The sequence below is a fragment of the Salvelinus sp. IW2-2015 genome, linkage group LG33 (assembly GCF_002910315.2).
Source record: "Salvelinus sp. IW2-2015 linkage group LG33, ASM291031v2, whole genome shotgun sequence".
NCBI classification, from domain to species: Eukaryota; Metazoa; Chordata; class Actinopteri; order Salmoniformes; family Salmonidae; genus Salvelinus; species Salvelinus sp. IW2-2015.
Genome location: NC_036872.1, coordinates 9,826,757 through 9,898,303, shown reverse-complemented (window position 1 = coordinate 9,898,303; position 71,547 = coordinate 9,826,757). Strand labels below are relative to the sequence as shown.

The window sequence follows — 71,547 nt, the reverse complement described above, 5'->3', positions numbered from 1 at the left end:
TTATAGAGTACGGTATATAGTATGAGATGAGTACTGTAGGGTATGTAAACATAAAGTGGCATAGTTTAAAGTGGCTAGTGGTACATGTATTGCATAAAGATGGCAAGATGCAGTAGATGATATAGAGTACAGTATAATATACATATGAGATGGGTAATGTAGGGTATGTAAACAATGTATTAAGTGGCATTGCTTAAAGTGGCTAGTGGTACATTTTTACATAATTTCCATCAATTCCCATTTTTAAAGTGGCTGGAGTTGAGTCAGTATGTTGCAGCGGCCGCTAAATGTTAGTGGTGGCTGTTTAAGCAGTCTGATGGCCTTGAGATAGAAGCTGTTTTTCAGCTCTCCGGTCCCTGCTTTGATGCACCTGTACTGACCTCGCCTTCTGGATGATAGCGGGTGAACAGGCAGTGGCTTGGGTGGTTGTTGTCCTTGATTGATCTTATGGCCTTCCTGTGACATCGGGTGGTGTAGGTGTCCTGGAGGGCAGGTAGTTTGCCCCTGGTGATGCGTTCTGCAGACCTCACTACCCTCTGGAGAGCCTTACGGTTTGTGGCGGAGCAGTTGCCGTACCAGGCGGTGATACAGCCCGACAGGATGCTCTCGATTGTGCATCTGTAGAAGTTTGTGAGTGCTTTGGTGACAAGCCGAATTTCTTCAGCCTCCTGAGGTTGAAGAGGCGCTGCTGCGCCTTCTTCACAACGCTGTCTGTGTGGGTGGACCAATTCAGTTTGTCCGTGATGTGTACACCGAGGAACTTAAAACTTTCCACCTTCTCCACTACTGACCCGTCGATGTGGATAGGGGGGTGCTCCCTCTGCTGTTTCCTGAAGTCCACATCATCTCCGGCGTCGCACAGGGTCGCCGGCTGGGATCAGATCCATTGTATTGTGTGGAAGGCAAAACACTGGATCCGTTTCGGGAAAGTCATATTCCTGGTAGGAACGATGATGAGTTGACGTTAATCGTATATTCAGTAGTTCCTCCCGACTGTATGTAATGAAACCTAAGATTACCCGGGGTACCGATGTAAGAAATAACACGTAAAAAAACAAAATACTGCATATTTTCCAAGGAGCACGAAGCGAGGCAGCCATCTCTTTTCGGCGCCGGAAGTAGAGAGGTAGAGATTCACGGATGTCACAGCAGTGAAGCCATTTTGGGGCTCACGAGTGGCGCAGCGGTCTAAGGCACTGCATCTCAGTGCAAGAGGCATCACTACAGTTCCTGGTTTAAATCCAGGCTGTATCACATCTGGCCATGATTGGGAGGCCCATAGGGCGGCGCACAATTGGCCCAGCGTCGTCCGGTTTTGGGATGGGTAGGCCGTCATTGTAAATAAGAATGACTTGCCTAGTAAAATAAAGGTTAAAGAAAAGAAAAGAAAAGAAAGTAAAATTTGAAAGACATGTCCTTTTTCTGACAACAGTATACACCATGCTTTGTTATAAAGGAGTGGGATGGGACTGGAGAAATGTGACCACTCAAAATCATAGATTGAGATACATTTTTTGAACATATTTTAAAGCACTGTTTGTTTGCAAAGACTAATTCTTTAAGAAGATAACTTGCCTCAAAATATAAACTTGTTTTACTCCATTATTTGTAAAACAGTAATTTTAAACAAACACTCTATAGCTTCAAAAAATGACATAGATGATCAGTCTGTCTATGAATTTGAGTAGTTAAATCTCTCCACCCCATCCCTAAGCTGTTACCCAAAACAAGTGGTGGGGAGGCCGTTTCGTTGTTTTTCAAAACCCAGACTGTAGCTTTAATACAGCTGTATAAGCACAAGTCGTCTATAAATAATATTCTTCAAGAAACAACTCAAAGTTGAACTGGTTTCATGTTCAGGCTCCATGCTATCTTCTCCATGATAAATCCTGTTTTATGCGCCATAGGATACATTAATGAACATGGTTGGAGAAAGCATGGACGCAACTCAACTTTAGACCACTTTCGAGGTAAATATATGTCGTTTGGGGGGGAAAAATGGTTTTAACCACTCCTCAGACCTCAGTATAGGCACACCGGGATATTCAACTAGATCTCATAACAAACACTCACATTGTCCGAGTTCCAACAGCCAGAGAAATGCAGGTTCTCTGAATTGCAAAACGTACAAGCATGGCAGTTTAGGAGCATTTTTAAAATTTTATTTGAAAGGACATCCGGAAATGGAGAGAGGAAAAGACAAAGTTTAGAAGGGCATAGACTGAAGTTGCTGATACAGGGCTTGAACCCATAGAGACAGGGGCTTGTGTGTTCCGGAGTAGGGAGCATCGTCTGCTTTCGTACCTCCGATTCTGTCACGCAGTTAGAATTGTTTTGACTTACCCACATTTCTAATTAATTTGCCTCTGTGCTGTCATAGGAGACTCCAACTATGTCTGTTATAGCAGAGAGATCGTTTGGGCGGGTGAAATAAGGGTTGTTAATCAGCGAAATAGCTGCCATACTCTCCAGGGAACGCGACCCCCCTACGCTCACCCAATTTCTCTGCCTGTCCCTCTGCTCTCTGATCAACCCATTTGTCTCTCACTTAGTTCTAGTCAGCAGAGCTCATAGTATCTATTAAACTAGGGAGTTATTAAGAATAACAAACTAGGGTGAGCATGAGCATGTGTAGCAGCTCTGATCTGATTGGGCCAATACAGCAGGAACGCACAAACTGAATCAGAAGGCTAATGCGGCAGAAAACACTTGAGGGGTACAGTATGGTTTAAAAAATACTGAGCAATTAGGATCGCCCCATTGAAGACAAAGGGAGATCTACAGATGTTGGATCTTAATTTGACCCATTTCACCATAGGAGGAAAATGTTCCTTTAGCAGAAGGATTTTAATACATTTTTAATATTTAGAATCGCCACCAGGAGGCAGCTGAGTTACGCTATAGACCTTTTTGGGAAGGTAACAAATAACAAACTAATTTAGAATGCATGGCCCCACTCTACCTCCGGCTAGCTAGCTGCCAAGTGCATGTTACAAGCAGCAAAGTAAACAAAGTCTACATATAAAGACAGAAAAGCATGGTTACATGTAGACTAGTCAGTGTGTGGAGAAGTTGGAGGCGGAGCTAGCCAGCCAGATACTTTAAAGGATGTGGGCTACTTCGCCTGGATAGTGGCGAGAAGCAGCGGGCTGTATTGGGGAGGTGTGCAGTGGACACTGTCGCCCCCATAGAAATTAGACTCCTTGTATGACAGGCAGAGATGTTGGGACAAATTTCTTCACAGGGCTGTAGGAAAAAAAATTCTCCGAAGCCACATTTTTATATTTATCTGCTTATAATTTCCTAAATTTGATAGGCTATTTTAGTCAACTTGTCTAGTCAAATATGCCTACACTAGGCCTGCAGCTTCTCTTCCCTCAAAACTTCTTGCCTTAGAAGACAAATGAATGATAATACTAGAATGAACGCGTCAATCATCTTGCTGACACCTGTAAAGCTTTCTCTTTCAATGTTACTCCTCTCGATGGGCCCGGGGAGAAAACAAATTGGCTCTAACAGGGTAGCCTACATATTCTTCCCTTGCAAACATTTTCAGATTAAAACCAGTGAAAATCCATGTTTCTGATGCATATTTTATGTGGTTGAAATACTGCATCAGAATACTTTACAGCTGTTATGTAAAATGACCAATCGCTTAATAAGACGCCCACATATGCCTGCTTAAATATTTCACAATGTGAAGAATAATGTCTCTATTACAATGCCTACTTTTAGTATATTGTGAATGACTTGTTTATTGTGAAAGATTGTGATATTGTGAGAAACGAATATATCGCGTTACAACAGCCCGCTGCTTCTCACCTCCTTCCAGGCCAAGTAGCCCGCGTCCTCTGAAGTATTCGCATTTGCTCGAGATACTGAAAGAAATACATCTTACCATATTGCTCCACTCCTTTTTCCGAGACAAAAATAACATTTGGTGTATCATTGTACTGCAATAAATACTCAATTCTGCAGGAGTTAATTTCATATTAGGATACATGTGAGATGTTACAGGCCTGTCAGTGTTTATATTTCAGTTAGTATTCCATTTAACCCACCTCAAGTTCAAAGGTATGGTTTTAGCCCTCTCATTTCAGCTCTCTCAACTGATGGCAAAGTAAACATGTTATAATGTGACATATTAGTGTCTCACAATATCAGGATATTTCACAATAATATTCAAAGTAGGCACAGTAAGAGAGACATTAGTCTTTCACAGTGTCAAATATTTAAGTAGGCATAGTACAGGATAGTATACATTGTACAATTAAATAGTAGCTCTGCATACAGTAATGGCAGAGTAGTAGAATACCAGGAATACTTGTACAGTGGTGCAATATAGTTAACAGCGGTGTCGGTGTAGAGATATGGAAAGAGTCATATTGTGACAAGAACATGGAGAGAGTAGATACTTTTTTTGTTCATGGGTTAGAAAGGAAATGTGTCTTCTGCTTTTCCCAACACCCTGCAGTGCAGCAACACCTGGTGGAGAGCAATTCTGAGCGGGTTAAGTGCCTTGCTCAAGGACACAACGTCAGGAGATGGTACATGGGAGCCTTCCAGCTGCCAGTTCAGTTCCATACCCATTTTTGTGTCGTCCTGGGCTTGAACCATTGTAGTCATGGCACCACACTCCTTAATTTGTCCTGTAGGGACACAAAGGGGTGCACATTTTTGTTTTTGCTTTAGCACTACACATCTGATTCAAATCAAAGGAGGGGGACCCTGTTATATGTTCAAGAAAGCAATAAGCAGAATTCATTATTGGTGGCCTCAGTGCCTGTGTGGTACAGCGGTTACAGCCGCTGACCCCAGCACACATATAACAGAGTCGGTATGGGTTCGAATCTGGCCCACTGCCCTTTGACTTACCTTCCTCTTCTTTCCACTCTCTTTCCCACTACTTTAAAAAAGACCTTTAAGAATAATAATAGGCTTGTATAATATAACGACCATATAGGCTATGTCTAATAATATGCCATTTAGCAGTGGGAGGATTGTAACAACACATGGGTGCGGAAAAGTGTCACATTCTTGAATGATAATATCCAGTCATTGTCGCATGATTAAAGAGACAGGGATGGCGCGCACTGCTGGAGTGGGGATGGTGAAATCAGCTGTTCAACAAGCTGTTCAATCAGCTGTCAATCAACTGATGGCCCAAATCAGCTCATCAACTCAGCTAGAGAAACAAACAGTAGCCTGTTACTGGTTTTCACAACTTTTATTATGTGACAATGGATAGGCTAACGGGTAGCCTACAGTTTGCATTGGAATATAATCAAATAACAAGGGGCCTATTGCAACCATAGATGGCACTGGATTATCGCCATATGATGTCATATTAAACCATCAATACGCAATAAATTCACCTGCACAGTTGATCTCAATTGCAAACATTATTGGATACCTCTCCCTAAAAGATGACGTCGGCATTACGTTATGCCTCATTCACATGCTAATCGGAACTAGGAAACTCTGAATTGTCCGACTCTCAGAGTTTCCGAGTTCCTAGCTTATGAACTAACATGTGAACGCGGCATTAGTCCAGCTTGTAACCAAAGTCTTTCAAGATATGTTCACCCTCTGATTTTTAATCATCGGAACAACTTATTAACATAAACACATTTAGCATCTCCTGGCTTCCGTGCATAGTCTACAAGCCACTTTGGAACATCTACATTTGAAAAAGTCTAATAAATCCATTTAATAAAGCCCACACCATCACAATAAATCCATTAGTTACTTTACACAGGTCTAAAGAAACATGATATGAAGAAAAAGTAGTCTATTTTCAGAAGAACAGAGTTGTCCTTGTGTTAGGCCCTGATCTGGCTATGCCATTATGGCTGTGGGCTAAACTAGTTCATTAAGCAGAAAAGATTTGCTTAGAATTCCGTGGCATTATTTTAAATGATTTTATAGTATTAAGAATACAACAGAACCTAACTGAAAAGAATAGAACAATTCCTGAGGGAGTGCACACATGCGGCTATTCTGTGTTAACAAAGAAACAGGTTCTCCTATATGCTTAATTTAGAGTTATTTATGCAACTTTAGTTGTGATAGAAACGTTGGTCTGTGTTTTGATTTTTAATACATTCTAAGTCGCATGAAAGGCATGAGCTCTGCTTTGTTTTATTGTGCAGACTACACACACTTCATCAGTCTCTCATTCACAATTTGACAAGCACTTCATACATTTCTCACCAGGCCTCGAATTTCCTGCGGCATCCCCCTTGTGTGGCCATAATACCCCCTTAAAAATGCAGGCCTTTTGCGGCCAAAGTATAATAATAATCATTCCCCTCTCCCTGCAGCCGTGCACCGAAGCACCTCTTACTCACATGGCTCTCTCAGATATCTCAATTCTTATTAGCCAATGCAGTCATGTGATTGGGTCCTTCTCGCAGGCATCTCAGCCCCGAAGTAGACTACGAGTGAAGACAGCCAAGTGAAGACAGCCACATTGAGGACGCTACTGCGCATATTGAAGATGTTAGAAGAACTGTCCACATTTAGTTTTCGTCAGTCAACAAGATGAGTAGGCCTAACGAACAGCAGAAGCACTAGCCTATGTCAATCTACTATCCCCCATAGTACAAAAGTTGATCTATTCTATTGGTGAACTTGTCCTTCTGTGCGAGAAATAAATATTCCAAACACACTCTGGGACAGTTGTGGGATGTGATAGATCCTAAATTAATGCAACCACTCGCATCAAATAACCTTTTAAAATCAATACGGCTGATGCAACAGATCAGAACATTTAGCTTAAAATGCTGATAAACCATTAGGCTATTTTTTCACATTATAAGGGCAAAAACGCGCACACGCTAGCAGGCTATAAGCGTGAATGTTCCAAATTGCAATCAATTAGCGGGAATGCAATTATGCATGTAATGCTTTACTATAAAGGTGCATTTATGGTGAATATGATCGTCCCCAAACTTGAAACTCACGAGCCGCGTACGTCAGTTAGGCTCTACACCGGTTGTAAAGTGGATTAATGTGCTTAATTTTGAGAAGTTATTTGGCCACTTTAGTTGTGATACAAACCTTATCAAAACATATAGACCTAAGGCCTAGGCTACATGAGGTTTGCGACTATGATTTCAAAAAGTCTTATAAAAGGTATGCGCTGTTTCTTGCCTTACTGCACACAAGCTGGGCATCATTCACAAGTGATAATATATCATTCACAAGTGGCTAATATTGTCACCTATTAGACTATTCTTAATTTAATCTTGTCTTTACATGTACTAAATAATATATGTGTGAAATTTGTTTTGATTTAGAATTGACCATGATCATGCCCCTGTCTCGGAACAGGGGCATGGGAAACAAAATACATGTCTATCCACTTACAGTAAATAGCGAATAGAGGAAGCTTTTCTCACGTTTCATTTTCATGCCAGACACGTAGGCTATAATCCTGTTTTAAAGCAAAGCAATGTGCTTAATATTAGGAAAGTTGAGAAATAAATATAGTAGGCCTAGCCTATAGAAAGCTGATGGGATCCTCCTATTTTTAATAGCATAGCCTATAGAAATGTAGTGCAACATGAGCTCATGGGCTCTCATGAAGTGTTTGATTTGATTACATTTGCATTGATGTCAGTGTGATTAGAGGGACAATAGAGTGCCGAGTACCAGGGCCCAGTTGCATAAAACATCTTTAAGTTAATTTTACCCTTATCTTTTCCCTTAAGTAAGTTACACAAAACATTTTAGTGTGAATTTCCCCCTTAAATTAAGTGGTGTTAAAAGGTTAAGGGTGCCCATGAAGTCCCTTAAGTGCTTCATTCAGTATGGATATCAATGTAAACAGCATTTGTGGAGGTGACTGTTGCTTTCCTCTGCCCTTTCCTCTGTTACCTAGCTAGCTAGGTAACTAGCTAGCTACTTAGCTAAACAATGGAACGTGCATAATCCATGGATACAAAGCTAGCTGGCTAGCTAGCTACCTACTCTGTAAATTAGCTTGACGTGCTAGAAAGTAATAAGTTGAGAAAAAAGTAACTAAAAGAAACGTGTTTTATTATTTTCTGAATCAATTTGTTTTTTCCTCTCTTGAATGTAGAAGGTCTATTTTGCAATCCTCCAAAATAAATGCGATCTCTTTGATGAGATGTTCAGTCAGTGAATCAGGTCGTCTCTATGGAAATGTTTGAGGGGCTCTATGACTCACCCTTAAAACAATTCTCTTTGGCAAGGGAACATTCATCCTTAAAACCGGATCCGCAATTTTTGCCTAAAATGACATACCCAAATCTAACTGCCCTGAAGCAAGGATATCCATATTCTTGGTACCATTTGAAAGGAAACACTTTGAAGTTTGTGGAAATGTGAAAGGAATATTGGAGAATATAACACAATAGATCTAGTAAAAGATAATACAAAGAAAAAAACAACCGTTCTTTTGTATTTTTTTGTACCATAATCTTTGAAAGGCAAGAGAAAGGCCTTTCTCTTGTATTATTCCAGCCCAGCTGCCTAATATGTTTATTAATAACTTTTCATGTTCAAAACTGTGCACTCTCCTCAAACAATAGCATGGTATTCTTTCACTGTAATAGCTACTGTAAATTGGACAGTGCAGTTAGATTAACAAGAATTTAAGCTTTCTGCCAATATCAGATATGCCTATGTCCTGGTAAATTGTATTGTTACTTACAACCTCATGCTAATCACATTAGCCTACGTTAGCTCAACCGTCCCGTGGAAGGGACACCGATCCTGAATACGTTTTTAAGGTAAACCCTTAAGGGGAACAGTTCGAAAGTTTGGCAGGCTACTAATGACCATCAGCAGTTAAGATCAGACATCTATACTTTTAGAATGGTGGCCTCTTGCAGGGTTGCCAGGTCTATCTGAAATTTCTAGCCCAATGACTACTCAAAACCCACACACAAGGTCTGAAAACCAGCCCAAAAATGTCTTGTTTTTTTCGCAGCAAGAAAGGAGTTACCACATTTAGCCAAAAACCCTTTTTCCAGAATGTTATTGAGCGAATTAGGAGGTATTATGTGCCAGATGGTAAGACTACAAACCGTTATAAATGGCCTATTTGCAAGATTGACTTGTCATTTCAATAGCCATAGGCTAGGCCTGCTGACTAAAATCTGGATTTTAGATTGTAATTCAACTTTGCCATGGTATGGTTAGCTAGATGCAGGTAGCCTATAGCTACGGATAGGCCTACATCTAATTTCAGATAGCCTACAGTAGGCAAGATGTAAAATTAGCGATTTAGCAGCTTGCTTGACAGACTCATATATTCAACAAGAACAGCGAGATGATTTCAAGGTAAGAAGTGCTTCCGTTGCCCAATAGCCTGCTGGAATAGGCTACTGAGCAGTGGCGACCCATCATTCAGGGCAGGTGGGGCAGAGCTAAAAAAATATATATATATTGGTCCCTTTTGGAAAAGAGACCCTTAAACCCAGACTTGGACCACACATCCACTCCACTGAATAGCAGGCTAATGATTGCTTTGCAATGCATGCAGTTAGCCTCTGATTCCTTCCAAGCCACTCTGTTGAATTTGCGATTTCCAACTTGTTGTGTAATGTTTATGTCCAATGGTTGATGAGCACCGATACGTTTTATCTATAATCTATAATAATTTCTCTTCAGAATTTCTCTTCAAATGACAAATATTGAAAAGGATTTGCCAGTAGATTGTCGACTTGATTCATGATTCATGTAATGACTGCTAGCATGCTAACTAGGATTTTGAAAGTATGACGTTGACATGATCTGTCCAATCAAAGCTACTGTAGAGATAACGTGATTTGACGTAATTTTATCTGTGGCCAATGACCTTGAGCCTTCTTGAAGGGGCACTTCTAATGTAACTCTACGGCAGTACCCAAGGGGCTTGAATTTCCGAGCAGTCCCCAAAGATTTTGCTGTGACGTAGTGTCCCCATGAGTGACAGAACACTGAGGCAATCACTGCGCAACTAGAAAACATTAGCAACCTCTACGCTCCGTATTTTCAGCTGGCTGATCCACCTCCACAGAAAGCACTAAACTAGGCTGAAACACCTGCGTTTTGGAGCTGCCTCACTCACTCAAGAAAAAAAGAGACCAAGTTTGTATGCCACTTATTTAACTCAACAAGTTGTTTACATTGTTTGCAAACTGATATATGCCATGGATTAATGCCAAAATAACATGCAAAACCAGCAAAAATATATATGTACAGTACCAGTCAAAAGTTTGGACACACCTACTCATTCAAGGGTTTTTCTTTATTTTTACTATTTCTACATTGTAGAATAATAGTGAAGATATCAAAACTATGAAATAACACATATGGAATCATGTAGTAACCAAAACATTTATTATTCAAAGTAGCCACCCTTTCCCTTGATGACAGCTTTGCACACTCTTGGCATTCTCTCAACCAGCTTCACCTGGAATGCTTTTCCAACAGTCTTGAAGGAGTTCCCACATATGCTGAGCATTTGTTGGCTGCTTTTCCTTCACTCTGCATTTCAACTCATCCCAAACCATCTCCATTGGGTTGAGGTCGGGTGATTGTGGAGGCCAGGTAATCTGATGCAGCACTCCGTCACTCTCCTTCTTGGTCAACTAGCCCTTACACAGCCTGGAGGTGTGTTTGGTCATTGTCCTGCTGAAAAACAAATAATAGTCCCACTAAGCGCAAACCAGATGGGATGGCGTATTGCTGCAGAATGCTGTGGTAGCCATGCTGGTTAGGTGTGCCTGGAATTCAAAATATATCACCAACAGTGTCACCAGCAAAGCACCCCCACGCCATCACACCTCCTCCTCCATGCTTCACGGTGGGAACAACACATGTGGAGATCATCTGTTCACCTACTCTGCGTCTCACAAAGACACGGCGATTGGAGCCAAAAATCTCAGACCAAAGGACATATTTACACCTTTCTAATGTCCATTGCTCGTGTTTCTTGGCCCAAGCAAGTCTCTTCTTACTGGTGTCCTTTAGTAGTGGTTTCTTTGCAGAAATTCGACCATGAAGGCCTGATTCACACAGTCTCCTCTGAACAGTTGATGTTGAGATATGTCTGTTACTTGAACTCTGTGAAGCATTTATTTGGACTGCAATTTCTGAGGCTGGTAACGCTAATGAACTTATCCTCTGCAGCAGAGGAAACTCTGGGTCTTCCTTTCCTGTGGTGGTCCTCATGAGAGCTAGTTTCATCATAGCACTTGATTGTTTTTGTGACTGCACTTGAAGAGACTTTCAAAGTTCTGGACATTTAACGTCTTAAAGTAATGACCTTCATGTCTTAAAGTAATGATGAACTGTCGTTTCTCTTTGCTTATTTGAGCTGTTCTTGCCATAATATGGACTTGGTCTTTTACAAATATGTCTATCTTCTGTATACAACCCCTATCATGTCACAATACAACTGATTGGGTCAAACACATTTGATTTGTTTAACACTTTTTTGGTTACTACATAATTCCATGTGCCTTTTCATATTTTGGATGTCTTCACTATTATTCTACAATATAGAAAATAGTAAAAATAAAGAAAAGCCCTTGAATGGGTAGGTGTGTCCACATTTCTTGACTGGTACTGTATATATATTTTTAGCTTAACAGGTGGGTCTCTGCACTGAATGACATGTCGCCACTGGTTCTTCTTACACTATACTGTTTCAGGCAATGTTTTGACCAGGGGTAAACACTGTAATGATAGAGGCTGTGTTAGCACTAGTGCTCTCCTCCTAAAGCACTGTTGCACTAGCTTAAGGCTGTTTTGGCTCTGCCCAGGACATAACCTTAAAGCAAGCCCAGGCAGTGGCATCGTTAGGCCAGAGCTTCTGGTGCTTCAGCCCAGGATGTTTTTGGTCCAGCCCTGAACATTTAGATGGTAAAAGAACTATAATAAAAATACAATTTTATTTGTTTGATTTGAGTTTCCATAACCACAAATCACTTGTGCTACTCAGAATAAAAAATACATATTTTACGCACATATTTTTATGACAAAAATAAACATGAAAATATAAGACCCTCACAAACTTTTACAGATGCCCCATTGAGAGCATCCAGGCGGGCTGTATCACCGCATGGTACAGCAACTGCACCGTCCGCAACCGTAGAGCTCTCCAGAGGGTGGTGCGGTCAGCCTAACATATCACCGGGAGTACACTGCCCTTCAGGACATATACAGCACCTGGTGTCAAAGGGAGGCCAAGAAGATCATCAAGGACCTCAGCCACCCGAGCCATGGCCTGTTCACCCCGTTATCATCCATAAGGCAAGGTCAGTATTGGTGCATCAAAGCTGGGACTGAGAGACTGAAAAACAGCTTCTATCTCAAGGCCATCAGACTGTTAAATAGCCATCACTAGCCTGCCTCTACCCGGTACCCTGCCCTGAACTTAGTCACTGTCACTAGCCGGCTACCACCTGGCTTCCAATCCCTGCACCTTAGAGGCTGCTGCCCTATGTACTGTACATAGAAATGGAACACTGGTCACTTTAATAATGTTTAAGGCCGGCTCATAGCCTGTGACAAAAATGAGGGGACACGAACAACAGGTATAGGCCAATTAAAAAAGTGTTCTTTATTATAAACAAACTATTAACTTAAACTAAGAAAAAGGAATGATGTGTGGAAGTATCATGATGTAAGGTGTATGTAAAGTGCATGGATGCGTGAATATGTGTGTGTGAACATGACTGAGTGAAAACTATGCAAAACTACAAAGGAACAAACAAATCATGAGCATACCTGGAGGAGCAGAGAGAGAGAGAGGTGATTAGTGACAGTTTTATACCCTGAGCCCAGGTGGCTCCAATCACTAACGACCCTCCTCTGTCTGCAGGAGGAACCGCCCCCTGCACTGCAGAGGAGGAGCCGTGACAACATACTGTTTTATCCATTTCATATGTTTATACTGTATTCTAGTCAAGGCCATCCTGTTCAACTATTCCTGTACATACACTATTCTATCCACGTATTCTTCAGATATGCTACATATTCTATCCACATGCTGTCCATAATGTCTATACATCCCCTCCCACACACACATTTATTTATATATACTATATATATATATATACTCGTCCTAATATTTCTATAATAAATGTATATTTATTAATTCCATTCTAAGGTTTAGATTTCTGTGTATATTTGTGTATTGTTAGATACTACTGCACTGTTGGAGCTAGAAAAACAATAATTTCTCTACATCTGCTAAATATGTGTATGTGACTAATACAATTGTATTTTATTTGATACAATATACCGCGCTAGCCAGTATTGGGTTGTCACTAGTTAACACAGCCATAAAGTCATAATTCTGGTTAAAACCCACCCATTTCTACACTTTCTCTTCTTAAAATATGATTTTAAACCTAACCCTAACCTTAACCACACTGCTAACCTTATGCCTAATCCTAACCTTGAATTAAGAACAAAAGGCTCATTTTTGTAGCCTTTGTGGCTGTGGAATCTGACTGTGGCTGTCTTATCTAGTGGAAACCCAATAGTAGGCACTGCAAGAAGCCCCTGGAGTGAAGCAGTAGCTGCTGTGATTGGTCAAGATTTCACAACTCTGTGAACTGTTCATGTCCCTTGAACGCTACCCCACCCCTACAGCAACAGTTAGATGTCAATATCGTCATTCAGCAAAACGCCTGTCGCTCTGCTCAATATAGCACAGAGCAAATATGGATATTCGGAACTTCTTCCAAAAAAAAGAGGGGAAAAAGTGAACAGGTTGAGCATGTGTCAGTCAGTGTTATTTAATAGTATATTTATTGAATGGGCAAAGTAAGGATGTTGATATAAGTCATGATATTAGGAAAAGTGTTTATTTCCAGTGAGTGTATTTGATGGGTTTCCTTTCTGTAGTTAGCTTGGTTGGTAGCTACTGGCTGGCTAGCTAGCTGAGACTGAAGAGATGAGAGAAAGTTTTTTCTGACTGAAGCACCTCTGACTGAAGGACATATCTTCTGACAGTGACACAGGGCCCCCATGTGGACTGAAGCTGAACTTTACTACAACTTGATATTAACTGTGTTTAAAATGGGCAATGTTGAGGTGGTAGAACTGACACAATGAAATGAATCATAGAGGTCTTATAACCTATTCCATTCTACAGGTAAACATGCTTGGCTCAAGTATGTTATATCCATATAGGTTATGTAACTATTTTTAAAACATTGCCTATTATTAAATTAGTGAAATTATTTCATTGAGCTTTTATTTATATTACTCTTTTTGTTCACTTATGGTGCAGTTCCACTAGAGGAACCAAACCGTGCTGGGAAGAACTGCAACCTACACGAACTAGACTTGTTCGTTCTTGGTTGATTTTTCATTTGCCGTGGAACTGGAAACAGGACTATGTTTAATTTGCGGGAAAAACTGCAAATGTTTCGACAGCGACATTGTTGTGATCCTTGGTGACTGGCATTTTTAAGTATGGAGGAGGGAGACGTGCTGGTAGAGTTAGGATATTTTGTACCGTTCTTTTCATTTTTGTTTGTGGCAGCAATGGAGACTGAACAGAAAAGAGCAGAAAAGAAATGGAGAAATGAACAACGCATCGTCATGCGAGGAGAGGATCGTTTCAACCGGTTAAAAGATGCGTAGAAAGAAACGCTTGAGAGGTACAGTGCATTCAGAAAGTATTCATTACGTTAACGCCTTAGGTCTTTCCAGAGCCTGTCTGACCGTACGCAAAGATACACACGTTTAGGGGCTCGTCAGTAAGCATTTCACTGTAAGGTGAAATGCTACACCTGTTGTATTCGGTGCATGTGACAATTTGACAATACAATTTGATTTGGTTTGATTTGAAGCCGTCAATGGCTGACTGGATCAGCCTGGAAAAGAGAATTGTTCAAACAGGGATGCTTATAGGCCCTGTGCAGTCCAAAATGTTTTTACAGTGAATTCGGAAAGTATTCAGACCCCTTGACTTTTTCCACATTTTGTTAATTTACAACCTTATTCTAAAATGGATTAAATTGAAGTTTGTGGAAATGTGAAAGGAATGTAGAAGAATATAACACAATAGATCTGGTAAAATATAATACAAAGAAAAAAACAACCGTTCTTTTGTATTTTTTGTGTACCATCATCTTTGAAATGCAAGACAAAGGCCATAATGTACTATTCCAGCCCAGCTGCAATTGAGATTTTTGCCACTAGATGGCAGCAGTGTATGTGCAAAGTTTTAGTCTGATCCAATGAACCATTGCGTTTCTGTTCAAAATGTTGTATCAAGACTGCCCCCCCAAAAATATAAATACCTTATTTACATAAGTATTCAGACCCTTTGCTATGAGACTCAAAATTGAGCTCAGGTGTGACCTGTTTCCATTGATCATCCTTGAGATGTTTCTACAACTTGATTGGAGTCCACCTGTGGTAAATTCAATTGTTTGAACATGATTTGGAAAGGCAACCTGTCTATATAAGGGCCCACAGTTGACAGTGCATGTCAGAGCAAAAACCAAGCTATGAGGTCGAAGGAATAGTCCGTAGAGCTCCGAGACAGGATTGTGTTGAGGCACAGATCTGGGGAAGGGTACCAGAAAATGTCTGCAGCATTGAAGGTCCCCAAGAGCACAGTGGCCTCCATCATTCTTAAATGGAAGAAGTTTGGAACCACCAAGAATCTTTCTAGAGCTGGCGGCCCGGCCAAACTGGGCAATCAGGGGAGAAAGGCCTTAGTCAGGGAGGTGACCAAGAACTTGATGGTCACTCTGACTGAGCTCTAGAGTTCCTCTGTGGAGATGGGCGAAACCTCCAGAAGGACAACCATCTCTGCAGCGCTCCACCAATCAGGCCTTTGTGGTAGAGTGGCCAGACGGAAGCTACTCCTCAGTAAAAAGCACATGACAGCCCTCTTGGAGTTTGCCAAAAGGCACCTAAAGAATCTCAGACCATGAGAAACAAGATTCTCTGGTCTGATGAAACCAATATTGAAGTCTTTGGCCTGAATGCCAAGCGTCACGTCTGGAGGAAACCTGGCATCATCCCTACGGTGAAGCATGGATGGTGGCAGCATCAGGCTGGGTGGATGTTTTTCAGCGGCAGGGACTGGGAGGCTAGTCAGGATCGAGGCAAAGATGAAAGTAGCAAAGTACAGCAGGTGCCTTGCTCAGGGGCAGAACGAGAGATTTTTATGTTGTCAGCTCGAGATTCGATCCAGCAACCTTTTGGTTACTGGCCCAACGCTCCTACCCGCCAGGCTACCTGCTGCCCCTAAAGGGTCTAAAAACGTATGTACATTTATATTTCAGTTTTATTTATTTAAAAAAAAAATCTAGTTACAGTTTTGACTTAAATCGTATTGAAAATCTATGGCAAGTCTTGAAAATGGCAGTCAAGTTCTGAATACTTTCCGAATGCACTGTATGTGTATCTGTTTAGCTAGCTGTTGCGTAGCTATCTGTCTTTGGGAATTGTTCAAAACTTATTCATGGATGAGGACAACTATGCAATAAAGTGCAGTCCTGCAATATGGTATTACTTGTGCAGTATGCTGTGTGTGGTAGTACAACGTTTCTATTTGGCTACATAATGTGTATCTGTCTATTGGATAGATACAGTACATACCTTGGACTAACAATACATCATACATGACATACTGCAAGAGTAATATTGCAGACTGCAACTTATTGGAAGTGTAATAGCTAGCTGTCCTTTTTCAATACTGCAAGAGTAATTTAGCTGAACATTCTAATGAGAAACACTTCCTGACCTAATCAGACGATAATTTATCAACCCAATCAACTATGTTATTTCCACCTATTCTATGGTGAGTTGATGTGTGTCCTATTGACTGGAGTGGCCAGCTCACATTCTTTTCCAGACTGTCTATTCCAGACGGTCTGATCCAGGTGAGTATTACCATCTGAATAGTAATTTTGATTGCTCTCTGGATCTTCTGTAATTCTGTGAGTGGGGAGGTAGGGGCTGAGGTAGAAACAGACAAAGTACTATTACAATATCATGAACCTATAGTAATAATCTGCAACTTTCACTACATGGCCAAAATCATTTGGACACCTGCTTGTCCAACATCTCATTCCAAAATCATGGGCATTAATATGGAGTTGGTCCCCCCTTTGCTGCTATAACAGCCTCCACTCCTCTGGGAAGGCTTTCCACTAGATGTTGGAACATTGCTGCAGGGACTTCCTTCCATTCAGCCACAAGAACATTAGTGAGGTCGTGCACTGATGTTGGTCGATTAGGCCTTGCTTGCAGTCGGAGTTCCAATTCATCACAAAGGTGTTCGATGGGGTTGAGGTCAGGACTCTGCGCAGGCCAGTTAAGTTCTTCCACACCGATCTTGACAAACCATTTCTGTATGGACCTTGCTTTGTGCACGGGGGCATTGTCATGCTGAAACAAGAAAGGGCCTTCCTCAAACTGTTGCCACAAAGTTGGAAGCACAGAATAGTATAGAATGGCATTGCATGCTATAGCGTTAAGTTGTAGCTTCATTGGAATGGGCCTGGCCCGAACCCTGAAGAACAGCCCCAGACCATTACTCCTCCTCCATCAAACTTTACAGTTGGCACTATGCATTCGGGCAGCTAGTGTTCTCCTGGCATCTGCCAAACCCAGATTTGTCCATTGGACTGCCAGATGGTGAAGTGTGATTCATCACTCCAGAGAACGCGTTTCCCTGCTCCAGAGTCCAATGGCATTGATCTTTACACCACTCCAGCCGACGCTTGGAATTGCACATGGTGATCTTAGGCTTGTGTGCGGCTGCTCGGTCATGGAAACCCATTTAATGAAGCTCCTGACAAACAGTTCTTGTGCTGATGTTGCTTCCAGAGGCAGTTTGGAATTCGGTAGTGAGTGTTGCAACCGAGGACAGACTATTTTTACGCACTACGCGCATTAACACTCGGTGGTCCCATTATATGAGCTTGTGTGGCCTACCACTTCACGGCTGAGCCGTTATTGCCCCTAGACATTTCCACTTCACAATAGCAGCACTTATAGTTGACCGGGGATGCTCTAGCAGGGCTGAAATTTGACGAACTGACTTGTTGGAAAGGTGGCATCCTATGACGGTGCCACATTGAATGTCACTGAGCTCTTCAGTAAGGCCATTCCACTGCCAATGTTTGTCTATGGAGATTGCAGATTGATTATTTTAGCAAATGAGAAATACAGACACATCTCAACATCAACTGTTCAGAGGAGGCTGCGTGAATCAGGCCTTCATGGTCGAATTGCTGAAAAGAAACCACTACTAACCAGTACTCCCTGTAGGCTGACTCATCATCGCCCGGTGATCAGGCCTAGTGTCGCCAGCAAACTTACAGGAGGGACTGTGGGGCCCTTGTGTTGAGGGTCATCATGGCAGAGGTGATGTTCCCTACCCTCACTACCTGGGGTTGGCCTATCAGGAAGTCCAGGATCCAGTTGCAGAGGGAGGTGTTCAGACACAGAGTCCTAAGCTTGGTGACGAATTTGGAGGGGACAGTGGTGTTGAACGCTGAGCTGTAGTCATTGAACAGCATTCTCACATAGCTATTCCTCTTATCTAGCAGGGTGAGGGCAGTGTGGAGAACAATTGAGATTGCGTCATCTATGGATCTGTTGGGGCAGTAGGCAAGTTGTAGTGGGTCTAGGGGGGCTGGGATGGTGGAGTTAATGTGTGCCATAACCAGCCTCTCAAAGCACTTCATGATTACAGAAGTGAGGGCTACAAGGCGGTAGTCATTGTGGCATGAAGCCTTGGAGTTATTGGGGACAGGAATGATGGTAGTCATTTTAAAACGTGGAAATTACAGACGGGGTCAAGGAGATTTTAACAATTACCGTGAGTATGCCTGCCAGCTGCTTTGCGCGTGCTCTGTGAACGTGCCCTGGACGTTACACACGGAATTATGAAAATATAATGATTTTTCTAATTATATAGTTAGAATATAATAGTGGGGACTTAAAATACAGTGTTGTTTGACATGACAACGAATTAAAATGCCAGTGAGGAGTTATTGTGACAGCGTAGGAACCAAAGTGTTGATAAGTGTTTCCTAGGTGACCCTATTCTCTTTGGCTACATTGAATGTTTTCTTTTAGCTACTTCATGTAGCCAACATATTCATGCTTTGTGTATTCCTCTTTGATGTACGAGCAGAAACTTGTACGAAATGTACGAGCAGAAGTACGAGCAGAAACTTTGTTTGTTTGAACTTCCTGAGGCAGCTTTATTCATCCCAGGTGTTCCACCAAAACACCGATGCTGGAGAAGAGGAAGAAGAAATGGGGTCCAAGTCAGACTCAGGTGGCGTGCATACCATCCACCGCTTCCGAGTATATTACTCGCTAACGTTCAGTACCTGGACAATAAAGTAGACAAGCTTAGGGCAAGGATCTCCTTCCAGAGAGACATCCTGGAGTGTAAAATACTCTATTTTATGGAATCATGGCCCTCTCCGGATATATTGTCTTCATCCATTCAGCCAGCGGGGTTCCCCATCTATCAAGCAGACAGGAAGAAAGAAGTCTCCGGGATGAAGTAAGGCAGAGGGTTTTGTTTCATGATTATATATACATACACTACCATTCAAAAGTTTTAGGTCACTTAGAAATGTTCTTGTTTTTGAAAAAAATTAAATATGTGTCCATTAAAATAACATCAAATTGATCAGAAATACAGTGTAGACATTGTTAATGTTGTAAATGACTATTGTCACGTTCGTTGAAAAGAGTAGACCAAGGCGCAGCTTGAGTAGAGTTCCACATATTTTTAATAAACTGAAAACTCACCAAAACAAAACAATAAAGCACAAACGAAATGTGCAGGTATACAAAATAGTGCAGACAGGCAACTAAACATAGTCAAGATCCCACAAACACAAAAGGGAAATGGCTACCTAAATATGATCCCCAATCAGAGACAACGATAAACAGCTGTCTCTGAATGGGAACCATATCAGGCCAACATAGACATACAAAAACCCTAGATGACCCACCCTAGTCACTATCACGCCCCAACCAACACAGAGAAAAAACAGCTTACTATGGTCAGGGCGTGACAACTATTGTAGCTGGAAACAGCTGATTTTTTATTGAATATCTACATAGGCGTACAGAGGCCCATTATCAGCAACCATCACTCCTGTGTTCCAATGGCACGTTGTGTTAGCTAATCCAAGTTTATCATTTTAAAAGGCTAATTGATCTTTAGAAAACCCTTTTACAATTATGGTAGCACAGCTGAAAACTGTTGTTCTGATTAAAGAAGCAATAAAACTGGCCTTCTTTAGACTAGTTGAGTATCTGGAGCATCAGCATTTGTGGGTTTGATTACAGGCTCAAAATGGCCAGAAACAAAGAACTTTCTTCAACTTGTCAGTCTATTCTTGTTCTGAGAAATGAAGGCTATTCCATGTGAGACATTGCCAAGAAACTGAAGATCTCGTACAACGCTGTGTACTACTCCCTTCACTGAACAGAGCAAACTGTCTTTAACCAGAATAGAAAGAGGAGTGGGAGGCCCCGGTGCACAACTGAGCAAGAGGACAAGTACATTAGTGTCTAGTTTGAGAAACAGACGACTCACAAGTCCTCAACTGGCAGCTTCATTAAATAGTACCCGCAAAACACCAGTCTCAACGTCAAAAATGAAGTAGCGACTCGGGATGCTAGAAAGGGTTCTACCCGGAACCAAAAAGGGGTTTTGAAAGGGTTCTCCTATGGGTACAGCTGAAGAACTGTTTTAGGTTCTAGTTAGCACCTTATCTTCTAAGAGTGTAGCAGAATCACACGCATATACAATGCACGTGGCTCCACAATTTAGATACACCACACAGTAGCATATTATAATTTGAAAACACAATTATAAAAACTTGTGTTTCATTCTCACATAATAAGATACCATACATGCATAGAGAGTTAGCTATAGAAACAGAGGTATTCAGTTCAATGTCTATCAACTGCATCCATGCCTGTTGGACAGTAAACAGTCCCCCCAGGATTTCACTATTCTGAATAGCAACATTTTTAGCAAAATTAACCAATTCACACATAATGTGAGGGAATGCACATTTTAACCCATCACCGCGCTTTAACCGCAAAAATGGTTCAATCATGCAACATGTCAACAAACTTTTTCCCTCGTCAGTACATTTTCGCGACAAATTGGACAATATCATTGCAAATTGCCATGCAAAATGTAATTATTGCTGCAGTAAAATACATCATTATGGCCTGCAACTATCACAAAAAAAATGCTGCAAAATCCTGGCGGGACTGAGTAAAGCAATAACGCTTAGTGCCTCAACAGTGAGAGCACAATGCATAGTTATTTTTACATAAAATAACAGAATACCGATAGTTGAAATACTAACATGCTAGCTAGGATACAAAGCTAGCATAATGGTCCGTGCTATCTGGGATCCTTGGGACGTAGGGGTTAAGGTTAGGGTTTAAGGTAGGGACATCCCGGATAGCACTGACCCTAGCACAATGCAAAAAAATGACACTAAGAACTAGCAGCTCGTGGTCAACATTACAGTGAACATTCCACTGAGGTTGTACAGATACAGATTTTGTTGATTCCTGCCTACAAACAGAAACTCAAACAACAAGCTCCCGCGCTCAGGTCTGTTCAACGCTGGTCCGACCAATCTGAATCCACGCTTCAAGACTGCTTCGATCACGCGGATTGGAATATGTTCCGCATCGCGTCCAACAACAATATTGACGAATATGCTGATTCGGTGAGCGAGTTCATTAGGAAGTGCATTGACGATGTCGTACCCACAGCAACGATAAAAACATTCCCAAACCAGAAACCGTGGATTGACGGCAGCATTCGCGTGAAACTGAAAGCGCGAACCACTGCTTTTAACCAGGGCAAGGTGACCGGAAGCATGACCGAATACAAACAGTGTAGCTATTCTCTCCGCAAGGCAATCAAACAGGCTAAGTCTCAGTACAGAGACAAAATCGAGTCGGAATTCAACAGCTCAGACACAAGAGGTATGTGGCAGGGTCTACAGTCAATCACGGATTACAAATAAGAAACCAGCCCCGTCGAGGACCAGGATGTCTTGCTCCCAGACAGGCTAAACAACTTTTTTGCCCGCTTTGAGGACAATACAGTGCCACTGACACGGCCCCCTACCAAAACCTGCGGGCTCTCCTTCACTGCAGCCGAGGTGAGTAAAACATTTAAACGTGTTAACCCTCGCAAGGCTGCAGGCCAGACGGCATTCCCAGCCGCGTCCTCAGAGCATGCGCAGACCAGCTGGCTGGTGTGTTTACGGACATATTCAATCAATCCTTATCCCAGTCTGCTGTTCCCACATGCTTCAAGAGGGCACCATTGTTCCTGTTCCCAGAAAGCTAAGGTAACTGAGCTAAACGACTATCGCCCCGTAGCACTCACTTCCGTCATCATGAAGTGCTTTGAGAGACTAGTCAAGGACCATATCACCTCCACCCTACCGGACACCCTAGACCCACTCCAATTTGCTTACCGACCCAATAGGTCCACAGACGACGCAATCGCAACCACATGCACACTGCCCTAACCCATCTGGACAAGAGGAATACCCATGTGAGAATGCTGTTCATCGATTACAGCTCAGCATTTAACACCATAGTACCTCCAAACTCGTCATCAAGCTCGAGACCCTGGGTCTCGACCCCGCCCTGTGCAACTGGTCCTGGACTTCCTGACGGGCCGCCCCAGGTGGTGAGGGTAGGTAACAACATCTCCACCCCGCTGATCTCAACACTGGGCCCCACAAGGGTGCGTTCTGAGCCCTCTCCTGTACTCCCTGTTCACCCACGACTGCGGTGGCCATGCACGCCTCCAACTCGATCATCAAGTTTGCGGATGACACTACAGTGGTAGGCTTGATCACCAACAACGACGAGACGGCCTACAGGGAGGAGGTGAGGGCCCTCGGAGTGTGGTGTCAGGAAAATAACCTCATACTCAACGTCAACAAAACAAAGGAGATGATTGTGGACTTCAGGAAACAGCGAGGGAGCACCCCCCTATCCACATCGACGGGTCAGTAGTGGAGAAGGTGGAAAGTTTTAAGTTCCTCGGTGTACACATCACGGACAAACTGAATTGGTCCACCCACACAGACAGCGTTGTGAAGAAGGCGCAGCAGGCCTCTTCAACCTCAGGAGGCTGAAGAAATTCGGCTTGTCACCAAAAGCACTCACAACTTCTACAGATGCACAATCGAGAGCATCCTGTCGGGCTGTATCACGCCTGGTACGGCAACTGCTCCGCCCACAACCGTAAGGCTCTCCAGAGGGTAGTGAGGTCTGCAGACCGCATCACCAGGGCAAACTACCTGCCCTCACAGGACACCTACACCACCCGATGTCACAGGAAGGCCATAAAGATCATCAGGACAACAACCACCCAAGCCACTGCCTGTTCACCCCGCTATCATCCGAAGGCGGAGGTCAGTACAGGTGCATCAAAGCAGGGACCGAGAGACTGAAAAACAGCTTCTATCTCAAGGCCATCAGACTGTTAACAGCCACCACTAACATTTAGCGCCGCTGCCAACATACTGACTCAATCCAGCCACTTTAAAAATGGGAATTGATGGAAATTATGTAAAAATGTACCACTAGCCACTTTAAGCAATGCCACTTAATACTATGTTTACATACCCTACATCCTCCATCTCATATGTATATTACTGTACTCTATATCATCTACTGCATCTTGCCATCTTTATGCAATACATGTACCACTAGCCACTTAAAACTATGCCACTTTATGTTTACATACCCTACAGTACTCATCTCATATGTATTACCCTACGTACTCTGATACCTATCCTACTGCATCTGCCATGCCGTTCTGTACCACCACTCATCCATATATCTTTATGTACATATTCTTTATCCCTTCACACTTGTGTGTGTGTGTAAGGTAGTAGCGTGGAATTGTTAGGTTAGATTACTGTTGGTTATTACTGCATTGTCGGAACTAGAAGCACAAGCATTTCGCTACACTCGCATTAACATCTGCTAACCATGTGTATGTGACTAATAAAATTTGATTTGATTTGATTTGATTTGATAACATTCTAAAACAACCAGAACTCTGACTCAATAAAGTTTGAAACAGAGAACATACTTTACAACTAGGGTGATATTTTAAACACTTGTAAAGGAATTAGCGGAGCAGAACAACATATAGAGGACTGAGAAGAATGGAGAAGAAACCAGAACACGTCGCACCAACGGGCTCATGGGACATAACCATCCTAGTCTTGATTGTCATATTTTCCTGTACCAGCTCTGCTAAACTCAGATGACACAGCAGATTTATATTTATTTGAGAAATAAGACAACCAAAAATGATGATAAAATAATAAAGTGGTAAAATAAAGCAACAACACCAGTAGAATATTCATTTAGAAATATAATAACCCCTAAAGTGACCTGATTGACCCAGTCCACTCTAAGAGCACACTGTATCAACATAGAATACAAGCATAAAAATTGGTATATAAAAATAAGTTCATAACCTAGGGGAACAAAATTACTTTCTCACACTCAACAGCAGAGAAGCACATTTTGGATCTGAATTTGTATTTAAAATATTTTTTATTGACACCTGCTGGGACACACTGTACTGTATATTCAACACATTTAACACCAGAGTGGAAGTGGAAGGGAAAACCAGTGGAATACAGTTTTTTAGAAAGTGCCAGTTAGTCATACCAGGCCGAACACAAAATCCCAACATAGAAAATCACACATAGACAACCCACCCAACTCACGCCCTGACCAACTAAATAAATTACAAAACAAGGGAAAACAGGTCAGGAACGTGACAGAACCCTAATTCCCTAACTGCCCCGCTGGTCCTGTGGGCCTCATTCTGCTGTTCAGGGTCCTCCATTAACACCCTGCAGGCAATGTCCCCCCCAGACCTCAACCTAGCCCCCAGCCCGACAGTAGACATACAGTGCATACACACACGCATTACACATGCACTCACATGCATATTACCAAAACACCCAAAGCATGCAAGTGTATTCATACACATTTATAAATAAACACAGATGCTGTAACGAGACACACACATCACTCAGCAAGGTTCTTCTCATCCAGCCGAGCACTAATTCTTCCCATCGTCTCAATGCCAAAAGAAAAAAAAGCTGCAAACACGTTGATTGAAGAGAATGTTTATCTGACTGCTTACTTACATAGACATACAGTGCCTTCACACCCCTAGACTTTTTCAAACATTTATTGTGTTAGAGCCTGAAATAAAAACTGATTAAATTGAGATTTTGTGTCACTGGCCTACACACAACACCCCATAATGTGAAAGTGGAATTATGTTTTTTTTTTTTTTTTTCAACAAATTAATTAAATATGAAAAGCTGAAATATCTTGAGTCAATAATTATTCAACCCCTTTGTTATGGCAAGCCAAAATAAGTTTGGGACTAAACATTTGCTTAAGAAGTCACATAATAATTTGCATGGACTCACTCCATTTGCAATAATAGTGTTTAATATGATTTTTTAATGACAACCTCATCTCTGTACCCCACATATACAAACATCTGTAAGGTCCCTCAGTCGAGCAGTGAATTTCAAAAACAGATTCAACCATAAAGACCAGGGATATTTTCCAATGCCTCATGAAGGGCACCTATTGGTAGATGGGTGAAAATGTAAAAACATGGTGAAGTTATTAATTACACTGTGGATGGTGTATCAATCCACCCAGTTACTACAAAGATACAGTCGTCCTTCCTAACTCAGTTGCCGGAGAGAAAGGAAAGTGCTCATGGGTTTAACTATGAGGCAAATGGTGACTTTAAAACAGTTAATGTCTGTGATAGGAGAAAACTGAGGATGTATCAACAACATTGTAATTACTCCACAATACTAACCTAAATAACAGAGTGAAAAGAATGAAACCTGTACATAATAACACATATTCCAAAACATGCATCCTGTTTGCAATAAGTCACTGAAGTAAAACTGCAAAATAAGGTGGCAAAGAAATTAACTTAATGTCTTAAATACAAAGCGTTATGTTTGGGGCAAATCCAAGAAAACACATCACTGAGTACCACTCTTCATATTTTCAAGCATGGTGGTGGCTGCATCATGTTATGGGTATGCTTGTCATTGGCAAGCAAGTTTTTTTAGGATAAAAATGTACCGAATAGAGCTAAGCACAGGCAAAATCCTAGAGGAAAATCTGGTTCCGTCTGCTTTCCAACAGACACTGGGAAACAAATTCACCTTTCAGCAAGGCAATAACCTAAAACACAAGACCAAATATACACTGGAGTTGCTTACCAAGATTACATTGTATGTTATTGAGTGGTCTAGTTACAGTTTTGACTTAAATCGGCTTGAAATTCTATGGCAAGACTTGAAAATGGCTGTCTAGTAATGATCAACAACCAACTTGACAGAGCTTATAGAGTTTTTTAAAGAATAATGTTCAAATATTGTACAACCCAGGTGTGTAAAGCTCTTAGAGACCTACCAGAAAGACTCACAGCTGTAATCACTGCCAAAGGTGATTCGAGCATGTATTGACCCAGGAGTGTGAATACTTATGTAAATTAGATATTTCTGTATTTCATTTTCAATAAATGTCAAACAAATGTCTAAAAACATGTTTTTACCTTGTCATTATGTGGTATTGTCTGTAGATGTCTGAGATAAAAAAAAAAAAAATCTATTTAATCAATTTTGAACTCAGGCTGTAACACAACAAAATGTGGAATAAGTCATGGGGTATGAATACTTTCTCAAGGCACTGTAGATCCAATTCCCACAGCCTGGAATTAGACCTCCTCATCCTCCACTGGCTGTCCTGACCTCAACTTCATGATCACCTGCCAGAAATAGAGAAAGAAAGGAGTAAACGAGAGAGAAGAGTCATGAGTGGGGCTTGTACTCTGTACATTTGTTTTGACAGAGATCTCATCATTGTCAGATTAAAACTGGTGTGTGTGTGTATGCATGTGTGTGCATGCGTGATGGTGTAGTGGACATGAGTCGGCCATGGTTGCTCATGGCCACGTGATGGGTAACTCCTTCTGTGACTTCAAAATCCGTGTCGGCCCTTGGGCCAAGAGGGAATTTCCTCTTGGTCTAATGGTCAAGACGTTGGTTTCCCCCTCGTTAGACCCAGGATCATATCCCATGTGTTACAATGGCATGCCTCAGGTTCCTCAGTTTGCCAATATATTGCTCTGTATGATAGTCGTCTTGGGCTATTAGTCAATTTATATCCCAGACATCAAGTCCTCGAGAAGAGGAGTTTTAGCTACATTCTGCAAAAAAGGCAGGGTAGTGTGAAAAAAATTAACCTTACCTCTTTGAGCTGGGCTATCTCTTTACTCTCCAGGTTTCTTTGTGCAATGTTGGTTATGGTCTTCACTCGAGTGGCATAACTAGAGGATAAATAGTATAAAAAGGAGAGATGGTATGTGTTACAGAGATGGTACGTGTTAAAATATGGTACGATTAACATACGTGTTACAGAGATGGTACGTGTTAAAATATGGTACGATTAACATACGTGTTACAGAGATGGTACGTGTCACATACATGGTACGTTACACACAAACAAGAACAACCCAAGCAAGGGCAACTTTGAAATGGCACCCAATTCCCTATAGTGCACAAGAGTGCCATTTTGGAGGGTGCATCTTGGGGGCTTAGTACTACAGTTTTAACCATTTCCTGGAGCTCCAGCCTGGTAAGGATGGAGGAATGTGATTCCAGCATTTTTTTACTATAGGCATGGGTGAATTGGACATGAGTTTCTCTTCTTATAGCAGAGTTTGTTAGAAGTGTTTGTCGGTGGGGGGCCGGGTGTTTAGGTGTTTGAGTTGTGTGTTTTATGGGGTATGTGTGATGGGAAAATCGCTCTCACATAAGGGAGGTGAGCGTCTCATCCAGGTTGCATTCGGAAGGCGAGACGTTGACGACCATGAGCGTCTTGGCGTTGCCGCCCAGCGAGTCCTGCATGATCTGGGTGAGCTTGCTGTTCCTGTAGGGGATATGTGGCAGGTCCGAGGACAGGGCAGAGATCACATCTCCCAGAGCACTCAGAGACTTGTTAATGGAGTTAGCCTCCTATAGAAAGAGGAGGAAGGGAGAGAGAAAGAGACAGAGAGAGCCTTGGTTATTGTTGTTACTGTTGTCCCGTTGACAATTTTGATTCTTATTATTTTCATATTGTAAATATCCAAAGTAAGCTTTGGCAATATGTACATTGTTACGTCATGCCAATAAAGCAAATTGAATTGACAGAGAGAGAGAGAGAAACAGCGAGAGATAGAGCGAGAGGGAGGACTATTCAACAATGATATCCATGGGAAAAAATGCAAACTGTTAGTTGTAAACAGCCCGCCCACATAAATGACTGTAATATATAAAGCTTTATGCCTGAATTCTAACAGGGTAACCTAATAACCTTGAGCTGGTCGTCTTTTGCCCCAGTCTTGGCTGCTCTCTCGCTCCCTGCCAGATCCACCAGACTCAACTTCCCAAAGCTCACACTCCCATTGGTCAGATTCCTGCTCTCCACCATGATCCCAATGATCAGGTGGGAACGAGAGCTCTCCACGTTCATCTCTGCATCAACCACACAGAGGTAAAGAAGTAAGCCTTTTTATATCAACACTCCTAAAATAGTTTTCAATGTCTGTACATAGATTTATTTCCTGTTTACTTTATTCTTATTTTCTGATTGTATCATATTTTGTCAGAGAAACAACATTATGACATGAGGATAGAATTGTGAAGTATGGTATCATGGTTGTCACATTAACCCCTGAAGTAAATGAAAGAGCCAGTGATTCTGTTAAGACCCCCAATACCCCAATATCTCCTGCTTTGCCCTGCTTAGCAGCCCACTCTCTCTCTGAGCCCAGTTCTGTAATGATGTACCTACCATCCACTCAATCTGACTGACTAAACCAATAAATCAAAAACATTTAACAGGGCGCTTTTGAAGTGGGGAGCGGGCGTTTGGGCATACTGGTGGCTGCGTTATGGCGGTTGGCGCAAGCCTGCTGAAACATGGCGAAGAGCTCCCCGGCGCTGGAAGCTTCCTTTGTCTCTGCTCCCTGGGCAAACACAAGCCCCTTTCTGTTCCTTTTAATCTCCACCCGCCTGCTCTGGGCCTCGGCCCCGCTCACAAAGAGGTCCTGGAGCCGGTCATTATACAGTTCCAACATATAGACCGAGACCTAGGAAGAGAGTAACACAGAGAAGAGACAAGAGGAAAGGAGAGATGAGAGGAGCAAAAAGGACAGGATGGAGGAGAGGAGAGTAATTTTATGTTTAACTATAAAGTATATTTGCTTCTTGTTGCTGACATACAATAGGAAATTGTTTCTCATCGCTCAGAAAGACTTTGCAGCCCTCACCTTGAAGTCAAACTTGGTGGCATTCTCCTGGAGGATGTCAAATACGGCATTGAACGCTCTAGGCATGATGCCTGGGCTTCTCTGGTCTCTGTCACCCACCATGGTGAAGGTCTTTCCGGAGCCTGTCTGACCATACGCAAAGATACACACGTTGAAGCCGTCGATGGCTGACTGGATCAGCCTGGAAAAGAGACTGGTTCAAACAGGGATTCTTAAAGGCCCTGTGCAGTCAAAAATGCTTTTACAGTGCCTTCGGAAAGTATTCAGACCCCTTGACCTTTTCCACATTTTGTTAAGTTACAACCTTATTCTAAAATGGATTAAATAAACTAAATTCCTCATCAATCTACACACAATGCCACAATGACGAGGCAAAAACTGGTTTGTTGACATTTTTGCAAATGTATATATATAAAAAAAAAAAACAGAAATACCTTATATACATAAGTATTTAGACCCTTTGCTATGAGACTCGAAATTGAGCTCAGGTTCATCCTGTTTCCATTGATCATCCTTGATATGTTTCTACAACTTGATTGCAGTCCACCTGTGGTAAATCCAATTGATTGGATATGCTTTGGAAAGGCCCACACCTGTCTATATAAGTTTCCACAGTTGATAGTGTATGTCAGAACAAAAACCGAGTCATTAGGTCGAAGGAATTGTCTGTAGAGTTCAGAGACAGCATTGTGTCGAGGCACAGATCTGGGGAAGGGTACCAAAAAATGTCTGCAGCATTGAAGGTTCCCAAGAAAACAGTGGCCTCCATCATTCTTAAATGGAATAAGTTTGGAACCACTAAGAATCTTCCTAGAGCTGGCGGCCCGGCCAAACTGAGCAAATATTTCCCTCGATCCTGACTAGTCTCCCAGTCCCCCGCTGAAAAACATCCCCGCTGCATGATGCTGCCACCACCATGCTTCACTGTAGAGATTGTGCCAGGTTTCCTCCAGACGTGATGCTTGGCATTCAGGCCAAAGAGTTCAATCTTGGTTTCATCAGACCAGAGAATCTTGTTCCTCATGATCTGAGAATTTTTAGGTGCCTTTTAGCAAAATCCAAGTGGGCTGTCATGTGCCTTAGACTGCGGAGTAGCTTCCGTCTGGCCACTATACCTACCATAAACCCCTGATTGGTGGAGTGCTGCAGAGATGGTTGTCCTTCTGGAAGGTTCTCCCATCTCCACAGAGGAACTCTAGAGCTGTGTCAGAGTGACCATTGACTTCTGTGTCACCTCCCTGACCAAGGCCCTTCTCCCCGATTGCTCAGTTTTGGCCAGGCTGCCAGCTCTAGAAAGAGTCTTGGTGGTTCCAAACTTCTTTGATTTAAGAATGATGGAGGTCACTGTGTTCTTGGAGACCTTCAATGCTGCAGAAATGTGTTGATAACCTTCCCCAGATCTGTGCCTCGACACAATCCTGTCTCGGCGATCTACGGACAATTCCTTAGACCTCATAGCTTGGTTTTTGTTCTGACATGCACTGTCAACTGTGGGACCTTATATAGACAGGTTGCCTTTCCAAATCATGTCCAATCAATTGAATTTACCACGGGTGAACTCCAATCAAGTTGTAGACCCAGCTCAAGGATGATCAATGGAAACAGGATGCACGTGAGCTCAATTTCGAGTCTCATAGCAAAGGGTCTGAATACTTATGTTAATAAAAAATACATACATTCGCAAAAACCCGTTTTCACTTTGTAGTTATGGGGTATTGTGTGTAGATTGATGAGGATTTTTTTATTTCATCAATTTTCGAATAAGGCTGTAACGTAACAAAATGTGGAAAAAGGGAAGGGGCCTTAATACTGCACTGTATAGTATTCATTTTTGTATATCTGTGTTTATATTATCCATGAGTTTCTAGTAGACAGACCATATGGTTCAAGAGGAAATAGCCTAATTAATGAATAAAGCATCTAATCAACAATGGCACTATTTTCAATTACCTCTGCAACTCGTTCAACTATTCACCAGTTTGATGGCAAAACATTTACAATATATACATATAGTAAAATAAATGTTAAAAAATTATAATATAAAGGATATTTCATGCTGAAACATGGCATTCACTAAGTTAATGGTTTGTATTAAGGATAACGTTTTTCAGCTTTGTCATTATAGTTTTTTTATTTTAAAACATATTTTATAATTATTTCATATATTTTACATGTGATAAGTCCAGAGAGAGGGCCAGAGATAATTACAGACACCTGTAATAATCTGGAAATACTCAAAAGGGCCACTAGATCATTTATGATAGATTTACCCCCTATTGAACTGTACATATTAATATCTTGAAACTGTAATTGTCTAAGACATGCAAGAAAAAATAATAAATAATTGTTCACAAAAAGAAGGATACCAAAATTCTGGTAGTTTACTGGTAAACTTTGAAAGTTTCCAGTAATATAGCCTCCCTTTGCAACCCTAGTTTAGTTACAACGGTGCGTACAATAAGCACAAAACTCTACATTTACAAAAGACCTTTGAATACATTTCCAGTTCCCTCACCTCCACCAAACCAATCACAGTGCTCTGTACTGTATTTCGTGACAGACTTATTGAATCTGACATAGGGGCAATAGGGTCTAAGGATGGGCTTTGGCAGCAGTTTTGAAAGAGGAGGATACCTCCTTTCCTGTCTCCTTTGGTTCAGATATGAACATTTCTGCTTCCCAAATCAAATCAAAATGAACCATTTGAGCCAATAAAAGGATGTTAAGATTGGCAGCATCACCTGTTGGTGTCTTGGAACACATCTTCCTGGGAGCTCTCGCCACTGAATACCCGGTCGAACTGGAACTCTCTCGGCCCCCTTGAGGTTTCCACGGTAACAGAGTAATCGTCCAGACGCCCCACGGCGATGGCACCTCCCTGAGCTGCCTCGGCGCGGCTCATGGGCCGTATCCGACAGAACACCCGAATTTTACCTGCACCACACGACAAAACCACTGCAAAGGTCAAGCGACGCCACTGACCCCAAACTGTACAGTACTGAACTTGCACCTATGCTAGCTCAGCTAAAATAGTCTTGTGGCATGCAGAAGACCCGCGTTCAAACCTAGTCAATTACATAGATAGATAACTACCTTTCATGTCCTCCACCATGTTGTAGTACTTCTTTCTCATGGTCCTCTCTGAAGTGTAGTTCTCTACGACCTTCCTATTCTCCTCTCTCACTTGTTTCAGCTGCCAACAGGGGATAGATGAGACAGTAACACTGAGACTACAAACAGTAAGACAACCAAGAGTAGAGGGGATGAGAACCCCTCTGAAAACATCCTCTACAAACATGGTTGTCCCGTCAAGGCCCTTAGCATCGAAGGTTCTACTTCATGTCTTAGCTAGCTAGCTATAGGCTAGTTAGTCACACCACATCCAGGTCCCTGTTTGACATCTCACCTGGTCTTGCAGCAATAAAAGTTGTTGGCCAACGCTTTTCATTCCCTCACCTTTCCCCAAAATCTCATCCAACTCTGGAGTTGTGTCACAGTCTGAGAGAGTGGAGAGGAAAGCACAGTATGGGTACTGTAGTGCAGGGTTGGGGTAAAGTCGAATTGAAGAAGTCTATAGGCAGGTTTCCATTAATCCAGGTTTATTCGACAAAAGCAATGTCACCCCAAAAATCTTTGTGACGTGTAATGGAAATGGCAAATATAGATTTAATTCTAAATGCCAACTGACTGCTAAATGTATTTTCCAACTATAATGTTTCTTTGCAGGATTCTCGTCCTGACTGAAATGCTTTGACTTGCTTTTCAGGTTGGCTGGATGCAAGTTTCAGCATCCAATTACAAGTTTCGTCATGGCACAGACCTTGGAGATATGTTGGGACATGAGAATTATTAGAATATGGCATATATCTTCACTAGGGTAGGGGGCAGCATTCGGAATTTTGGATGAAAAGCGTGCCCAAATTAAACTGCCTGCTACTCTGGCCCAGAAGGTAGGATATGCATATAATTAGTAGATTTGGATAGAAAACACTCTAAAGTTTCCAAAACGGTTAAAATAATGTCTGTGAGTATAACAGAACTGATACGGCAGGCGAAAACCCGAGGAAAATCCAACCAGGAAGTACTATTATTTTGAAAGGCTGTTTTTCCATTGAAAGCCTCCCCACCATACAAAGACTTAGGACCCAGTTCACGAGCTCTATGGCTTCTTCTACATGTGGCCAGTCTTTAGGCATTGTTTCAGGCTTTTACTCTGAAAAATGAGGGAGATACATCACTTTCAATCAGTGGACAGTGGAAATGTCCATTCATCAGCCATGCGCCTGATCGGGTACGTGCCTTGTTTCTCCTTTTCTATTGACAAAGATTTTATCCGGTTGAAATATTATTGATTATCTATGACAAAAACAACCGGAGGATTGATTTTAAACATCGTTTGGCATGTTTCTACTAACTTTTATTGTACTTTTTAAAAACTTTTCGTCTGGACTTAGTGTACGCGCCTTAAGCATTCGGATTACTGGACAAAACGTGCATACAAAAAGGAGGTTTTTGGTTATAAAGAGGGACATTATTGAACAAAACAAACATTTATTGTCTAACATGGAGACCTGGGAGTGCCACCAGATGAAGATCATCAAAGGTAAGTGATACATTTTAATGCTATTTCTGACTTTTGCTATTTCTGACCTCCTTGTTTGGACAATGGCTGTATGGGTTTCTGTGGCTAGGAGCTGACCTAACATAATCGCAAAGTGTGTTTTCGCCGTAAAGCCTTTTTGAAATCTGACACAGTGGTTGCATTAAGGAGAAGTTTATCTTTATTTGTATGTTTAACACTTGTATCTTTTATCAATGTTTATGATGAGTATTTCTGTTATTTGATGTGGCTCTCTGCACTTTCACCGGATGTTTGTTTGAGACAATGCATTTCTGAACATAACGCGCCAATGTAAACTGAGATTTATGGATATAAATATGAACTTTATCGAACAAAACATACATGTATTGTGTAACATGAAGTCCTATGAGTGCCATCTGATGAAGATCATCAAAGGTTAGTGATTAATTTAATCGCTATTTATGACTTTTGTGAGTCCTCTCCTTGGCTGGAAAATGGCTGTATGGGTTTCTGTGGCTAGGCGTTGACCTAACATAATCGCAAAGTGTGCTTTCGCCGTAAAGCCTTTTTGAAATCGGACACTGTGGTTGGATTTACAAGAAGTTTATCTTTAAAATGGTGTATAATATTTGTATGTTTGAGGAATTTTAATTATGGGATTTCTGTTGTTTTGGCGCCCTGCAATTTCACTAGCTGTTGTCGAGGTGGGACGCTACCGTCCCACTTGTACCAGAGAGGATATTAGTCAATTCCTGCATTATATCCATGCTGGCTTTTGCGGGCTAACTGAGACATGAAACAGATAGGTGGGAGGGCATACAGGTGGTCGTCCATTAATTTAACGCGCAATTTTCCTAAATGGGTCATGGAAACACTGCAACCACTTAATTTCTATTACAAACTAGGTTTTTGTGTAACAATGTGGGTTTTAAGGTGTGATGTCATTATGTCCAGCTGTTTTTATCGACACAAGATAGTTAAATGGAAACGCACCACAGCAGGCAATTGTCAAATATATTTTCTATGCAAACTTTCTAAATGTCGACAAAAAAAATCACTGGACAAGTTAATGGAAACATAGCTACTGAGAATAAAAGGCATTTTTTTTCAATTTATTGAATTGGAATTTCAGATTACTTCCTGAATTGACTGGCTTCTATTCAAATTGACCCCAACCCTGCTGTAGTGCATCAAACTAATGAAAGATATGCAGTTGACAGTGGGTATCATAAGTATTCACCTCCCGTTGAGTAAAAAAAAAAAAAACATTAAGTGGGATTTATTTAATTGTGATTTTTTTGTCATTGATCTGGACCAGGTATTCCCAAACTGGGATACGGTATGCGCAATGCCGTCGGGGGTACACCAAATAAAGATTTGATTTGTTTTTCAACAAAAACAAATCAACAATTTTTTCTTCACATTTTCAAACAGTCCATTTATATTTTCCAATGGGGCTATACATTTGGGTGAAGTTTTTTTTTACGCCCGAGTTGCCTCGTTTCACTGCCAAAAATAAAATTAAACCATCAGGTGTTCAGCGAAATAACAACACAATGTCAAATACAGGTAGCCTAGTCAAATAATAACATCCAATCACATTAACCGTTACTCTCTCGCAGGAATTCCACTAACGGTCCATATGTAGCCAAATGTAACTGCTGCTCATGTTGGTATCTGTACTGATGGTGCAAAAGCCATGAAAGGGAGACATAGTGGAGTGGTAATGCGCGTGCAAGCAGTTTCTCCCGTAGCCACTTGGGTACACTGCAGCATCCACTGATAGGATCTTGCTGCCAAGGGAATGCCTGACAGCTTGAAATAAGTTTTGGACACTACAGTGAAAATTGTTAACTTTGTTAAAGCAAGGCCCCTGAACTCTCGTGTATTTTCTGCACTATGAAATGATATGGGCAGAGACCATGTAACGTTTTTACAACATACAGAAGTGCGCTGGTTATCAAGGGGCAAAGTATTGACACTTTTTTTTGAATTGTGAGACGAACTTAAAGTTTTCTTTACTGACCATAATTTTCACTTGTCTAACAGCTTGCATGATGACGAGTTTCTCACACGACTGGCTTATCTGGGTGATGTTTTTTCTCGCCTGAATGATCTGAATCTAGGATTACAGGGACTCTCGGCAACTATATTCAATGTGCGGGACAAAATTGAGGCTATGATTAAGAAGTTTGAGCTCTTCTCTGTTTGCATTAACAAGGACAACACACAGGTCTTTCCAACATTGTATGATGTTTTGTGTGCAAATGAACTCAAGCTTAAGGATCATGTCAAATGTGATATAGCGAAGCACCTGAGTGAGTTGGGTGCGAAATAACGCAGGTACTTTCTCGAAACGGATGACACAAACAACTGGATTCGTTATCCCTTTCATGCCCTGCCTCCAGTCCACTTACCGTTATCTGAACAAGAGAGCCTCATCGAAATTGCAACAAGCGGTTCTGTGAAAATTTTATTTATTCAGAAGCCACTGCCAGATTTCTGGATTGGGCTGCGCTCAGAGTATCCTGCCTTGGCAAATCGCGCTGTTAAGACACTGATGCCCTTTGCAACCACGTACCTATGTGAGAGTGGATTCTCGGCCCTCACTAGCATGAAAACTAAATACAGGCACAGACTGTGTGTGGAAAATGATTTAAGACCGACTCTCTCCAATACAACCCAACATTGCAGAGTTATGTGCATCCTTTCAAGCACACCCTTCTCATTAACCTGTGGTGAGTTATTCACGATTTTCTATGAACAAATAAGGTTTTATATGTAAGATGGTTAAATATAGAGCAAAATTATTGATTATTATTATATTATTATTTGTGCCCTGGTCCTATAAGAGCTCTTTGTCACTTCCCACGAGCTGGGTTGTGACAACAACTCACACTCAATCTTATGTTTAATAAATGTATCGTATAGTGTGTGTGTGTGCGGCAGGCTTACAATGATGGCAAAAAACAACATTTGAGAGTGCGCTGACACTGGTGCTGGAGGGGGTACGCAGCTGGAGGTTGACTGTTTGAAGGGGTACGGGACTATAAAAAGTTAGGGAACCACTGATAGACAATAATACTGGAAATACTCCACGATGTCAAAGTGAAAAGAAAATTCTATATATTTTTTTACAAATATATAAAAATGCAATAAATATAATATAGTTGTTGCATATTCACTCCCTTTGTTTAGGCAAGGCTAAATTAGTCCAGCAATACAATGTGGCTTAACAAATCATGTAAATGAGTTACATTGACTCTCTATGAGTGAAATAATATGAGTTGACATGTTTCCTATGTACATACAACATCAAATAAGGTCCCTCAGTCAAGTGTTGAATTTCAATCACAGATTCAACTACAAAGACCAGGTAGCTTTTCGAAAGCCTTATAAAAAAGGGCAGTGATTGGTAGATGGATAACAATAACAAATCAGACATTATATATCTCTTTAAGCATTGTCAAGTTTATAATTATGCTGTGTATGATGTATTAAACCACCCAGACACATCAAAGATACAGTTGTCCTTCTGAACTGAGCTTCAATGGCTGTGATGGGAGAAAACTGAGGATGGATCAACAACATTGTAGTGACTTCACACTAATGACCTAAATATGTGAAACGTATACTGTTTGCAACAAGGCACTAAAGTAATACTGGAACAACAACAAAAAAACACTGCAAAATAATACACTTTTTAGCCTATATCCAAAGCCTTATGTTTGGGGCAAATCCAGCACAACACATCACTGAGTAACTGCCTCCTTATTTGCAAGCATGGTGGTGGCTGCATCATGGTATGGGTATGCTTGATATCGGAAAAGACTGGACAGTTTTTCCGGATAAAAATCCTAGAGGAAAACCTGCTTCAGTCTGCTTTACACCAAACACGAGGAGAGGAATTCACCGTTCAGCAGGACAATAACCTAAAACACTGGAGTTGCTTACCAAGAAGACAGTGAATGTTCCTCAGTGGCCAAGTTACAGTTTTGACTTAAATCTGCTTGAAAATCTATGACAAAACTTGAAAATTGCTGTCTAGTGTCTAGTGTTTATTCCCAACACCTTGACCGATCTTGAAGAATTTTGCTGTCTAGTGTTGATTCCCAACACCTTGACCGATCTTGAAGAATTTTGAAAACAATAATGGGCAAATATTGCACAATCCAGATGCGCAAAGCTCTTAGAGACTTAGTCAATGAGACTCACAGATGTAATCACTGCCAAAGGGGTTTCTAACATGTATTGATTCAAGGAGGGTGAATACTTATCTAATCAAGGTTTTATGTTCATTATTCTTTCAAACATTTTTTAAATTGTTTTTCCACTTCGACATTACAAAGTATTTTGTGTTGATCATTGGCCACAAATTAAAATGTAATTCATTTTAATCCCACTTTGTAACACAATAAAATGTGAAGAAATCCAAGGGGGTGGATACTCATGACACCCACTGTGCATGTCACGTGATTACACAGCACATATCCAGGAAAATACAACATTTAATACAATTTAGACCCTCAATCCCACTACAATGTTCAGTCACACAAATAGAAACAGACACACATGGGTAAACATACGGAGTAGCAACAACGCGCATGCGCTCACACACACACAACATTACATTACCAGAGAGAGAAGGCCTGGCCCCGACTCTGATACAGTCCAGAGCCATCTGGGTAATCTCACATTCCCTCAGTGTCTCTTGTAGCAACAACACATTAGATGCATACTCATCGGAAGAGTCCAACCTGTGGTACAGAACATTATTCACTCAATAACAAGAGGGGTGATCATTTTGTTTGGCCCATATCAAAAGGGCACTATGTAAAATAGGGTCTCTATGGTCTCTTCAGTGCTTCCATACAAAAGGCAGCTGGTTCGAAACTCACCCAAACCCTTAGCCCAATCCTAAACCTAACCAATCTCATACATTTTCTACATTTAACTCCTTACCCTAACCCTGGCTTCATCTACTTATCTGGTTCAACTCTAACCCTAGCCTCAAACCTAACCCTAACCCCTAGGGTTAGGGTTAACACTACCTAACACTAACCCTTACCCTACCTTCGTGTTCATATATTTGGTTAAACCCTAATCCTTGCCGCAACCCTTTCCCTAACCAATTAGGATTACTTGCCTTAACACAATCACATTTGTATCTGCCCTCGAGGCAGAGATGCCCTCAGACCAAGATTCAATAAGTAAAATTCCCCCTAAAGCTGAAGGATGGGACCCTCCAGTTATATGGCAGAAAAGGAAGCTACAGTAAGTCAAATAAATGTTCACTGGGAAGGAAAATGGCTTTGTAGTTCGTATACTGACCATTCTGGGGCAGAGTTGACCTCCTCTTTGCTGTTGTTATCATCTGCGGTCATCTGTGACATATGGTCAAGTTTTTCTCTTGCTTGGGCCAAGGCCACACAGTTCTCCTCGAACATGTGGTCAACAAGGAGCCTCGCCTCGCTCACTTCGCTACAGATATCATGGGCCTAAGACAAATTATTTCAATAATGTGGCTCTTTTACTGTTTGAACGGTGTGCTTCACTGATCATTAGATTCATAACTGTGAAATAATAGAACAATTTCAGTTAGGCAGGGCCGGCCCTGGGCATAAGCACATTTTTTACTCAGTCGTGAGTGAGAATAGTAGAATACACAAGGTGCAATTTCGAAATGTGGTTGTGCATCAGCAGTTTTCCTATGTCAGCCACTGACAGTTACTCAATTAGTCCAGATTGGTAAATTAGTCTACCAGCTATCTAAACTTGTATTAATCATGGCCAAATTACCGACCTGGTACGAAAATATTCTCTCTGCCCCATGGCAAAATGTGTAGAATTGCAGGAAATGTACTTTAAAACTTAAAAATGTTCTCTCTGACACTAAAATGTTTTGCCCGCGAGGTGGGGGGGGGGGCACAAATTTCGCTTAGGGCTCCCAAAAGGCAAGGGCCGGCCCTGCAGTGAGGCATCGTTTAGGTGTCTCAGCATTTAGTTCCAAAGTGTTCCAATGTGTTTCAACGAGCCACTTAAACACCTCACCTTCTCAACGACAATGCGGAGCAGGACAGCACAGGGGGGCTGTGCCACCGGGATAGGTGGGATGGGTGTCTGCTCTGCCTCCAGGAGCTCAGTAATCTCTCTCTCCCTTTTATACAGACTCTCCTTCAACTCCTCCAGGCGAGCTTGGGCCCCCTCCAATGGCAGCTCTGTGTCACTGCACCCCTATGGACAGCAAAGCCTGCTCAGTGCTCACTGTACACTGAACAATGTTCATGGCTGAAATTGCCATTAATTACAGATCGAGGATCAGACTACTCTAACCCCCAATCCTTACCTTAGCAATTAGGGCAATGAAAGCAGTCTGACCCAGTCTCAGTGATTTGGGGCAAAAACATACATACACCCACCTCAGTTTGCTGGACAGGACCGTTGTCATTCTCTAATATGTCACCAGCATCAGTAGGAGGGGCTTCCTGTTGCCCCTTCTCCTGTGGGGAGGTCCTGAGCATCTCCTGAACTTTCCCCACCTCCTGCCTGGCCATCTGCAGCTCCTGTAGTGCTATTCACCATTGTACACCATTTATAACAGTCAGAAACACACACATGTACACAAACATAAGCGCACAGACTCACTGGATGCCTGGTGGCTGTGGAGGAGGTCTAGTCTGGTGGAGAAAAGCTCCATCATTTTATTCTGTTGGGAAGAAGAACCATGCTGAGGTTATCTAAGCAGAGACAAGTATCATCAGTCTGAGCTTCACTATCATTTCGAGAGAGAAAAAATCCCTGCCCTGTCATGTTGTTTCATGTCACAAAAGTCATGTGTCTTCGCAATGCAATTCAATGTTAGTTCAGAAACAGTGTATTACTGTACAATAAGTAGCATAGCCAGTGCTGCTGGAGCAGAGCCTCTGTTTCCGCTGTGGCCATAAGAGGGTGACCATGGCTTGGAAATGGTCAAGCTCTCACAAGTCCCTTTCAGTGGTGAGAGCTGGGACAGGGCACACTACGAGACTCACAAACAAAGCAGAGAATCAGAAACTCTTTTAGGCTCTGAATGGTCAGACCTTCTCTCTCTGCCACTGCAGGGCCTCCTCTCTACTCCTCCTCCTCTCAGCGATCTGCTCTCCCTGCAGCCTCTCATTCTGCCGGCTCACATTCTGAATAGAAGAGGACAAACATATGAGACAGAAATTGCGACCCCGATGGACATTGTGATTTGAAATTATGTCAAATTAATAATTGGGATGGTTAGTGAGACAACTGAGATGAGGAAACCTCTCAATGATGTGTAAGTTGGTACTGCTCTAGGATCACCTTTCTGTACGAGAATCATGTCATAACGTTTACATTTACATACAACGTTTACACTAATTTATTGCCACCGGGGCCCGCCAATGTAAGTGCTAAACTGCTTACTGACTGTACACTGTAACGTTACTGCATGATTGTAGCAGGTTTACAAATGCGTTAGTTTTATTATCTATGTTGACTATGGTGTTACTTTAGCTAATATGGTGACAACGATGTAGGCCGTGTGTAGCGGTTATGATATGGTTTGGCTTGGAAAGGTGTTTTTGCCTGGTGACATACAGCTGACGTGTTGTGCATTGAAGTCCACAAGCAAAAGGAAAAGGTAAGAGGAGATGCGAGAAAGAATACAACGTGGCTGCTATGAAAGTGACCTGTGCTAACGCGTATTAATTCCGTATTAATTCCATCGGTTCTGTTGAAAAACGTTTTGTAAACAAACAGAATGAAATGGGGATAAACATCCCTGCATTTGTCAAAATAGAAACTCTCGTTTGGAACTGTTGGACTAATGATTACACCCTAGATCAGCTAGATTCAGGCAAGAGTGTGCAAGGCAGTATTGAATGTGTTACTGTCTGTCCATGTGTCACTTTCTGTCACCTAAAATGTTTCTCGACCTGTGTGCAACTATTTTGTAAACTTTAATTTATATGCTAGGCTGTAGCAACCTCATTATGGGTATAGGGAAAATTTGAGTATCATGTACATTACCGGTGAAAAGTTTTAGAACATCTACTCAATCAAGGATTTTTTCTTTATTTTTTACTATTTTCTACATTGTAGAATCATAGTGAAGATGTCACAACTATGAAATAACACATATGGAATCATGTAGTATCCAAAAAAGTATTAAACAAATCAAAATATATTTTATATTTGAGATTCTTCAAATAGCCACCCTTTGTCTTGATGACAGCTTTGCACACTCTTGGCATTGCCTTCTTCACAACTGTGCGTGTGTGGACCATTTCAAGTCCTTAGTGATTTGGACACCAAGCAATTTGAAGCTCTCCTTGGTCTTACTGACGTTGAGGGAGAGGTTGTTGTCCCGGCACCACACTGCCAGGTCACTGACCTCCTCCCTGTAGGCTGTCTTATCGTCACTGGTGATCAGGCCTACCACAGTCACGTCAGCAAACTTGATGAGGATGTTGGAGTTGTGCGTGGCCATGCAGTCGTGGGTGAACAGGGAGTACAGGAGGGGACTAAGAACACACCCCTGTGAGGCTCCCGTGTTGAGTGTCAGCATGGCAGAGGTGATGTTGCCTACCCTCACCACCTGGGGTCGGCCCATTAGGAAGTCCAGGATTGAGTTGCAGAGGGAAGTGTTCAGTCCCAGGGTCCAAAGCTTGATGACAAGCTTGGAGGGAACAATGGTCTTTAACGCTAAGCTGTAGTCAATGAACAGCAATCTCACATAGATATTCTTCTTATCTAGGTGGGTGAGGCCAGAGTGGAGTACAATTGAGATTACGTCGTCTATGGATCTGTTGGGGAGGTATGCAAATTGGAGTGGGTCTAGTGTAGGGTGTCTGGGAAGATGGAGTTAACATGTGCCATAACCAGCCTTTCAAAGCACTTCATGATTACAGATCCGAGTTCTCCAGGGTGGTAGTCATTGTGGCATGAAGCCTTACAGATCTTTGGAACAGGAATGATGGTGGTCAGGGGAGTACAGAGGCATCGTTGGGCAGATCACGCCTGGGTCTTTCTTTGTAATGCGTAATGGACAGTAGCCCCTGCCACATGTGGCAGGCGTCAGAGCCTGTGTAATATGATTCGAATGTATTCCTATATTGTCTTTTTGCGGGACTTCTTTTACTTGTTCCTGTCCTCAGCCGAAGCCTAACGGTTACCTGCGATAGCCCAGTGTGCGGTAGCCCTGTCCTTTTAGCTTAGCGCCAACTTCGGTGTTAATCCAGGGCTTTTGATTGGAGAAGCAGTGAACCTTCACTGTGGGGACAACGTCGCCGATGCATTTCATAAGGAAGCCGGTGATGGAGGTGGTTAGCTCCTTGATGTTATCGGCAGAGTCTCGGAACATGTTACAATCATCGTTAGCAAGGCAACAAGGAAAGCAGCCTCCGGGTGCAAGTTTTCCTGTTTGTTTATAGCCTCGTACAGTTTGTTAAGTGCCAGCTTCTTATTTTTCTTGTCCTGAGTTGGAATGTATACAACAGTCACGATAACAGCTGAAAACGTTCTCGGGAGGTAGAAGGGTCAGCATTTGACCATCAGGTATTCCAAGAAAGGTGAGACTTCCACTACGCTAGAGTCAACACACTATTTCTTGTTGATGAAGAGGCAAACCCGATTTCGATCTTAATGTATCGTACGGTATGGTTTCATGTTTTGTATGTTTTTTTGTTTTGTTATGTTACACTCAAAAAGCCCTCTGTGGACAATAAAGGTCAACTGAACTAAATAGAATATACCATAGTGACAAAGTTGTTCCCCGATGAGGGGTGGTGATGGTTGGTCGGTAAGAGGGAACTCACTGTGATTCTCTCCTCCCAGTGTGTGTTCTTCTTTTCTACCTTCTCTTGGTAAAGGTCTAAGATTCTCTTCAGTGCATTCAGCTTGTTCTGGTAGTGAGATCGGATCTTCTGTATTGTCCTCTCCTACTAGCACAGATAAGTGTTGAATTCAACTTGTAGTGACACCTGATCAATACACACACGCACGCACACACAGATCACCTGGTTCTCTCGTGATGCCATCTGAAAGTTTTCCTCTAGCTCTTGCACCATCTCCAGATGTCTACTTTTCATAGTCTGCATGTCCTCAGCTATCTGTTGCCACAAGAAATGATGCACTGGCGTCTTAATATTGACACAATAAATTCAAAATTGACTACTTAAGATCATCAGTCAGTCAGCTGATAACATGCCATGACAGAGGTTAATGACTCATATACTATACACACACAGAATGCACAGCAGCGTGATAGCCTAACATTTAAATAGAGATAAAGACTGAAAAATCAAAGGCGTCTGGTCTTCTGATCCTGCACAAACACACACGCACAGGCATGCGCGCACACACACACACACACACACACACACACACACACACACACACACACACACACACACACACACACACACACACACACACACACACACACACACACACACACACACACACACACACACAATAAAGCCTATTCCAGGAAGAATGAGCGGCAGACATGTGAGTAAAGAGGACAACAACATTATCTCTAACAATGAGCTCACTGTGTGCTTCTTTTCACACCGATCAACATCGAGTTTGTCCCTTAGTCACACGTCTGACTATCTTAACCCATTCCTTCTCTGTACATTTCATAATGAGTACTGCTCTTCATCTCAATACTATACTATGTGACTTCACAGAAATGCTAAACTTAGTCACTTCAGAAAGTATTCATACCCCTTGACTTATTCCACATTTTGCTGAATTCAAAATGGCTTAAATATAGTTTTTTTCTCACCCATCTGCACATAATACCCCATAATGAAAAACATGTTTTTATACATTTTGCAAATGTATTGAAAATGAAATACAGAAATAACAAATTTACATAAGTATTCACACTCCTGAGTCAATACATGTTAGAATCCCATTTGGCAGCGTTTACAGCTGTGAGTCTTTCTGGGTAAGTCTCTAAGAATTTTGCTCACACCGATTGTAGAATATTTGCACAAGTCTTGCCATAGATTTAAGTAGATTTAAGTGAAAACTGTAACTAGGCCACTCGGGAACATTCAATGTCGTCTTGGTAACCAAATCCAGTGTATATTTGGCCTTGTGTTTTAGGTTATTGTCCTGCTGAGTGTCTGTTGGAAAGAAGACCGAACCAGGTTTTCCTCCAGGATTTTTCCTTTCTTTTTATAAAAAAAACTCTTTAGTCCTTACCAATGACAAGCATACCCATAACATGATGCAGCCACCTCCATGCTTGAAAATATGAAGGATGGTACTCAGTGTGTTGGATTTGAGGCAAGCATAATGCTTTGTATTCAGTACATAATGCTAATTTATTTGCCACATTCTTTGCAGTTTTACTGTAGTGCCTTGTTGCAAATATATATATATATTTCTGTGCAAGCTTCCAGCTTTTCACTCTGTCATTTAGGTTAGTATTTGGAGTAACTACAATCTTCAGTTTTCTCTTATCACAGCCATTAAACTATGTAACTGTTTTAATGTCACCATTGGCCTCATGGTGAAATCCATGAGCAGTTTTCTTCCTCTCCGGCACCTGAGTTTGTAGTGACTGGGTGTATTGTTACACCATCCAAAATGTAATTAATAACTTCACCGTGCTCAACGGGATATTCAATGTTTGCTTCTTTTTTTTTTACCCATCTACCAGTAGGTGCCCTTTGCGAGTCATTGGTAAACCTCCCTGGTCTTTGTGGTTGAATCTGTGTTTGAAATTCACTGCTCGACCGAGGGGTCTTGCAGATAATTGATTCTATGTGTGAGGTACAGAGATGAAGTAGTCATTCAAAAATCATGTTAAACACTATTATTGCACATTTATACTCCTGAACTTATTTAGGCTTGCCATAACTACAGGCAGGAGTTGAATTCTTATTGGCTCAAGAAATGTAATCTTTTAAGTTTTCATTCATTTGTAAAAACATAATTCCCCTTCGACATTATAGGCCAGTGACCCAAAGTCTTAATTTAATCCATTTTAAATTCAGGCTGTAACACAACAACATGTGTCAAATACTTTCTAAATGCACGGTATACGATGCTCAAATACTCTTTGAAATTTGAATTTGGAATTTTCCCCAGATCTTGTATGACTTATGGATGTGTACCTGCGTAATGTAGAGTTCAGCTGACTCATAGGGGATGTAGAGCTTGACGTCCATGGCCCCCTCTACTTTCAACTCCTGGTGCTTCCCTCTCTCATTGGACGGCAGAGATTCAGAGATGCCTATGGGAGGTAAGGATAACACACACAATCTAACAAAAATGTACATTAAAATGATTGGTAAATAATGTATTGTTACATTTCGGAGTCACTTTTATTGTAACTAAGAATAGAAGACGTTTCTAAACATTTCCACATGAATGTAGATGCTACCATGATTACGGATAAACCTGAATGAATCTTGAATAATGAATCGTGAAAAGACGAAATACAGAAATTGTGCGTTACAGACGCACAAATATCATACCCCCAAGACTTGCTAACCTCTCACCATTACATTGATATTACAATAACAATATATATTTCTTCTCACTCATCATTATTTACGATTCATTCAGGATTATCCGTAACCGTGGTAGCATCTACATTTATTTAGAAGTGTTTAGAAACATATTCTATTCTTGTTTACAACAAAAGTGACTCCAAAATGACACAATACATTATTTACCATTCATTTCTATTGGGCACAAAATTATTTGAAAAACAACAAAAACAAACAGAAAATGCATCCAACAAATCCGTTGTGTCAGAAGCTTAATGTAGTCATTGCGTGCTATGAATATGGGACCAAATACTTCACTTTTTACTACTTTAATAAACATTCAAGTGAATTTGTCCCAATACTTTTGGTCCCTTAAAATGGAGGGACTATGTACAAAAAGTGCTGACATTTTAATAAACTGTTCCCCTGATATGGATGAAAATACCCTCAAATTTAAGCTCGCAGTCTGCACTTTAACCTTATAGTCACTGTATAATTTCAAACCCAACGTGTTGGAGTACAGAGCCAAAACAACAAGACATTTGTCACTGTTCCAATACGTTTGGAGCTCACTGTATTGTTTACGTGAACCATTTAATTAGATTTAGGTTCAAAGCTGGTTGGAAAAAAGTCAAATATTCCCAAAATTCCTTTACGTTGATGACTTTTTGCAAATCCAATCAGTTTCCCACGTTGATTCAACATCATAACATAGATTTTTGTTGTTGAAATGACGTGGAAACAACGTTGATTGAACCAGTTTGTGCCCAGTGGGTACGCATTCTCTTCCGCTTCCTGACCCTAAGTCAAGCCTTTCCTAAGAATTCTAGATAATGTCATGGTTTAATTTCCACCCACACGCTCCCTAATTATCTTTGCACTGAATCGCCCAAACATACCAATCTCTCTCTTCTGTCCAATACTAACACACTCCCTTTGCCACCCCCATATAGGAGTGGCATAGGAAGGAACATTTCCATTCAAGTCATATTCTGTGATGGGTGAACCTGCTGCCACATTGAGTGGAAGGAAAAGCAGGAAGTTCAGCAGCAAATATTGTGCTTAACAATTAAACAATTTCTGTTTCAGTCATTTTATTTAGGCTGAGGCTTCGTGACCGAATCGGCGTCCGATGTTTTCGGCAATCTGATTTATTTACCAACCACCCTGCCTGAACTCTCTGCCATCCAGACAAAAATCTGAATCTCCCATCCTTCTCCCCTGTCTGTATACAGCACCTTGCTCCACGGACCCGCCTCCAGGCTCTTTTCTGTGGTCAGCTCCAATCCAGCGTCGAAATGCAGCCCACCTCTTCAACCACAATGCTTTGTGTTCAACCACCACTTAAAAAGTAAAAAATTGTTGCGGTTCAGATTGAGGTCATGGATGAAGGTAGGAAATATGGCCAATATTTGTCTGTTGAGAACTGCAATTTTATCATGGTCGAACAAACATAGGGCCGAACTGATTTGTACTGTGCTGGCCTGGATATTTTTACACACGCACGCACGCACACACACACACACATTACAGCATTGTTTTAAGTCAAGATAATCTTTTATTAATTTAGTTTAAAACACGGTTTACATGGCTCTGATCAGACTGGTCTCATAGACTAGGTGTAGCATATTAAATGTAAATCAGAGACACTCAAATTAGTATGATATGTTACGTTTGGTATGGTTACATAAGATAGAAGGTTACTTAGGGCAAAAACTAAAGAAGGATGGTTGGTCGGGGTGGATGTGTGGGCGTATAACACGGGGTGGATGGGTGGGCAGATAACGCAAACATCTAGCAGCCCAAAGGTTGTATGTTCGAATGTCATCACAAACAACTTTAACATTTTAGCTAATTAGCAGCTTTGCAACTACTTACTACTGCTTAGCTACTATGCAACTACTTAACATGTTGGCTAACCCTTCCCCAAATACTAACCTTAACCCTTCTCCTAACCCAAGCCTTAACCCTTTAACCTAACTCCTAACCTTAACCCTAACCTTAAAGTTAGCGTTAGCAACCTAGCCACCTAGCTAACATTAGCCATGGCAAATTGGAATTTGTAACAAGTCATACAATTGCAAATTCGTAACATATTGTACAAATTTAAATTTGTAACATATTGTACGAATTCTAATTTGCAACATATCATACGAAATGGATTATGGACATCCACAAATTAACACATACCATACGAAACTTTAATAAATATCATACTAAATGGAGTGTCTCGGATTTACGTACAGAATAATATGAAATGCTCTGAGACCACGTTGCTCTCATAATAATAGTTTAACACTTTGTAGTTACACAGATGCACTTATGTTTTGTTATTACGATGCACATCTACAGAACATATATGTTTAAAGGTGTATGTTTTCCACAATATATTTTCTATTTCTATGCAGTATTTATGTAAAGGTTAGTCCGTTATTATCACGATTTAGGAAACGATATCAGCAACGTGGCTAAAGACCAGCAACACAGTTCTTTGGTTGAGATGGTCGCATTTGAATATTTTCTTCATTCTGTCTTTCATTCCCGCCCGCCCCTTCTCTCTTCCTGCCTCTTTTACTCCGAAGAAGAATGGTTATGACCTCTTGTTGTAACTCTCTTCCCAGAAACACCTTTTTGTGGAGAGACAGAAATTATGTTATGAATCAGGGTAAATAATTAGTTATCTGAAAGGTTAAGAGTCAGTATACAAGCTTGCTGCATTCTATGATTAAACATAGTCCATTTAGCCAACACGTCTTAGGGCCTTTGTTTTGGTAGGATTCATGGTTATTATTGGAGACTGTTGTTCAAGTTTAAAGTGATTTAGTCTTTAGCGTTATCATGGATTTGGAACAATATTTACTCTCCTGACACAGTTATGGCTAAAGTTTTACGGTTTATGGTGTCATGACAGGGTTTCTGCTTGTGCTGACCTGAGTCCAGCTCCTGGTCCAGGTGTGTGCTGTGTACTACCGGGCATGGCTGGTGGTGCTTGGCCTCCTCCCTCAGGTCAGGGACACTCCCAGGTAACTCCTCCAGAACTGAAACTGCCAAGGGGGCGTTGTCCACCCGCGAGGACCTCACTGTCACCTCAGGATATGGCGACCGGGTAGTCGTCTCCCAAGCGCCTGAGCAAAATACAACACAGGATATACGTCACTATGAGATGAGAGACTGGAAGAAGAAGATATGTGAGGACAGAGCGATGCCTAATGACTGGGATAAAGTAGACAGAGAAGGTAATTGATTTAAACAGGACATCTGGACAGAAGACGGTGGAGCTGGCAGCTAGAGCACATCAGCCTGTCTGGCAGTGAGGACAGCCTACAGGTTTGCTAAACAAGAGAATAGAAATAGATGCACATGGGCTAACACACGCTTGCACGCACACACACTACACACACAGGCTCTCAAGGGCTCTGGTCCAAACAGGAATGCCACTGACGGACAGATTCAACGTCAGTAAGACAAAGGAGTTGATTGTGGACTACAGGACATGGATGGGGCTGTAGTGAAGCGGGTCAAGAGCTTCAAGTTCCTCTGTGTCCATATCACAAAGGATCATGGTCCAAACACACCACCACAGTCATGAAGAGTGCACGACAATGCCTCTTTCCCCTCAGGAGGCTGAACAGATTTTGTATTGGCCCTCAGATCCTCAAAAAGTTCTACAGCTGCACCATCGAGAGCATCTTGACTGGCTGCATCACAAGGCACTAGAGAGAGTAGTACCTACGGCCCAATACATCACTGGGGCCGAGCTTCCCTGCAAGACCGCAGTCGCTAATCAAATGGCTAAATAGACTACCTGCAGTGACACTTTTTTGCACGAACTCTCTTGCACGGACTCTTTTCACACACACAGGACTCTACGCACACACTCACACATACTTACACTGACACCCCAACACAGACATTTGTTTATTGCAACAATAATAAGAATAGTACACATCAATACAAGGACATTCCTGTGAATACAATGAAAAAAATGTAATAATAGAACACCAGGCAAACCCCCCCCCCACCCCCAAACAAATGAATAATTAAGGACATTAATATGTGACAAGGCAATGTGTCACGTTCCTGACCTTATTTCCTTTGTTTAGTCTTTGTTTAGTTGGTCAGGACGTGAGCTGGGTGGGTGTAGTCTATGTTATGTGTTTCTATGTTTAGGTTGTCAATTGGCCTGATATGGTTCTCAATCAGAGGCAGGTGTTTTACGTTGTCTCTGATTGGGAACCATATTAAGGTAGCCTGTTCTCACTGTTTGTTTGTGGGTGATTGTTCCTGTTCATGCGTTCATGTGTTTTATGTTCTCTAGTTCAGGACTGTAGCTTCGTTGGTTTTCGTTTGTTTATTGTTTTGTTCGTATTCAAGAAGTATTCTAATAAATATGGATACATACCACGCTGTGCTTTGGTCCTCCTCTCCTTCTACCGACGGAAGACGTTACACAATGAGACATTAACAGACATTCAGAGACATGACATTCTAATAATTTTTCCAACTTTTTAAGTTTCACAAGTTTGAGGGATTTATAAAATTGTAACAGTTCAATAAAAAAAATTATAAAATAAGGAATTTTTCCACGCCATTTACATTTGTGAATATAATATTTGGCCAAGAGAATAATAATGTTAATGAAATAGTTATGATCGGAATTACAAGGATAAGCATAATGCCATTTAACATCATCAAAGGTAAACATAGGTAATTCTGGAGATTTTATACAGAACCATCCATGAATTTCAATCCACAGTTTACTAGAACGGCGGCATGAAAAAAATAAATGCTCTATAGATTCTGAATGAGAAGAGAAAAAACACAAGGCATTTTGTCAATATTTTAAAATGAGTTTCATTAACTTTTGGGATAACTGGACAAGGATGGTGAAAGGTAGTTGCTTTTGACCATAGCATGGGTTGGTCACTTCCATAGCAATATATTGAATTATAATCACCAAAAAAATGCTAATTAACGTATCCACTTATTGTTGCATTTTTTATCCAAAAGATTCAAGTCATTATTTTGTAAACATGGAAAAGAGAGAACAACCTCATAATATAACAAAGTGTTCTTAATAAGTCCAAGTAAAGAAAGTGGAATTGTTTTGCAAACCTTCATATATTCTCTGAGTAATATTAACCTGAAATTTACCAATGAACTCATCAAACAGCAAAAACTCCCCAGTGTTATCTACCAAATCACATACAAAATGAATACCCTTGTCAAACCAAAGGCCTTTGAAAATGGATTTCCTATTGATTAAGGATCGGTGTCCCGCTATCGGGACAACTTCCAGTGAAGCTGGAGGGCGCGCATTTCAAATAAATAATCATAAATATTATGGATTTTAAACATTTAGGTACATTTAAGGGTCTTATATCAGCTGAAGGCTTAAATTCTTGTTAATCTAACTGCACTATCCAATTTACAGTAGCTATTACAGCGAAAACATGCCATGCGAATGTTTGAGGACGGCGCCCCACATCAAAATATTTTTCCACCGGCACAGGTTTCATACATTCACATATAAAGATTAAATATTCACTTACTTTTTGAAAATCTTCCTCTGATTTGTCATCCAAAGGGTCCCAGCTATAACATGTAGTGTCGCTTTGTTAGATAAAATCCTTCTTTATATCCCAAAAAGTCTGTTTAGTTGGCACCATCGATTTAAGTAATCCACTCGTTCAACTTGCAGAGAAAGGAATCCTAAAATCTACCCCTAAACTTTGTTTAAACAAGTCAAACTACGTTTCTATTTACTCCTCAGATACCCTAAAATGTAATCAAACTATAATATTTATTTCAGAAAGAAGTATGTTCAATAGGAAACCGATTTTAGCAGGTGCATAATGTCTTCCTGTCGCCCGCAAACACGAATTTACAAAACTTTCTCCTTCTACTAAAACTGTTATTTTTTATTCGTTTTTGAAGATACAAGCCTAAAACCTTGAACATAGACTGCTGACACCCTGTGGAAGCCATAGGAATTGCATCCAGGGAGCAAATTTTCAATATGACCTTTCTCTTGCATTTCTAGGAGGATAGTCCCTAAAAAAGGCAGGAAATGGAGAAAAAAGGGGCCTAGCCCTAAGAAAGTTTTAATAACTCTATTATTCCAAATCAATGTTTTGTTGGGGGAAAAATTGTGCTTGAATATTATTTTCCAGAAAAATAAAATTTGAAGTTGAAACAATTTCACAGGTACCCAACACACACACATTCACTACATAAGCCCACATACAAATAACATGCAAACAAAAAATGTACTCTTAACTTTAACTCTGCATTGTTGGAAAAGGACCCGTAAGTACGTTTTTCACTGTTAATCTAGACCTGCTGTCTACAAAGCATGTGACAAATACAATTTGATTTGATTCCTCTGCTGCCTGAAATGGACCCAACCAAGCAGCTGAAATATTTAAACCTCTTCTGTCTTCACATGTCTACACCCAACACATTCCTCTGAGAAGAACCCAGGAGCTCCCCAGACACACACGAACCAGCACCTCACAGTCTGGGTCCTACCTAGAATCCTCTCTCATGACCTCCCTATCTCCAAAAAGAAGCGCGAACAATAAAGTTATTCTATTCTATTAAGGTATTAACGTACCTCCTATGGGAGAAATGTTGTGAATATTCTATTACTTTGACATTGTACGCTGAAAGATTTATATAATTATACATCTTATTCTGTTGTTAATCTTAGCTGTGTGCCACGCCCTGAGAAAGCAGGAAACAACTGGTTTCTGTTGACTTCAAGAGTACCTTTCTGGGATACGGTTCTTGTTTTCTCAAGGTATGAGATGACTATGATATGCTTAGTGAAACTCTAACATAAGGGACCATATAAGGACATATGGCTCGTTGCCAGCTGTAGGTTATCTGGCAAAGACAGACACTGAGGTTGGCTATAAATGACAAAGTCTGAATGTGTTCGGGGGCTCTTAGCTGTGCACCCTTTTGGGTCTCTGCTAACCAGCTCCATTTTTGCAAATCTTACTAATAAAGAACTTTGTTGTTTGAGGAAACTTGCAGTCTCTCTTGCTTTCCCTTTAATGTGTAGAATTTACATGACACTCCTCACCAAGGATCCAAATAACTAGAAATTACAAGAAGGATCCTCACTATACTTATAACTAGTTAGTTAATAGTTTTATTTTATTTCAAATTCTTTTTAACCAGGTAGGCCAGTTGAGAACAAGTTCTCATTTACAACTGCGACCTGGCCAAGATAAAGCAAAGCAGTGCAACAAAAACAACAACACAGAGTTACACATAAACAAAAGTACAGTCAATAACACAATAGAAAATAAAAATAGAAAAATGTATGTACAGTGTGCAAATGTAGAAGAGTAAGGAGGTAGGCAATAAATAGGCCATAGAGGCGAAATAATTACATGCAAGCGTGCACAAGTGTTTGGGAGTTGGTGGCATACTTACGTTGTTTTGATGAAGGGGCAACAGAGCAGTGCCTCCCTACTGTCTTCCCCAGAAACGTCAGAGACAGGGACACATTCTCAGCTCCCGAGGAACTCGTGTACATGATGTCTGAGATGAGTGTGTGTTTGTGCATGTATGACTGCTTGGACCCTGTCATAAAGCTGCAAAACAGGGATACATGTAGAGTAGTGACAAAACCACAAAACTCTTAAATAAAGACTTTCTCATTTGATGGCACATGAGACAGTCATGCCTTCATATCCATTGCAGCTGTCCATGTGTGTGTGTGTGTGTGTGTGTGTGTGTGTGTGTGTGTGTGTGTGTGTGTGTGTGTGTGTGTGTGTGTGTGTGTGTGTGTGTGTGTGTGCTTTGCAAAACAGGATTTCACACTAACTGTTTGTCTGTCTATGCAGAAAAACTAAAATAGCATCTAATCTTTATCAAACAAAGAGCATTCTGGAAGGTGCACGTCTATCTCACCAGCTATCCTAAGCTGCTTTCCACAGAGGTTGGTCCAGACCTTGAACTGATTCACTTTGTAACACTATGAATTGAGCATTTTCAAACATTATCATCAATAACCTACACACAGTAACAGTTTTGATCTGAACTTGTACTGTCACCCAACTACAGGATGAGATTCGTTCACACATTTAGCTTATCAATGACATGAAGCTAAAAAGTGCCCCCCCCCAAAAAAGAACAATCAAATCAAATATTGGATTGATTATAAATGAGCACCTTATTTCAGATCCGATCCCTGCTGTGGCAAAGCGATGTCGGAGACCTGCTGCTGTCCAGGTACGGAGAGGGAATAGCTGGAATACTGCTCGCTTTTCAGGGTAACCAAAGTCTCAACACTCTTTAAATATTAAACTTCAGAGATGGGGTTTCACCACTTGGGTATTAGTTTCCCCGGTTCACTGCGGAGGAAGAGCTCCAAACACTCATCGGGTTTCCAGTGTGTGAGATAGAGATTGCAACTAGATGCTGTCTCTCTAGTCCATGAGACCCCATACATCACCACCATTGTCTAGATTGGATCAGGGCTTGTATTCACAAGTGCCTCAGAGTAGTGAGTTCTGATCTAGGATCAGGTCCCCCATGTCCATCTACTCTTATTCATTGTACTCTAAAAGGCTAAACTGATCCTAGAGCTTACTCAGTCTGAGATGCTTTATGAATACGGGCCAAGGGCTATGATCAGCATTGTCCAATATGACCCTTCTCTTCTCAGGTGGAGGTGGGGGTGTATTGTACAGTAGCTCACCCGTATTCAAGGGTGCATGAGAAAGGTATTGGTGGGATAATTGGGGAACCTTACACAGAGTGATTGTAGTAATGTTCAGCTAGCCTGGATGTCATTTGGTTTCTGCTTTAGCCAGCTTTGTTGTTGTTGTGGTGGTGGTCGTCATGCCAAACAACAACAGAATTTGTCCAGAGCAGAAACAAACAGAGTGAAACCAGACTAACAGTAAGGTTAGATGACCGGTAGTGAATCACTTCAAAGCCATAATCTGTAAGATTTCCATTAATCAAGTGTACATGCTATACCTAGGGCCCAGAGTGTTTCTGGTCAGGTCACATGGTCAGGAAAAATGTATGAAACCACCCATGCTCCAACTAATGATCTGAATTAGAAGGCACAAAGGGTAAGCTCGCACCATTCAAGCATGTGTTATAACCCGTACATCCATCTTGATGCCTTTTTAATGAACATCCTGACTCAGCAGGAAATGACCAACAGCATGCTTCTGCTTCCACAACCCAGATTGTCCATAGGACATCCATAGCCTGGCAGACAGAGACAGACCTGTCAGTAAGTCAATCACAGTTGACATTCCATGCATATCCCAGGGTCGTTGCAGGTAAGGGTGGCACAAAACTCTCCAGGGGCCGGGCGAGTTACAGTTGAAGAGGTCACAACTGAGGGACTTTGCGTTTGGCGCTGCCTCTGCAATCTTAGTCTCATCCTCTTTGATTTTTTAACTGCCAGTGAAAGTTATTTCACTTTATCTCTGATGCAGTCTTGTTACTCAGAGTGACAGAGCTTCTCACAACAAACCTGCTGAGATGACTGATCATTGTAACTGATCATTGATCATTTTGTCTACAGTAATGATTGTCATAACACTCAAGGGCTTTTGTTTTCATGAAGTTGATTAAGCTATGACACAAGTGACTGAGTTATTTTGATGATGAAATAGGCAGACTATAATAAGTGCATGCTTTGGAGAGGTTGTATCCTAATCTTTCTGAGTAACTTGTCCAAACATCTCCATTGTATAAAGCATGGACTGTTTTTTAAAGTTGGGCAGTAGCTTACAGGTAGCATCAGGTCCCAGGCAGTCATGTTGCCTTGACAACCGCAGGAGGTAACTAGCAAACCACACCCTAGAGGCGCTCTTTACTGCCAGCCTCAAAGGAGGATCTATTGAGGAACCACTGCTCACATAGTCAAGGATAATACAGAAAGATAAGCTGGCTTGTTTGGTTTTCTATACACCATAGACCTGAGATGACATAACAGCTGTGGCCAGGTAGGCTGGAGTAGATCAGTGGGCGGTGTCTGCAGGTTGCCTGCTAGAGTCATGGATGATGGACAGCCAATGAGGGGATTCGATTAAGCTGCCCTGCGTTGCACTGGGATATGGCCTGTCACGTGACCGGGTGAAGCCAGTGAGGGATGCGCACCCCGCTCAACTCGAACAGTAATCTGCCCCAGGTGGTCATATTGTCAACAATGATGCATGTAAGATGCATCATACATGCATGTGTTAGAATTTTCCAACTAGTTTTCATTGGGAAGGCAGATAAAGTGTTTGTATTAAAATCAATCACTTTTGCATGTGAAAACACAGAATCCTACTCATTACACCACATGCTTAACCCACGTCACTTTTGTTTTGAGTTGACTTCGCTGTCGGCCAGAGTGGGGCACCTGGCTCACACCCAGGTGGTAGCACGGTTCCAAGGCGCAAAGGGCTGTTATGGTCATAGAATTTGGGATGAAGGTTGAACAGAAAAATGACCGTTGTCACCTTAATAACCGTTTGAATACCAAAAGAAAAAAAATGTTTTTGCCGCACATGTTCTGCTCTCCTTTGCTCCTGACTGCATGTGCTGCCATAGAAATATAATTAATAGAACATGGATCCCCATTCAAGTTAATGATGGCATAATGGGAGGACTGGCGGCCATTGCGAGTGTCCCCATAGGAGCAAAGCAGGAACTAAAATATGGGCTGTAATTTGTTGATTCAAATCAAATGACATTACAAAAAATACATTCCATTGCCTGAGCCACATACGTTAACATCATTTGAATTATCATTCTACATTACCATGGAAATTATTGCATCACAATACCAGTGGCGAGTTCAACAAGCTTCTTCTGTCTGCAGCAAACATGTTGCCAGAGTAACAATTTCAGTTGAGCTATTTGAATGAACATGCCAAAATGTTTTGGTGAAACATCAAACATCTATTTTTTGTAAGGATTACGGTGGCTTTTTAGCGACAATATTCAAACTGAAAACGACTTAGCAATTCCTACTAAATATAGTAGAAAGTCTACATGGCCTCTTGATTATTTTTAGCGGCAGTTTAGACCTGAAATAGACACTTACGTTCACCGCACATTATCTTCTCAGACTGTTAGCTAACGTTAGTGAACGGTCGCGGCTAACACGAAACAAATGGAATATGTTAGCTAACGTTAGCCAAAGTTTGCAAACTATTTCCCATGTTGAATGTGTGGTGGAAATTCTACCATTAACTAATAATGAGGAGAGGCAAAATCAATAATCAATCATGGTATTATTATTTTTTAAACGTATTATAATAAGGAGGCTGGTCGCCCCACCCCCGCAGGTGAGAGAGTGAGAGCCTCCTGTACAGAAAGTACAGGAACATTTATATAGTCAAGCTACCCCATGCAAGCATCTGCAAAACACCTGACCTGATGTATGTGTTTGTGTGTGTGAGTCTGTCGCAACTGAGTGAGTACCACAGGGGCCAGAATGACAGGAACCAGACATACTTCCTCTAACCGTAGCTCCACAGTTCCCCCAAGTTGGGCAAGCAAGCGCCTTTGACTGTCAGCCCATATGATGTATGGTCGTACTGGTCACACACACACATAAAAACATGAAACTTTCGCCCAGAAAAAGGCTCCAAAACAGAACAATATCTCTATCACTGGTGTGCAGAATATAACAGTTTGCCCTCTCTAGGATGAAGAGAAAGCAGTCAATTTCAGTCATATTCTTGGCTGAGTGCCCAAAGATCATGGGGTCTTTCTATACACACAAAACAGTTAGAACAGGCCTCTTGTTAAGGCGCACAAACTTTCCTATCTCATATGAGTTTGTTAAAGAAGCTAACTCAAGCCCAATGCCTAGGCTTAAAGATGGATATTTTAGTACAAAAGCATTAGGTTTAACTTCAAAATGCCCTCACAATCACACCACAGGTAGCCATTGCGAGTGTACCCATGTTATTGTTACTTGTTATTTTCTATTTGTTATTCACTATTTCTAATTTTTATTTTTGTATCTTAGCTTTAACTCTGCATTGTTAGAAAATAACCCGTAAGTAAGTTTTTCCCTGTTAATCTACATGTGCTGTCTACGAAGCATGTGACAAATACATTTTGATTTGATTGCTCCGCTGCCTAAAAATGGACTAAACCAAGCAGCTGAAATATTTAAACCTCTTCTGTCTTCACATGTCTACACCCAACACATTCCTCCGAGAAGAACCCAGGAGCTCTCCAGACATACAAACAAGCACCTCACAGTCAAATCAAATCAACTCAAATTGTATTGGTCACATACACGTGGTTAGCAGATGTTAATGCGAGTGTAGCGAAATTCTTGTGCTTCTAGTTCCCGACAATGCAGTAATATCTAACAAACAATCTAACAAATTCAAAACAGCTACCTTATACACACAAATGTAAGGGATGAATAAGAATATGTACATATAAATATATGGATGAGCGATGGCCGTGCGGCATAGGCAAGATGTAGTAGATGGTATAGAGCAGTATATACATATGCGATGAGTGATGTAGGATATGTAAACATTATTAAAGTGGTGTTATTTAAAGTGACTAATGATAGACATAGGCAAGATGCAGTAGATGGTATAGAACAGTATATACAGTTGAAGTCGGAAGTTTACATACACCTTAGCCAAATACATTTATACTCAGTTTTTCACAATTCCTGACATTTAATCCTAGTAAAAATTCCCTGTTTTAGGTCAGTTAGGATCACCACTTTATTTTAAGAATGTGAAATGTCAGAATAATAGCAGATAGATTGATTTATTTTAGCTTTTATTTCTTTCATCACATTCCCAGTGGGTCAGAAGTTTACATACACTCAATTAGTATTTGGTAGCATTGCCTTTAAATTGTTTAACTTGGGTCAAACATTTCAGGTAGCCTTCCACAAGATTCCCACAATAAGTTGGGTGAATTTTGGCCCATTCCTCCTGACAGAGCTGGTGTAACTGAGTCAGGTTTGTAGGCCTCCATGCTTTTTCAGTTCTGCCCACAAATTTTCTATAGGATTGAGGTCTATGCTTTGTGATGGCCCTCCAATACCTTGACTTTGTTGTCCTTAAGCCATTTTACCACAACTTTGGAAGTATGCTTGGGTTCATTGTCCATTTGGAAGACCCATTTGCTACCAAGCTTTAACTTCTTGGCTGATGTCTTGAGATATATCCACATAATTTTCCTGCCTCATGATGCCATCTATTTTGTGAAGTGCACCAGTCCCTCCTCCAGCAAAGCACCCCCACATCATGATGCTGCCACCCCCGTGCTTTACGGTTGGGATGATGTTCCTCGGCTTGCAAGCCTCCCCCTTTTCCCTCCAAACATAACGATGGTCATTATGGCCAAACAGTTCTATTTTTGTTTCATCAGACCAGAGGACATTTCTCCAAAAAGTACGATCTTTGTCCACATGTGCAGTTCTAAACCGTAGTCTGGCTTTTTTTATGGCGGTTTTGGAGCAGTGGCTTCCTCCTTGCTGAGTGGCCTTTCAGATTATGTCGATATAGGACTCGTTTTACTGTGGATATAGATACTTTTGTACCTGTTTCAGCCAGCATCTTCACAGGTCCTTTCTGTTGTTCTGGGATTGATTTGCACTTTTCACACCAAAGTACGTTCATCTCTAGGAGACAGAACGCATCTCCTTCCTGAGCGGTATGACGGCTGCGTTGTCCCATGGTGTTTATACTTGCGTACTATTGTTTGTACAGATGAATGTGGTACCTTCAGGCATTTGGAAATTGCTCCCAAGGATGAACCAGACTTGTGGAGGTCTACAATTTTTTTTCTGACGTCTTGGCTAATTCCTTTTGATTTTCCCATGATGTCAAGCAAAGAGGAACTGAGTTTGAAGGTAGGCCTTGAAATACATCCACAGTTACACCTCCAATTGACTCAAATTATGTCAATTAGCCTATCAGAAGCTTCTGAAGCCATGACATAATTTTCTGAAAATGTCCAAGCTGTTTAAAAGCACAGTCAACTTAGTGTATGTAAACTTCTGACCCACTGGAATTGTGATACAGTGAATTATAAGTTAAATAATCTGTCTGTAAACAATTGTAGGAAATATTATCTGTGTCATGCACAAAGCAGATGCCCTAACCGACTTGCAAAAACTATAGTTTGTTAACAAGAAATTTGTGAGTGGTTGAAAAACTAGTTTTAATGACTCCAACCTAAGTGTATGTAAACTTCCGACTTAACTGTACATATGAGATGAGTAATGTAGGATATGTAAACATTATTAAAGTGGTGTTATTTAAAGTGACTAGTGATACCTTTATTAAGTGCATTTATTAAAGTGGCCAGAGATTTGTGTCTGTATGTTGACAGCAGCCTCTCTATGTTAGTGATGGCTGTTTAACAGTCTGATGGCCTTGAGATAGAATCTGTTTTTCAGTCTCTCAGTCCCAGCTTTGATGCACCTGTACTGAACCTCACCTTCTGGATGATAGCGGGGTGAACAGGCAGTGGCTCTGGTGGTTGTTGTCCTTGATGATCTTTTTGGCCTTCCTGTGACATCGGGGGCTGTAGGTGTCATGGAGGACAGGTAGTTTGCCCCCGGTGATGCGTTGTGCAAACCGCACTACCCTCTGGAGAGCCTTGCGTTTGAGGGCGGTACAGTTGCCGTACCAGGCGGTGATACAGCCCGACAGGATGCTCTCGATTGTGCATCTGTAAATGTTTGTGAGCGTTTTCGGTGACATGTCAAATTTCTTCAGCCTCCTGAGGTTGAAGAGGCGCTGTTGCGCATTCTTCACCACGCTGTGTGTGTGGGTGGACCATTTCAGTTTGTCCGTGATGTGTACGCCGAGGAACTTAAAACTTTCCACCTTCTCCACTACTGTCCTGTTGATGTGGATGGGGGGGTGCTCCCTCTGCTGTTTCCTGAAGGACACGATCATAACCTTCGTTTTGTTGACGTTGAGTGAGAGGTTATTTTCCTGACACCACACTCCGGGGTCCCTCACCTCCTCCCTGTAGGCCGTCTCGTCGTTGTTGGTAATCAAGCCTACCACTGTAGTGTCGTCTGCAAACTTGATGATCAAGTTGGAAGCGTGCATGGCCACGCAGTCATGGGTGAACAGGGAGTACAGGAGAGCGCTGAGAACGCACCTTTGTGGGGCCCCAGTGTTTAAGATCAGCGAAGTGGAGATGTTGTTTCCTACCTTCACCACCTGGGGGCAGCCCGCCAGAAAGTCCATGACCCAGTTGCACAGGGTGGGGTCGAGACCCAGGGTCTCGAGCTTAATGGCGAGTTTGGAGGGTACTATGGTATTAAATGCTGAGCTGTAGTCAATGAACAGCTTTCTTACATAAGTATTCCTCTTGTCCAGATGGGATAGGGCAGTGTGCAGTGTGATGGCGATTGCATCGTCAGTGGACCTATTGGGGCGGTAAGCAAATTGGAGTGGGTCTAGGGCCTCAGGTAGGGTGGAGGTGATATGCTCCTTGACTAGTCTCTCAAAGCACTTCATGATGACAGAAGTGAGTGCAATGAGGCGATAGTCATTTAGTTCAGTTACCTTAGCTTTCTTGGGAACAGGAACAATGGTTGCCATCTTGAAGCATATGGGGACAACAGACTGGGATAGGGATTGATTGAATATGTCCGTAAACACACCAGCCAGCTGGTCTGCGCATGCTCTGAGGACGCGGCTAGGGATGCAGTCTGGGCCAGCAGCCTTGCGAGGGTTAACTTGTTTAAATGTTTTACTCAGGTTGGCCACAGAGAAGGAGAGCCCACAGGCTTTGGTAGCGGGCCATGTCAGTGGCACTGTATTGTCCTCAAAGTGAGCAAAGAAGTTGTTTAATTTGTCTGGGAGCAAGACGTCGATGCCTGCGAGAGGGCTGGTTTTCTTTTTGTAATCCGTGATTGATTGTAGACCCTGTCACATATGTCTTGTGTTGAGCCATTGAATTGCGACTCTACTTTGTCTCTATACTGATGCTTTGCTTGTTTGATTGCCTTGCGGAGGGAATAGCTGCACTGTTTGTATTCGGTCATGTTTCCAGTCGCATTGCCATGATTAAAAGCGGTGGTTCGTGCTTTCAGTTTTGTGCAAATTCTGCCATCAATCCACGGTTTCTGGTTAGGAAATGTTTTAATAGTCACAAGTGGGTACAACATCTCCAATGCACTTGCTAATAAACTTGCTCACCAAGTCAGCGTATACATCAATGTTGCTGTCTGAGGCTATCCGGAACATATCCCAGTCCACGTGATCGAAGCAATCCTGAAGCGTGGAATCCGATTGTTCAGACCAGCTTTGGACAGACCTGAGCATGGGCGTTTCTTGTTTTAGTTTCTGTCTATAGGCTGGGAGAAACAAAATGGAGTCATGGTCAGATTTGACGAAGGCAGGGCGGGGGGGCTTTGTATGCATCGCGGAAGTTAGAGTAGCAATGATCCAGAATGCTAGCAGCCTGTGTCGCGCATTCAATATGCTGATAGAATTTAGGAAGTCTCGTTCTCAGGTTAGCTTTGTTAAAATCCCCGGCTACAATAAATGCAGCCTCAGGATGTATGGTTTCCAGTTTACATAGAGTCCAGTGAAGTTCTTTCAGGGCCAACGAGGTATCTGTTTGGGCGGGATATACACGGTTGTGACTATAATCAAAGAGAATTCTCTTAGAAGATATTTGATTGTAAGAAATTCTAGGTCAGGTGAACAAAATAACTTAAGTTCCTGTATGTTGTTGTGATTACATCCTGAGTCATTAATCATAAGGCATACACCCCCGCCCTTCTTCTTACCAGAGAGATGTTTGTTTTTGTCGGCGCGATGCATGAGGAAACCGGGTGGCTGTACATACTCTGACAACATATCCCGAGTGAGCCATGTTTCCATGAAACAGAGAATGTTAGTATCTCTGATGTCTCTCTCGTGCCCAAATTTTGTCCACCTTGTTATCTAGAGATTGGACATTGGCGAGTAGTATGCTCGGGAGCGGTGGATGGTGTGCTCGCCTTCTGAGTCTGCCCAGTAGGCCGCTCCGTCTGCCTCTCCTGCGGTGACCGCTTTGTTTTGGATCGGCCTCTGGGATAAGATCCCATGTCCAGGGTGGAGGTCTGAACAAAGGATCCGCTTCGGGAAAGACGTATTCCTGGTCACAATGTTGGTAAGTTGTCATCGCTTTTATATCCAATAGTTCTTTCCGGCTGTATGTATTAACACTTGAGATTTCTTGGGCTAACAATGTAAGAAATAATACAGAAAATAATACGTAAAAAACAAATGACTGCATAGTTTCCTAAGGACCTGAAGCGGGGCAACCATCTCTGTCAGCGCCATCTTGCTCACATCAGTCAGTGTCCTACCTGGAATCCTCCCTCGTGACCTTACTGTCTCCAAAAAGAAATTCCCTTGCGTGAAAAGAAAGTTATTCTATTCTATTACGATAATAACGTACCTCCTATGGTTGAAATGTTGTGTATGCTCAATTACTTTGACATTGCATGCTTAAAGATTTATATGAGAATACATCTGATTCTGTTGTTAATCTTAGCTGTGTGCTATGCCCTGTTAAAGCAGGGAACGACTGGTTTCTGTAGACTTGTCTGACCTGTTTCAAGAGTACCTATCTGGGATACGGTTCCTGTTTTCTCAAGGTATGAGATGACTATGACATGCTTAGTGAAACTCAAACATAAGTGACCATATAAGGATATATGTCTCTTTGCCAGCTGTAGGTTATCTGGCAAAGACAGACACTGAGGATGGCTATAAATGACAGTCTGAATGTGTTCGGGGCCTCTTAGCTGTGCACCATTTTGGGTCTCCACCATTTTGGGTATCCGTTCCATTTTCGCAAATCTTACTAATAAAGAACTTTGTTGTTTGAGGAAACTTGCAGTCTCTCTTGCTTTCCCTTGAATGTGTAGAATTTCCACGACTCTCCTCACCAAGGATCCAAACAAGTACAAATTACAAGAAGGATCATCACTATAGTTAAACTAGTTACTGTAGAACCTCCTCTATATGTGTGTGCTTGTATGTGTTGTTCGGTGGGGCGTGGTGGCCCTGCACTAGGCTACTGCAGTTACAAAAGTGAGGATGCAGTAATAATAAAATGTTAATTGAGCTTTTGCTTATGGGCATGGGGAGGTGTGCCCCATATTCTGTCCAATGATATTTTATGAAAATATCTCTTTCCGTTAAAGGGGCAATCGAAAAAGATTTGAATCTGGGATTCAAACATCAATAAAACTGGCACCCCGCCACTTCTTTGGGAAACAGCTGAAGGATGGGGCTGGATAAATGTATCCACTTTCAAATTCATAGACAGAGCTATGAATGCAAAACCTGACCATCCATGAAATCAAAATTATAGTTGAACTTTTAACCATGTTTTAAAGCTTTACAGTGTTTGTTGAAAGGTAAGACCGTTGAACTAAGCTCATGAAGTATTTATAGGTTATATTCTTCAAGTATGAATGGCTACATTTCTGAAAGAGAGTGACCCGGCTCTACGTATTTTACTGGTTTTATGACCAACTGACATCGCCCCCGGTTAGAGGGGAATAAAGCAGCCCAAGAGTTAACACACAGGAACTTTATTTAAACACACCGAGGAGGATGAATATGGGGATGCACATGGGGATGTGCATGGATATGAAAAGTGGGACAGGTAGTGGAATGGTGGTGGTGGTGGTGGTTCTGGTGGTGGTGGTGGTTCTGAAACAGGAGAAACCGAGGTAATGAATACACTGCACACAATACTATATTTGATAGTATAAGTAGAGCAACAAGGATATTAAAAGGGGAAGGACTGTATGAAAATGTATATGCTACCTGCACATATTACAGTACAGCTATACACAAAGGCAGCATACAACAATAGCAACAACTCACTTTTAAGAACAATATATACAGTGCATTCAGAAAGTGTTCAGACCCCTTGACTTATTCTACATTTTGTTACCTTACAGCCTTATTCTAAAATGGATTAAAAACATGTTTTTCCACATCAATCTACACACAATAACCCATAATGACAAAGCGAAAACAGGTTTTTAGAAGAAAAAAAATAAACACTTTATTTACGTAAGTATCAGACCCTTTGCTATGAGACTCTAAATTAAACTCAGGTATACCCTGATTCCATTGATTATCCTTGAGATGTTTCTACAACTTGATTGGATTCCACCTGTGGTAAATTCATTTGATTGGACATGATTTGGAAATGCACACATCTTTCTATATAAGGTCCCACAGTTGACAGCGCATGTCAGAGCAAAAACCAAGCCATGACGTCGAAGGAATTGTCCGCAGAGTTCTGAGACAGAATTGTGTCGAGGCACAGATCTGGGGAAGGGTACCAAAAAATGTCTGCAGCGTTGAAGGTCCCCAAGACCACAGTGGCCTCCATTATTCTTAAATTAAATGGGACCAGCAAGACTCTTCCTAGAGCTGGCCGCCCGGCCAAACTGAGCAATCGGAGATCGGCCTTAGTCAGGGAGGTAAGAAAACTAGATTCTCTGGTCTTTGGCCTGAATGCCAAGCATCATGTCTGAAGTAAACCTGGCACCATCCCTACTGTGAAGCATGGTGGTGGCAGCATCATGCTGTGGGGATGTTTTTTAGCGGCAGGAACTAGGAGACTAGTCATGGGAAAGATTAACAGAGCAAAGTACAGAGAGATCCTTGATGAAAACCTGCTCTAGAGCGAGGGCGATGGTTCACCTTCCAACAGGGCAATGGCCCTAAGCACACAGCCAAGACAACGCTGGAGTGGCTTCGGGACAAGTCTCTGAATGTCCTTGAGTGACCCAGCCAGAGCCCATACTTGAACCCGATCGAACATCTCTGGAGGGACCTGAAAATAGCTATGCAGCGACGCTCCCCATCCAACCTGACAGTGCTTGAGGGGATCTGCAAAGAACAATGGGAGAAACGCCCCAAATACAGGTTTGCCAAGCTTGTAGCGTCATACCGAAGAAGACTCGAGGCTGTAAACGCTGCCAAAGGTGCTTCAACAAAGTACTGAGTAAAGGGTCTGAATACTAATTAATGTAAATGTGATATTTCCTCTTTTTTTTTATACATTTACTAAAATGTCTAAAAACCTGGTTTTGCTTTGTCATTATAGTGTTTTGTTAGTAGAATTATTTGGGGGAAAAACGATTTAATCCATGTTAGAATAAGGCTGTAAGGTAACAAAATGTTGAAAAAGTGAAAGGGTCGGAATACTTTTAGAAAACTTTTTGCAGTGTTACTGCAGTGACAGTGCAGTATAACTGCAGCTCAACTGCAGTACGCTGCAGTTAATCTGCAATGAATGTTTCCAAAATTTCACAGTCGATTGCAGTTACTGCACTTTACTGCAGTTTCAACACTGCTTTTTGTAAGGGATTGGCTTTTATAGCATTGCATTGCAGAGGCAGTTGCAGTGCGTTCTGTGTGGTGCACATGGGGTAGGCTGTGCCGGTAGGCTAGTCTACATGATGAGATTATTATTGATAAGAGCGAGAATATTTTTATTTGTCAAATGGCAGTCAAGCATCGATCATCATGTCACCAGAATAAGACCCTTGATATTTACTAGAAAGGAGAATCAAGATCACCATGCACTTTCACCACCCTGGGTGCCAATCAAATGGCAAGTGCCAATCAAATGGTAGCATAGAGCAAGTGTGGGATGCACGGTTGCTAGGTGGGATTTATTGTGTAGCTATATAATACATGAGCGCAACTTCACAATGCCCCTGCAAACTCAGTCTGAAGAAGTTTCCCAGTCCCTTCATTGAACCTACTCCTGGAAATTGAGCACCGCGAACCTAGGTAACAGTCATTTGTTAATTTCTCTATTTTTCGGGAGTTTGAACCTTGTTAAACTGGGAAACTTAACTTCCCGCTGTATGAATAGCCTACATTCTAAATACAGCTCAGTTACCAAGGAGCTTTACCATATGTGTGTGTGGCTGGGCGTAGTAGTGACATTTAATTATTATTTTGATTAATTATTTTATGTAGCTGATCCTGTCATGTCTTGAAACCCATTGTGAACTAATTGAGCAAAAGTGATGAAACGGTTAAAGTTTTGGGCGAGATCTACATGATTCCTGTTGTAGGTGTGGTCAACACCCGATCTTGCCATACCATTGTGAAATAGATGGGGGCAATTTGTTCTGCAGTGACAAATAAATAATCTGTGCAGCATCATAAACATGAATTAAATCCACTTGTTCTAGACATGTTTAATTTTACTCTATGTAATTATGATTATCCTATGTAAGTGGCAGTGATAGGAAAATAACAAAATGTTTGAACCACATTGAAGGAGGTTGTGTTGGGGGTGAGTCTACTAAAATGTAATTTGACCAAATATGGTGCCCTGGTCTTGTACTGTAGCATATTCTGGAAACAAAGAAAGAGCCTTTTATCTCTCCATTTAACACTCAGAAATGCAAAAGGCCTTGGTGTACAATACAAAGGATGTTATTAATACTGTGGTTATTACTGAATCCCCCTATTCCTCTCTCTTCAGACCCGTATCACCATGTCCTTCATCGCAGCCTTCTTCAAGCAGATCTTCTATCTGGGCCAGCCCGATGACTCGGTAGGGTTCTGCTCCACTTTCTAGAGGGAACGCCTTAAATCTGCTCTTTTTTCCCTTCTTGTGGTATGCATGGGCTCCCGAATGTTGCAGCGGTCTAAGGCACTGAATCTCAGTGCTAGAGGCGTCACTACAGACACCCTTGTTCGAATCCAGGCTGTATCAGAACCGGCCGTGATTGGGAGTCCCATAGGGCAGGGCACAATTGGCCCAGCGACATCCGGGTTTGGCCGGTGTAGGCCGTCATTGTAAATAAGAATTTGTTCTTAACTGACTTGCCTAGTTAAATAAAGGTTTAATACAAAATGTAAAACATATTTAAATGTGTGGAAAGACTTACAGGCGGTGTTTGTACATTTGTAGCCGGATAGACAGGACGGGGAGGGAGGACAGAGAAAAGTGATGGCTGTTGAGGATAAAGAAAGAGTCGGAGATACAAAATAATGATAGTCTTGTGACTCATAGAAGGAATTCAGGAGTAGGAGCCCTTCCCTTCAGAAACTGTTGAAACCGGGGGAAACTGCACAATTCCTACTCTTTCCTCCTGTTATCATATTCTCTGTGTGTGCTGTTCCTTCCTTTGCTTCTATACTATTGTTCTGGATTTTGTGAAGGTATTCATTAATTATGGCTGCAGTCCCGTTAACGGGATCGATATGACAACAGCCAGTCGAAGTGCAGGGCGCCAAATTCAAAAAACGGAAATCTCATAATTACAATTCCTCAGACATTCATGTGTCTTATATCATTTTAAATGTAATCTTGTTGTTAATCCCACCGAAGTGTCCGATTTCAAATAGGCTTTTCAGCGAAAGCACTACAAACGATTATGTTAGGTCACCACAAAACCACAATAACCACAGTCATTTTTTCCAGCTAAAGATAGCTTTCACAAAAACCAGAATAGAGATAAAATGAATCACTAACCTTCGATTATTTTCATCGGATGACACTCATAGGACTTCATGTTACACAATACATGCATGTTTTGTTTGATTAAGTTCATATTTATATCAAAAAATCTGAGTTTACATTGAGGCGTTAGATTCACTAGTTGCAAAAACATCAAGTGACTGCATAGCCACATCGTTTCAACAGAAATACTCATCATAAATATAGATGATAATACAAGTTATACACATGGAATTATAGATATACTGTACCTCTCCTTAATGCAACCGCTGTTTCAGATTTCAAAAAAACTTTACGGAAAAATAAACCATGCAATAATCTGAGACGGAGCTCAGATGAATAGCCAAATTAGCCGCCATGTTGGACTCAACAGAAACCAGAAAATACATGATAAATGTTTCCTTACCTTTGATGAATTCATCAGAATGCAGTCCTAGGAATCCCAGGTCCACAATAAATGCTTGATTTGTTCGTTAATGTCCGTTATTTATGTCAAATTAGCTACTTTCGACTTGTTTACCAAACACCCTAACCAAAGTCTCAAAGCGCGACCACTATAACGTGACGAAATGTCCAAACGTTCCGTTACAGTCAGTAGAAACATGTCAAACGATGTACTGAATCAATCTTTAGAATGTTGTTAACATACATCTTGAATAACGTTCCAACTGGAGAATTACATCGACTTCAATTGAGAGATGGAACGGAGCTGCCTCTCACGTGAACGCGCGTGTTGAATGCATGGTCACCTCATGGCAGTGATTACAAATTTCTGTCTCCTTCGACCCCCCCTTCATATTAGAGTCATCAGACTTAGTTCTATTGACTGTTGACATCTAGTGGAAGCCGTAGGAAGTGAAAACCCATCCATATCTCTCTGTATTTTCAATGAGAGCTTGGTTGAAAATATGGCACCCCCAGAAAAAATCCAAACAGGAAGTGGAACTTCTCAGGTTTTTGCCTGCCATATGATAATTCAAACAGCTTTAGAAACTTTAGAGTGTTTTCTATCCAATACCAATAATAATATGCATATATTAGTAACTGGGACTGAGGAGCAGGCCGTTTACTCTGGGCACCTTTCATCAACGCTACTCAATACTGCCCCTGCAGCCATAAGAAGTGAATTAACTGCATGGCAGCTAAGTGTTCTCTTTCTCTCTCTCTCTTTCTCAGACCTTACCCAGTCAGGGCACTGTGACTCCTGACCCAAATTTCAATGTCGATGGTGATGTACTCATCTTGGATAAGGCCATCAAGGCCAAGGGTGAGATTGACATACACACACACACGCATGTTCTCAACAAAGTACACGTGTGTGATACATAGCTACGGGTGAAAGTAGACAGGAGGTCCCCATACCAGGAAACTTTTTTTCTTAAATTTAAAGTATTTTAAAGTATTCATTCTATGGAGTCTCACTGGAGTGTAATATAATATGCACAAAAATTTGTAATTCGATTCTTTCATTTTCATGTTAGTAGAGGAGCAGTATACCCTGTTGCAAACATCCACCCATAATTCATCACTGTTAGTCAGACAAAGGTCCTTTCCCAGATTATTTTCAAAGGAGTAAAGGAGGAGCCCACATTCTCAGATAAGAGCCTATAGATATGGGAGATTTTGCCTTTGATGGACTGTGCTGTTGCAAGAAGGATCTCAACTTCATTGAGCTGAGCTATAATCCTCCCCTTGGAAGTGAATGAGGAAATGACGTGTCTAATTTGAATATGTAATTGATCTTGTCACATTGAATTCACTGCAGAGCCTCTTGAAAGGATTTCAGTGTAGTTGTGTTCTGATGAAACAGGTCTGAAAAGGACCTGATTCCTACATGAAAGTTGGCATCACTCAGGGCTTTTGGCAAGTCTGGGTTGCATACTACCTTGGCTTGCGAAAGTATTCACCCCACTTGGCATTTTTCCTATTTTGTTGCCTTACAACCTGGAATTAAAATATATTTTGGGGGGGTTTGTATCATTTGATTTACACAACATGCCTACCACTTTGATGATGCAAAATATTTTTTATTGTGAAACTAACAAGAAATAAGACAAAACAAAACCAGAAAACTTGAGCGTGCATAACTATTCCCCCCCCCCCAAAGTCAAAGTTTTGGGTCCGTTTTTTCATTGTTTGTTGCTGGTGAGTAGTCAGGGTTGCCTCACCGTAAGGCCGGGGCCACATGTATTAGTAAAAAAAACGGATGAGGGCTCATGGATTAGGCAACATACGCAACAGTGTTTCTTATTGAACAAGTCCCTCCATCTTGTGATGCAGGTGTGGATGAGAACACCATCATTGATGTGCTGGTGAGGAGAAGCAACGCCCAGAGACAGCAGATCAAAGCTACCTACGAAAACGCTAAAGGCAAGGTAAGATGTGACACACGCACACTTACCAACACACTAGTTGTGTTTGGTTTAGCATGTGCGGCTGGCGGCGGGTGGGTGGAGTTTGCACTTTAGGACCGATGGAATGATGCAAAACGTGCAAACTCCAGCCTAAAACACACACACACACACACACACACACACACACACACA

The 71,547-nt window shown here is 41.6% G+C and overlaps 2 protein-coding genes across 2 annotated transcripts in view; one reads left to right on the top strand and one right to left on the bottom strand.

Moving 5' to 3' along the window:
• Positions 1-24,626: 24,626 nt before the first annotated feature.
• On the bottom strand, positions 24,627-54,100 carry LOC111958026 (uncharacterized). Its single transcript, XM_070436951.1, has 9 exons — positions 53,957-54,100; positions 49,441-49,635; positions 32,152-32,344; positions 29,411-29,591; positions 29,020-29,230; positions 28,453-28,613; positions 27,910-28,112; positions 27,346-27,424; positions 24,627-26,863 (listed from the first exon to the last, which is right to left on the bottom strand). Exons 1-9 carry the CDS (start codon positions 54,087-54,089, stop codon positions 26,813-26,815), a joined length of 1,407 nt encoding a protein of 468 aa, XP_070293052.1. The 5' UTR covers positions 54,090-54,100; the 3' UTR covers positions 24,627-26,812.
• A 13,106-nt stretch (positions 54,101-67,206) lies between these two features.
• The window catches only part of LOC111958108 (annexin A1), a 10,368-nt gene continuing 6,027 nt past the window's right edge, over positions 67,207-71,547 (top strand). Inside the window, exons 1-4 of the mRNA XM_023979291.2 lie at positions 67,207-67,314; positions 68,021-68,092; positions 70,178-70,268; positions 71,282-71,376. Coding sequence (XP_023835059.1) covers positions 68,033-68,092; positions 70,178-70,268; positions 71,282-71,376 — 246 coding nt within the window. The 5' untranslated portion in view covers positions 67,207-67,314; positions 68,021-68,032. The remainder of the gene's footprint in view (positions 67,315-68,020; positions 68,093-70,177; positions 70,269-71,281; positions 71,377-71,547) is intronic.

What these genes read in the sequence shown, in the direction of transcription:
- LOC111958026 (XM_070436951.1), bottom strand. Translation starts at nt 54,089, where the DNA reads ATGCACAAACACACACTCATCTCAGACATCATGTACACGAGTTCCTCG. An exon ending in CAAAAGACGACCAGCTCAAG is followed by an intron (nt 28,113 to 28,452) that starts GTTATTAGGTTA and finishes CTCTTTCTATAG; the next exon opens with GAGGCTAACTCCATTAACAA. An exon ending in AGATAGCCCAGCTCAAAGAG is followed by an intron (nt 26,864 to 27,345) that starts GTAAGGTTAATT and finishes TATTTCTGGCAG; the next exon opens with GTGATCATGAAGTTGAGGTC.